At 46.1% G+C, this 72,089-nt stretch overlaps 2 protein-coding genes across 3 annotated transcripts; one reads left to right on the plus strand and one right to left on the minus strand.

Moving 5' to 3' along the window:
• The first annotated feature begins 250 nt into the window (after positions 1-250).
• fbxl16 (F-box and leucine-rich repeat protein 16) lies at positions 251-8,179 on the plus strand. The gene is made up of 6 exons (XM_070923966.1): positions 251-958; positions 2,948-3,190; positions 5,804-6,069; positions 6,593-6,677; positions 7,069-7,132; positions 8,031-8,179. Exons 1-6 carry the CDS (start codon positions 251-253, stop codon positions 8,177-8,179), a joined length of 1,515 nt encoding a protein of 504 aa, XP_070780067.1.
• A 7,056-nt stretch (positions 8,180-15,235) lies between these two features.
• LOC139299734 (uncharacterized) lies at positions 15,236-50,972 on the minus strand. 2 transcript variants are annotated; one of them, XM_070922603.1, is made up of 10 exons: positions 49,917-50,972; positions 26,176-26,580; positions 23,932-24,060; positions 21,719-21,800; positions 20,541-20,678; positions 18,842-18,959; positions 18,562-18,657; positions 18,256-18,352; positions 17,830-17,881; positions 15,236-17,223 (listed from the first exon to the last, which is right to left on the minus strand). In XM_070922603.1, exons 1-10 carry the CDS (start codon positions 50,821-50,823, stop codon positions 17,067-17,069), a joined length of 2,181 nt encoding a protein of 726 aa, XP_070778704.1. In that variant the 5' UTR covers positions 50,824-50,972; the 3' UTR covers positions 15,236-17,066. The 2 variants fall into 2 exon arrangements, with proteins under 2 accessions (XP_070778704.1, XP_070778705.1); XM_070922604.1 differs by having other exon boundaries at positions 17,094-17,210.
• Positions 50,973-72,089: the final 21,117 nt, after the last annotated feature.

The following is a 72,089-nucleotide window of genomic DNA, read 5'->3' on the forward strand; positions in this document are numbered from 1 at the left end:
ACAGAACGCTAGGCTGTAATATGTGTGTGTTCAGGACGCTTCAGTATGTTCTCCAACGTCACCAAAACCATCAGACAGTACGGCCATACTCAGAGTTCTTCTATCAGTCATAGCAGATACTTCAGTAAGTAATTACTGAGTTCAAGAAAACATGGAGGGATTGTGTGATTATAGCTGTGTAGCCACTCCGTTGGTTTCAGTGTTTAACAGCACACTGTGGATCTTTTCTTTCTCTTTCACCAGGTTCCCAATGTTGAACATGTCCACCCCCAGCGAGCTGAAGCCTCCCTGCGTGACTCGCAACGGCATGGTGAAGTTGCCCCCCAGCCAGCCCAACGGTCTGGGCAGCGCGAGCATCACCAAGGGGACACCTGCTGCCAAGAACCGTCTGTGCCAGTCCTCCTCGGTACCCTCCATCCTGCCCCCTCCGCCATCGTCCCTTCCCTACCACCACCACCACCACCTGGACGGCCCTGGCATGCCCAACTCAGCGGCCTCTTTCTTGGGCTCTGACATGGAGCCTGGGAAGCCTTTGATGGGCCTGAAGCCGTCCTTTCGCCAGCTTCCCCCCCTCACCCTACCCAAACCCATGCTGCTGGAGCGCCAGCTTGTCCTGGATGAGAAGCTGCTCAACCGATTGCTCTGGTACTTTACCACAGCTGAAAAATGCGTGCTGGCGCAGGTATGCAAGACGTGGCGCAAGGTGCTGTACCAGCCCAAGTTCTGGGAGGGCGTGACACCCATCTTGCATGCCAAGGAGCTATATACCCTGCTGCCCAATGGGGAGAAGGAGTTTGTCAGTCTGCAGGCTTTCGCCCTGCGTGGCTTCCAATCTTTTTGTTTAGTGGGCGTGTCAGACCTGGACATTTGTGAGTTCATCGACAACTACCCGCTGTCCAAAAAAGGCGTTCGCTCAGTCAGCCTTAAGAGGTCCACCATCACAGATGCCGGTTTGGAGGTGAGTCAGGATGTTTTATGGAAAAGACAAGAGGTTATTGGATAAAAGTAAGAAATGGTCCCGCTTTCTGATCTGTTCCTGTTTCAATTTGCTGTTGATACAAACTCAAAACTTCCTCCATGTTTACCTGTTGTCTCCATAGATTTAGTATAAATCTCAATACTGTTTTCATTCATTCCATTGTTGTACTGATGGAAACATTTACCTCATGAGACATTAAAAAGGTACAGGTACAAGTTTTTTACTGGTCCTTATTGCAGACCCGCCAGTTATTTCAATACTGGCCTTTGCGTGAGAAGTTACGGTACTCCAGGTCAGTGCAAGCTGGCACATGCAAAAACTAGAGCTGAACCCGTTTACCTTTTAGTATGATTTCGGTCATGAGTCTGCGCCTAAGTGGAAACGTTTGAACGTTGGGCGGCGTCCCTTGTTTGTGTTTGGGTAAGAGAGCAGGTCAGACGGCAGTGGAAACGCATTTGAAGACCCTGATTTTTTTCCATTGACTTACGTTCTCATAATATCTGCCTTTCTGCTGTTATATTCCATTTCTAGGCATAATACAAGCGTAATGCCTGCAGAGTTTTTTCCTCAGATGGCTGTTGGTACCTGCTAGGCTCGGCTGCTATTCTGGGATGAGGGGATGGTTGCCATGGAGAAAGCTGTAATTGTTGGCTACATGATCATTATTCTTTATATATATATATATATATATATAGGTGTCCATGCTCTGAGAGTATGGAGTATGTTTAATATAAGTGATATAATCCAAAGTCAACTACAAAATGTTATTTCGTCCTCTTTTTTTTTCCCACATTGTTTATTGCATCTTATTTGCATTTAGTTCCAGCTGTTTTTGATGATGATGATGCCCTTATTTAATATTATACAAACATTTAATAAATGCTTTATAATATAGTATAACTGTTCATACTGCAGCCTCAACTCATGGGTGCCCTCAGGAGTTATAGTTGTTGACAAATCTGATATTTATTAAATGTTTGTTATTTAGCATAATGCACATCCATGACACCGTTTCTCACCAGTTTAACCACCGAGTCATGTCTCTTATGTAAGTCGAAATACCGCTATGTTATGAATTACTTCCAAATCATTTCCCATTGTTTGCCATTGACCCTAACCGACCACGAACGCAACAAGTTTACTTGAAAAGGTGCAAAACAAAAGATGCATTAAACTCTTCTTGTGAAAGTGAAGCCGGATGATGTAACATTTTATAATCCTGAGTCTTTGAGTTTATTTGATTATTTCACAATCTTTTTTTTTTTTTTTTTTTTAAATATTGAACACATTGGATCTCCATGTGAGAGTCAACTTCCCTGACAATGCTACAATCACAGCTGATGTGTCTATACATAAAGTATTATCTCCGGTGCAGAATTCAGTGAAACTAAAGTGAATGTGCGAGCAAACCAAGCAGGTTAACCAGTTGGTTCTGGTAAATGGCATTGCAGCTGTGGAAGGAGGTATTAACCTGTGCAGGACTCTGCGCTTTGCAAAGTGGTCAGGGTTCACGTGAGCGACTTGTAGTAACTATCTAAAAACATGCAAAAGAAATACTGGTATGACCCTTTTACAGGAACTGCGAGTAGCATTTTAACATCACAAAAAGTGTTCCTCACAGAAGACTGGAGGCCACCAGCCTCAGATTTGGTGCAAAACAGGAAGTGTGTGTTCCTTACACTCTAAATGAATTGTTCAGAGTCTTTGCACAAGAAAACCTACAATTATATTAATGTTTAAGCATACTGCATGAAGACACAGCCAACAGATGATGGCCAGTGGTCTAAGACACATAACTCGGGACCTTTGTAACATGTTGTCCCATTGCTGTTAAGGCACACATACCTCAAATCCAGAATTCTGCTGCTTTTCTGATTCATCAGGTACCGCCTGTCTGCTCCGTATCTCTCTGTAACCACGCTTCACCAGCTCCACCAGCGTATCAAACTGGTGGCCTTTATGTTGCAGGTCATGTTGGAGCAAATGCAAGGCCTGATGCACCTTGAGCTGTCGGGCTGCAACGACTTCACGGAGGCCGGCCTGTGGTCCAGCCTGAACGCCCGGCTAACTTCCCTCAGTGTCAGTGACTGCATCAATGTGGCGGATGACGCAATTGCTGCTATCTCACAGCTCCTGCCCAACCTATCAGAGTTGAGCCTCCAGGCCTACCACGTCACTGACACGGCCATGGCCTATTTCACAGCCAAACAGGTAGGACGTGAAAACAAGAGAAATCGGCTGCCCACATGTCAATTCTCATTGTGGACCTCAAGTCTGTGTCTGAGTTTACACACAATATATTTTATTTTCCATTAAAGTCTTATCCTTATTATTAATAATAATATCAGCATTTGTCACAGTAATGAAAAAACAAAAAGCCAGTTGGTTTGGTGGAAACAAAACTAACTTGTTGACAAATTTCTTGTTAACCAAAGCTGGTCTAGTCTGTTAACAATGGATCATTGACTATGTGTAACGTGATAAGGGCCAGTCTCACCGAGAATTATCACTGACTCTGTAGTTCCCTTCAGCGCTCTAGGATTTTTAGTTTTTAGTCACTGAGTTTTGAAATAAAGGTAAAAAAACGATGGTATAAAAAAACTACTCAGGAGCAGGGCCATGCCTCAACCACACCTCTAATCACCTGCCGAGCTTACTTATACCTGGTCAACCCATCCTGTTCAGGCCGTCTCAGTTTTCTCGATGACGGGCCGTGCTTTCGCGCTTAATCTCGCGCTTTCAAAAAAGTCTCAGACTCATGCTACCTCCGAATTACACCAATACCCAACTCAGGATGGATCCTGAACTGCAGATCAAATCAGGCGTTCCCTTCAACCGCTGTGACAGCGAAGCCAGGTTGTTTCGACTCTACTCAGCCTCCAATACTCCAGCCGCAACAAACCCTGAGCCTTCCCGTGCCTCCAAGGGCCAGTATCATCAGCACCCCCCCTAGCGGGACCCAGGTCGTGTTTCCCTCTGTGCCTGCTCCCCATGTGTCTGACCTTTCTCAGGTTATTTCGTTATTCTTTTCACCCTTGTACCCCCCCCAATTCTTCCCATCCTCGACACTTCCTTCAGCCACACACAGTAATACAGCCCCTGCTCTTATATTTCTCTGATAGCCAACACAGCAGCCCAAGAGCCCCACCACTGGCGAACCTACTTGGCTCTTCAAGATTTTATGTTGGATCCTTACTAAGAACGGCAAACTTACCTTACGTTCTCCATCTTCTCGGTGTCACTCCTCCATCCTCGTCTCCACGCCTCAGAACTCTGTCCCCCTTTGTCTGCAGAGAAAACCTCAGGGACTTGTACCTCCATAGAGTTTTTAGGGATCACTCTGCACTCTGGTATTTCTTTCCAGACGTCTTTGCCCACATAGAAAACTGCTTCTATCTCCTAGCAGACAGGTGCCCCAAACGCCAACTGATAGCCCTTCTTGCCCACGTCAATTATGCCACGCGCATAATCCCTCAAGGGAAATCCTTCCCAACCAAAGCAGCAGCCGTCCCTTCTCTACATGATCGGGTCGCCCTGGATGACACGTGCAAAATGAAAATGCGTCGTGGCAACACTTTTCTGTCTTCTTGGAACAACATTTCCTTCTTCCTTTAATGACATCACTCAAGCCGAAGACATTCAACGCTACACTGACACCGCTCCTTCCGTAGGACTTGGTAGCTACTATGGCGTTAGATGGTTTGCTTCCACTTACTCCTCAAAGTTCAGATCCCAAGAGAGATTCCCACTCTCCCTTGTCTGTGCTACATCGCACCCCAGAATCGGACTAGCTCCACAGCTGGACAGTCTTTCAAACACCTCGCAAGAAGGCATCCTTAACGACCTCACCCACTGTATCTAACTGGCTGGAATCATTTCAAGGCTTATCACACTGCATACCACTGCCTGTTTCCTCTCTAGACTTCATGTCTCCCTGCAATTTCATCACCCACGCTTGTTCCATTCTAAAAATCCGCTCCTCTACCCTCCAGACCTACCTCCCATACCCACATCTCCATGCCAACGGCCTAACTCTAGAATCCACGTTCTTGCTGGCTTTTTCTCAGTTTCCTGCAGTGTTCCGAATTCGCCCCAACTCCATATACCTATAACCCTTCTCTGAAATCCCAGTCTGACATCACCATCCGTACTTCCAACTCTCACATTCACACTCTGGAGAAGTAAACTGACCAGTAGGGTGCCTCGTTCTACATTTTCCCTCTAGACTCCTACCTCAGCCCGTACGAGCCACTGACCAAATACATCAGTTCCAGATACGCCGCCAAGGCCTCAACGCAAGACCAACTCTTTCTCACAGAAACAGGGAGAATGGCCACTTGATTCTGGTTTCACAGACATTTTCACCAATTCCCCTGCATTTCCACAGTAGCCGGACTTGGCGTAACAATCTTAACCTCCGTCAAGCTCACCTCAGCTCCAGTTAAATCCGTTGACTCTTTTGGGGGCCCATGATCGGCTCGAGTGACCCTACTCCGGAGACGGATCTCCTCCCCAGCTTCTAATACATCCATCCCAGACCGGCTTAAACAACTTCCTCCCCTTCCTCACATCCATTCACCCAACTTGACCTTATTTCATTAAACCTTTAAAATCCGTTGTGGCGCGGTCCTTGCTAGTGAAAGAACATTAATATGGAAACTTGTCAGGGGCCAAGTTTAGGTAGTGGAAGGTGTCTGATTTTGGTATTGAGCCTGTATCCAGGAAACGTTTTGAACTGATTTATTTGGAGATTTTGATAAACTAAGGTATGGTTGTAGCTGGTGGCACATAATCAAATAAACTGAAATTACGTTCCACCCACAGGGCTACACCACCCACACTCTGCGGCTTCACTCCTGCTGGGAGATCACCAATCATGGTGTGGTCAACATGGTGCACAGCCTTCCCAACCTGACTGCCCTCAGCCTCTCTGGTTGCTCCAAGATCACCGACGATGGCGTGGAGCTGGTTGCTGAGAACCTGCGTAAGCTCCGTAGCCTGGACTTGTCCTGGTGCCCTCGGATCACTGACATGGCCCTGGAGTACATTGCCTGTGACCTGCATAAACTGGAAGAACTGGTACTGGACAGGTGTGTTTGTGCTTCCGTCCTTGATTGAGACTCATATGTGCGGAGGTGGGTTAAAGTAGCCATAACTGCACTGAAGTCACCGATTGCTCAAACAGAAGTAGATTTCAAAGTAATCACCAAGAGTAAGAGCTTGTGGAAATAGTAATTGAACGCCTATACGAGGGGCCAAGGAAGCCATCTTTTCTGGGGCTTCTACACTCACGTTCAAGTAGTTTTGATGCTACTCAACAGCATATTTAGGGGGGCTGGATCCAAAACGGAAGAGAGACTATTGAAATGAATGAAAACATCTAATATAGCGGGCAGGATTAGCCTTAATAGTTTCATTGTAGAAAAATGCTATTCCCCGGCAGTGTAACACACACAGTGCATGTGCGTCCTAGCTTGAGAGAGACATGGAGATCTTGTGACTGTGGACGTGGATCGGAGTACGCCGAACTACAGCTGGGCGATACTGACCGATACCTGTCCATGTCGTGGTCGATTCACGTGCGCTGCCGTGTGTCTCGTTTTCTACTTTCAGGTGTGTGCGGATCACAGACACCGGCTTGGGCTACTTGTCCACCATGTCATCGTTACGGAGCCTCTATCTGCGTTGGTGCTGTCAGGTAACACAAAACACACACACACAAAGATACAACAAAGCATGGGAAGAGTTTACGCCACACTGGATTTTCTTGGGGAGTTTAGACGAGCGGATGTTCCACTATTTATCATTTAGCTACCAAGATTCCAGACTGTGGGAAAAACATGAAATCAAAAACATCAATCTACAAGTTCAGAGTTTGCAAATTGATTTCATGACCCGCAATCATTTCTTTCACTGGACAAACGAAAGCCTCGACTTTTAATGTTTTAGCGATTTTATCGGTATGAAAGTGATACGAACAATTGCTCTTTCCCTTCACGTCAGTCACACCGTCACAGTGATTGGGGTTTCTGATGTAATGGTCTTTAATTGAAATACTTCTGTGTGTGTGTGTGTGTGTGTGTTTGCAGGTGCAAGATTTTGGACTGCAGCATTTGTTTGGAATGAGGAGTCTTCGTCTGCTGTCTCTCGCTGGTACGATTTATTGCTGCCCTCTCTCCCCACCGAATGTCTTTGTTAGCATTGAAATGTGACCTGACCCTGTCTGTATTCTATCCACAAAATCTCAACAAAAAACCCCAAAAAACGAAAAAAAACAAACCTTTTGTCGCTTGCATGGATGAAATCATTTGTAAAGCGGTAAGTAAAAGAAGCAAGAACATACCTGTATGGTAAAGAGAGTCTCAACTCTTATCTATATCCATATTTTTCCACAACTCCTGTGTGTGTGTGTTACATTTACTTTGCGTTTCAGTAACCGATATTATTCAGTGACTTGCATCATCGTCTACTGAGCTCGCCACTGTCCTTCAGTGTGTTCAGACCGCTCGCGCCCCAAGCTGTTCGCAACAAAGACGTCATTGTGCAGAAATTGTGGCATGCAGCAAACATCTAGAATTAACTAGGTTTTATACAAATCTTAGAACATTGTGGCTGGTCTATTAATCTGCTGTTTATACAATTTATATATATATATATATATATATATATATATATATATATATATATATATATATACAGTGCTTAACAAATGTATTAGACCACCTGTCATAAAAATGAGAAAACACAAATATTTTAGAAATCTGTCAAAAACTTGTTTCAAATTAAAAATTGTATTGTTATTTATTAGGCAAATAACAAACTGGAACAACTAAATAGTCCTTATTCAGATATATTAACCACAAATCTTAATATTCTGTACGACCTCCTTTGGCCCTGATAACAGCTTGCATTCTTTGCAACCACTAAAACAAATGTTTCTGTTCAGGAATGCAAGTAAATAACTGTAATTTGGCATCTCAATCAAAAAATAATAATGTGCTTCAATAATGTGCTTTAATAATGTGCCCCTCCTGCTCTGTGTCCCACCCAGGCTGCCCCCTGCTAACCACCACCGGTCTGTCGGGCCTCATCCAGCTGCAGGAGCTGGAGGAGCTGGAGCTGACCAACTGCCCTGGAGCCACTGCCGAGCTCTTCAAATACTACTCCCAGCACCTGCCCCACTGCATGGTCATCGAGTAAGACCACCGACCCATCGGCCCGACCCATCGACCGACTGATCGCCACACTTCTTACCTTCTTCTTCAACCTCCTCCTCCTTACTCTTCCCCGCTCTTTTTTTTTTTTCTCCCGCAAATGCTAGCCAGGAGACTGAAATGCTCCCACTGTACCGCACCATTCCTCATCACCTGCCCCCCTTTCCTACCCCTGCCCCTACCCCTACCCGTCTTCCTTCCACACCCCGTTGAGTAGACTGACACCCGCAGGTGGACAGAGGCAGGAAGGCAGATGATGGTACGTGCCCAGACCCCAGAGGATGACGGGATGGCGTTTTTTTTTTTTTTGTTTGAGCTTCATTCACGAAGACGCTGGAGTGTGGAGAGCTTGGTGCGACGTCTTGTCTGACAGCAAGCTCCCTTTTATTCAGAATCAACAAGGCGGCTTTTGTTTAACGGAGGAGAGCTTCTCTCAAGAGACTTTGATGATTCTTTTGTTTTTTTTTCTTCCCCCTCCCCTGAATGGATACTGGAGGGGGGGGTGACGTGCGCCGATTCAGACACAGAGCATAAAAGAGAAATTAGGAAAAGGGAAATGGAAGACATTCGTGTTTGTGAGCCGATATGGTGGAACTCACACATGCGCTCGTACGCTGTAAAAAAAAACAAACAAACACCCTCACACATACTGTATATGGTAAGCAAAAAAAAACAAACAAAACAAATGGAAGTCCTCAAGACCATGAGTACTAATGTTTCTATTCCCATCACCCCGTGTAATATAATTGCCGTCGTTCTTTCTCTCAGAGGGTGTCAAGCCACATGCCAGCTGAAGGAAGAGGAGTTCAGTTCAGGAAGTGAATGACAGGGATGGAACTCTCTCTCTCTCTCTCTCTCTCTCTCTCTCTCTCTCGCTCTCTCTCTCTCTCTCTCTCTCTTTTCCTCTGTGTGTGTGAAGTGTGTGTTATGGACTCACAGGTTCCTGTCTTTTTGGGATACCACCACCACCCAACCCACCCAACCACCCACCCACCACCTTTTTTTTTTTTTCCCCCCCCATATCTCTGTCTTATCAGACCCCCCCCCCCCCCCCCCCACACACACACACACACATACACACCCCCCCTCAAAAAAAAACAAACAAAAAAAACACACACACAAAAAAAAAAGTTTACAGTGTTGATTTTGCTCATTGCTCCACCGCCCTCTCATTTTTTTTTTTTTTTGTTGTTGTTGACACATTTAATTTACAGATCGGGGAGGATAAGCTGTTGTAAACTGTGAATGTTGTGGGTTTTTTTGTTTGTTTGTTTTTTTACAAAGGGAAACGAGTCAGCCAGTCAAACGGAAAGCGGAGTGTGCGGAGAGCATTTGACTTGAATAGAAAACTAGGGGATTGCGTGGGCTTAAAACTGGTTTGATATTTCTGGACGCAAACTAATAAATAACTTTAATAATAATAATAATAATAATAATGATAATGATAGCCGAGGGGGGGGGGGGTTGCAAGCGATCTTTCTGTTGGTTTTTGTCCAAATTTGGGGGTGAGGTGGGGGTGGCATCTGGTTTTGGAATTCTTCTTCCTCATCTTTCCATCTTTTAAATGCTGATTTAAAAACAACAACAACAACAACAACAACACACAATCTTTAGCACTTGAATTTGAACTTGTGTGGTCTTGAAGCTGCTGATGCATTGTGTGACCCCTGGCTAACACAAAACAAACAAAAAAACAAAAACAAAACAAAAAAAGGAGGCTAGGGGATTTCAGTATTTTTTTGTTATTTTATTAGAGCCGTTCTTACAGTCTCCCACTACAGGCCCGGTTCAGAAATGACAATTTGGCTTGTGGGGAATCCAGAGTCCAGAGAAATGTATGGATGGCCCTTCATGTCTGGCCTAGCTTAGCTCGATTCATTGATGTCAAAGGGGTCCACAGGGAACACCTCCATTTAGTCTTTTAGCCCCTCAGCGGACGGCTGGTCTAACTACGCCGCGCGTTTGAAGTGTAAATGACGTGTTGCGATCGCCATTTACATGCCAACGTCCCCCGATATCACCGCAAACTGAGGAGAGAGTTTATATGAAACTAACCTTCGGGAGGACGTGGAATGTGTTCAAGACTATGCTCTTCAGTCTTTTCACTTTTCACGATTTCATCTCCACCTCTACGCTAAACCTAAATGACCGTTTGAGCCCGTTCTTGGGGTGTCTTAAAGGGTGATTCTGGTTTATTTCAACTTGGGTCTCACCCCCACCCCCACCCCCCGAATTAACCGAACCCACGTTTGTGATAAAGTTGTTAGATTCCCGTGCACATCGATAAACTGAGCTAAGCACAGCTAGGCTTTGCATTCAACGTGGGGTACAAAAAAAAAAAAAGGATCTGAAAGGGTGTTAACGGGTAAGAAGGGGGGGGGGGGGGGGATAGTAAAGTTTCTCATAAACCAAAGTATTTATTCAACATGACGAAAAATAGGAAAAGGAAAAACAAATAACATAAAATGTGGCTGGTTACCTCTCGCTGTTCGCTGACTCGACTGAAAACGGGCTGACTGTGCACTGTACTGGACAGACCATGCATGTTTTTGTTTTGTTTTGTTTTTTTTAAGTTGGTCTGCATTTTTCTTTCAAGAAGGCTCGAAATCTCTTCATTGTACATAAGTATATTTATTTATTTATCTATTTATTTATTGACATTCATTCGTGTCTTATTTAAAAGGGATTTATTTATTGCAGAGGCATTTTTCAAAAAAGGGTTTTTTTGGTTCATGGAACTTGCTTCAAATTTGGGCCTGAATTAGCTTATGCACCGATTACTGGTTTTGGGTTTTTTTATTTTATTTTCTTCTTCTTCTTCTTCTTCTTCTTCTTCTTCTTTTCTGACATTTCAGTCCCCTGAGTGAAATAATCTACTTATTACACATTTAACACACACACACATACACACACACACACACACACACACACACACACTCTTTTAGACACCAGTGACGGTTCACATCATTAAGACTGCGACTTAAAAGTTTTTTAAAATCTTCATGATGCGCAAGAGTATATTTTTTGTGCAAGTGTGTGTCGACTTTGTATTGCTGTTGGGTCCGTCGTTAAGATCGAGGGGATGAACAGTGATGACAAGTCATGTTTACTGTCATTGTCCTGAATGTGGAAATACAGAGTATGATATACATAAAAAGCATTTGAAGTCTGAGATTGACCTCTTGTCTGTGGCTAAGAAATGTTTACGCCGTCTACTAAAAGGCGGCAACGGGCGAGAGCTCTGATTTTGAAGATGAGGATTCTGTGGAAGCTTATTATGGACAAAACTATTGAAATATATATATATATACACACACACACACACACACACACACACGAGAGATACAAGACAAACCTGAGGACAGGAACTGTCCACTGTCCGCTTTGTTTTTTATGCCACACCTTACTCATGAATTGAGGGTCACCACCTGGAAGTAACACTTACTTAGGTATAGGTGTTCGCTGCCGTGCTGCTGGGGCTCCTTGCAGAGCATACCGCACCAGGAAACTTTGGCCAGCTCATGTTATGAGTTATTAATTGGCTGCATCTGATAGAAACGTTACTAAAGTTTTGGTTTGGGAGAATTAAAGATTAAAAGTAGACAGAATTTTTTTTTTTTTTTTCGTTTTTTAATAGCTGAATTAAATGGGTTTCATCATTTACTTGATCCTCTGTTTCATTTACAGCATCAGATCGGCATGTTTTCAAAAAAACTAAAAACAAAAATGAATGGATGAGTTGACAATGGGTCCCACCCTTACTTTAAAAACATACATCTCCCAAAAAAACGGCCTCTGCGGCTCGATTACCGATCGACACGAAAGCGCTTCGTGCCGTTTTTGCAGTATTTTTTGCTTTTTAATGAGCTTCCAGAGGATTCAAATGTAAGTTTACGTATCATGAACTCTCGCAGATACTAACAACAAACCCAAGGTATATTTTCTTAAAAAAAAAAAAAAAAGAAAAAAGAAAAAGAAAAAAAAGGTAAATAATTCCTGTCACATTCTGTCACCGTCTACAGTCTTTGGTTACGCTTTTGTTACAACCCCCCCCCCCCCCCCCCCCTGTACAGCACAACTTTAAGTAAGCGGTAAAATAAATGCTGACAGTTTACTGATAATGTTGCAATCGACACAGGATCCGTGTGCTCTTTCAGCTGCGTTTAGCCCACCTGTGCCTGCACTTCTCGTGCTTTGACCGAAGGCCGTCTTTGCATGAATGACCAGCAGCTTTTGTGCTTTGGTACTGGCAGATGTTCTAGACCATTTGGAGAACCCCCCCCCCCCCCCCCCCCCCAAAAAAAAAAACCCATAAAATGCTTGTTGACAACAAATGCCAGAGCCAGATGTGGTCAGCAAGTGGTTTGCATATCTGGTAACAATGGAAATGAACAGATTGTGTGTAAAGCTGTGCTATTTACACATGCATATATTGGTATTTTCAACGGCAAAAGGATGGATTGACGGATTCCTGCTGCTCTTAAGCAAATAAAATGTAATGTTGGAAAGTACGGGGTGGACTAAATGACACACAAAAAAACACATTGGTTATCCACGTCTACTGAAAATATGCCCTACAAAAAAAACACGGCGCACAGGACACCCTCCCACGGACCAAAATCTCAATTTGAACTACAACCACCACTTGCAACGTCAAAGATCAGTGGTGGGGACCCTGCCACACAGGCCAGCTTATCACTGGGGAGGAGGATAGAGCAGCAGGTCCCGGGGTCGGGGGGGGGGGGGGTCCTCCAAGCCAACAGGTACAAGCAGTGGATGAATGAAGCAGAATGAAAACGCTGGGGACTCGACAGGGATTTACATCCCAGTACTCCCTTGAAGATCTAACCAGGGCCTTCGAGTCGCAGGGAGTCAGAGCTCAACGCAAACCATTCACCACCACAACTGCCAGACGTGAACGTCGACGGCGGACCAAGTTCAGTGTCAATGATTTAAGAATTCTTGCTTTCTACAATATATATCTTTGCGCTGGCAACAACAGCATGGTTAATAAACTGCGGTTAAAAAGGTATTGCCACAATGTGTACTGGGGAGTGGGAAGGGGGGGGGGGGGGGGGGGGGCCCAAATGCAGACAGCACTCAGCAGGACGACTTCAGAGATGTAACGATGAACAAGGCTTACTGGTAGATGCGGAAAGAGCGGTGAGGGAAGTGAAAACAGGTGAGCAGGTGAATGAGGGAGCATGGTGGAAAAGGTATGAAGGCATCTGGTGGACAGCTCAAGGATCTGGGGAGGTCTGGGGAGTTGGGAGGAAAGTACACTGGGTCTGGGAGAAGCGAGCGGGGGGGGGCCAAAGACGGGGGCCGATACGCAGGAAGCGATATGCACTCTCAAATGTTTTGTTCTATTTTCTGGTTGAAGGGGCACTCCCAAGGATTTTTACCTGAGGTTGAGTTTGTTCCGTCACGAGGAGTGCGGCTCATTCAGTTGTACAATGTCTTCTGGGACTCTGGAGGGAGTTTTCAACAGAAAGCCTGCGTTAGAAACAGGAGGTGTGGGGTTTGAAAGAAGTGGCCATTTAGGAGCCAGGAGGAGCTAATGATAATGAAAGATGCTACGAAGTTGCATGATGAGAAATGTAGGATATGGACGTAAAATCTTTTCTCAATCTTCTCTTTTGTGAGTCCCCCAACTTTCTGTAAGAGCAAAATGAAATCCCCTTTAAATACGTTTGGTGGCTCTCGTGGCCAGATTTACATATTTGGGGCCCCGGGCCAAAAAGTTGCCGTTGGGTCCCTCGTGACCCCATACAGCCCTCTATGCATTGTGTATGTAGCCTCAAAGTTCCCATTAAGTATCATGGCAGCTTCAATATACCCCCAGAAACAGGATGAAAAAAAAAGCTAGGATCATTTTTCCATCTAAAAGAAAGACATGACAGCGATGTTGCATAACTTGCTAACACACAATATACAGTACGTACCTTGTGTTTACCAAGCGCCAACCTCCGGGTCTGAAAAGTGAAGCCAATGCGGAAGTGCCTTTTAAACCTGCATTCCTTCTAATGGCGACTCCACTGGTTGCAAAAAGAAGTCTGATTTCATAGAAGTGTATGAGAAAATGACCCGACTTCTCACTTGATTTATTACCTCAGTGAACATTTTCCTGATGAGTTTGTGGTCTCAATCGCTAGTTTCAAGACTTCTTCAACACAGAATGACGTTCATTTAGTAGATTATGGTCCCATTTAGAGTCAAATAGATGCTGAAGCAGGGTACGCACTTTAGGGTGTGCCTACCTTGTGATTGACAAGTAGCTACCACAGTGACCCGTCAATCAGGATAGCAGCGTTTGGTCGTACTAAAAGACACTCTCGAAGTCAAGTACATTTACAAGCTAACTTTGTTAGCAGCGACTTCGCATGGAGCCAGGTGCGGTCAGGCTGTGCCGGTATAGGTGGGAGTGCATATTGTCTTCGGGTTCTCAGATCCCCCAGCTCCGCCCTCTGAGCACTTCTGGTTCCAAAAAAAAACAAGAGGCAACGGCCAAAACAGCCAAACTCAAGGCTTCAAAACGGTAGTCCCACAAACCAATGGGTGACGTCGCGGTGGCTACGTCCATTTCCTTTACACAGTCTATGACTTCAGCCTCGTGTGGCTGAAATGAGTATTACAACATTTTCTTTTTTCACCTGGCCAGACAAAACTTGGGAAATGGATCACCTGAACTGTATTTTTCTCACAAATAATAAAAGGTCTTAAAAGTCGGAGCCACAAGATCATGCAATAATGCAAGAGTATCCTTGGTGATATCATTTACTGTATGCCACTTAGTGGTGATAACTCAAATTGCCAGATGCTAGGTGACGGAACAGGTCAACACTCCAACACTCCAAGATTTGCTAGTATAAAGAACAACTCTGACACAGTGAACTGGCGTTCTTTTGAGGCCCCTGGTGGTGTGGGGCCCAGGAAAGTTACCCAATTTGTAACTGGTACTACAGCTTTACTGATGGTGCAGTGGGGAAGGCCATAGGGTGACCTAAATCAGCAGGTTCATTACAATGACTTCACACTGAAATGAGAAGGTGACAAATATTTAATTGTAAATCAACTGTGTTAACATGTGTATTAATACCATAAAAAAACAAAAAAACAAAAACAAAGACAATAATCATACTGTTAGTAGGATTTGTTAGTACATGCTGAGCATAAGACACAAAGGGCGGGAGGTCGACACGGAGGTTCAGGATACGGAGCAGAGCGGAGAGGCAAGAGGACGGGGACACTGAATGTCTGACATGCTGCGGGGGGGGGGGGGGGGGTTTGGTGTCACTGCGGGCGATTTGGATGCATTTTGACAAGCAGTTGAGCCATCACTGAGTAAAAAAAAAAAGAGGAAGATTTATTTTCTGCTCTTTAGTCGCACGGTGAAAAAGCGGCACGTGAGGCGAGACCACTTAATTATGGTCACTCAAAAAGTGGGTTTAAACCCCAAAGCCCTCTTGCTGCAAGGCGACAGCGCCAACCACTGCGCCACAGTGCAACTACAATTCACAAGCCATTGCGTAAAAAAGTGTAATGGTCTGGTTCCTGGCCTGCAGCTGAAAAGTCTGGTGCTGCTGGGTTGTCATACTTAGATAACTGGGTTAAACTGGACGTCTGAAACACTTTTGCGCACTGTCGTTCAGCCATGTCCCCTGTGCATAACATGCCTATGACGAAGACAGCAAGGGAAATTAAGCATGACGGCAAAACCAAGGCGCTACCTTGATACCTTACGCCATTGGCAGCCATTGCAAATGTATGATGCTTGAACATGCTTGATGATGTTTGTTGTATCTGACTAACAAATGCAGAAATCGAAGAGGGATTACTGAATGAACATCGTGCAAATTGTCACTCGAGCACAATAAATTACTAGCACAATTAGTTAACAGTAGTAGTAACGATGGCAGACAGAAAACATGTGGGCAGTACGTACAATACAGCACGAGTGCAGCTATTTGTGTTTGATGCGCCATGCCTGCAGCCGGTGCTGAGGAGATTCTACACAGAGACAGGAAGGTATGGATCGGATGCAGTATTGTTGAAAGTAAAAAGGAAATACTGACAATATTTCTAATAATTCCCATTGTTTTAATGAGTAATGGAAAGAAAAAAAACAAAACACTAATTACAAAAATACCAACTCTCCTCTTATCCAAAGCCTGATGTGGCTCAGTGAAATTTGAAAACGAGACAAGTCAGGGGTCACAAAATGAACGACTTCTGCTTTTGTCCACTGGGCGGAGTACTGAGCTGGATGTTGAGGTGAAATACTTCCTCCAGGCATTGCGTGCTCAACGGAAGACATGATGACCAGTTTCATTCTATATCTGTGAAGTCTGAGAAAGTAATAAATAGAAGTCAATGACGGAACGTTTGGGCGTAGTTGCTCTTTAAAAAGAGGTAGAGGGTGAACAAATTCAGCATTTTTCTATTGTTTTGGCACTTAAATATGGACTTCAAAAAAAAAAAAAAAGTATCTTAACCACTTGTGTGTGCCAAGAACGCATCATTATCTTCAGTTTTATCCACGTAAGTGCGGACATGAAGATCTGAATGGAAAAAGAGACGAGCAAATTATGAAACTCAGCGAGGGGGGGGGGGGGTGTAATGTAATGCAACAATCCTACGCTTCTAATCATTTCGTTTATGTTCCCTACGGTCAGTTATATCTGTCATTAACCCAGGTCAGAATTATAAAAATTTCTCTCATTGTGCAGCCATGTTGTGCTGTCTCCCCTGCCCTGTATACGTCACCATCCTTCCAGAAAATATACTGTATATGAGCTCGCGTTCAAAAATATATCTGTATTTGATGCAACCACCCACCCCCCCCCCCAGGAAGAAGGAGGTTGACGGAGAGATCAGAGGTGGCTCTCCGATTCGCACTTGTCAGCAGTTCCATTCTCCAGCAGCAGTCCCAGTTCGCTGAAGCTCATGTTGCTCTCGTTGAGCCGCCGCATGCGGTAGGTCTCATAGTGGATGTTGTGTGTCACATCTTTCAGGTCCTGCAGGTGAGACCTTTGCCAAAAAAAACAAAAAAACAACACAATATTCATTATGCTACTCTCTATCTGATACGTCAGACCGATATGCAATTCATGAAAGCCCCTGTGGATGAGGTGGCGAGGAGGTCCTTCTTTAGGAAGTGATACACTTCACATTTCTGATATGTCAGTCCCCCAGCGGTTGCTTGATCTTGCAATCACAAGAAATAACCGATCCCTACATTATTTGCGAGATTGATCAATAAGGTATTTCTGATTCTGATTCAATGATTGTGTGTTGGGTGACCCATCAGACAAGCAGTTCTGACAAAGTATGCTACCTTAAACAGCTGGTCCAGAGTCTCCTTTCCGGCACCAAAATGATCCCAGTGGGACTAATGTGATCGGTGCATTGCAATCGTGTTTTGTGTCAGTGGATCGAGAATGAGGTCCTGTACTTGGGCCGCCTCCATTTTGCTGATGAAAGGCACTCGGGATGCTGTAACGAACCAGCCCGTGAGACGCGTCACCTTGAACGTCGTAGTGGTCCCTAACACATCCCTTACACCTTTTACGGCCCTCACAAATGACAAATGTCTCCCTAATTATGGACCGAGCGCAACAGCGCGGTCAAACTCACCTGATGAGCAGATCTCTCAGGTTGGCAAACTCGCAGTGTGCCACGTTTTCAACTGCGGAAAGAGGAAAAGATTCATTTTAACTGATCATGTTTTCACTCTGTTTTTACCGAAATCTCCCATGCAGTATAACGATAAGACTGAACCGAACATCGTGGTTAAAATTAGAAAAACAAAATCCCGTAGTGATACACATTCTTCGAGTAATACATCCAAATGAGTCTTTTGATATGGCGGACAAGGCCAACTTGGACTCTACCAGTGACTACACCCGACTCTAGTGGTGCATCCACATCAAGCTGGTTAAAATTTGTAAACGCATCTTTTTCCTCTTGGTTTCAGCCCCTCCATCAAGACTAAAATGGCATCCCATAAACGATAATACCAGGAGTGAACGAGGTTACGCTGCTGTTGAACTGACGCCTTACCTTCAATGATTCCCCACTTTGTTTTACGGCCCAGCACCTTGTTTCCATTCACCTGGTGCTCCTTGTCCGTTCCCACCACAGCAAAGGGAATGCTTTCCTGGACGCACAACACGAGCATGTCTCAGTCACGGGCAATTGAGTCATGATGAACATGTGAGCCAAAAGCACTGGAAATTAGTTGACTACATTTTAAAATCTATAGATGTTCGGGGATTTATAGAATATAGAATCAAGGTTAATTTGTTTTATTGATACTTAATTGGTTAGTGTAAACAGAAGAGTAAATGACAGGAGTGGAGACGCTACCCTGATCCTGTCGTTGAGGATGCGCTCCTCCGGGTCCTCATCGTACTCCCTCTGGGGGTAAACGCGAATCCCACTGGCTGCCAAGTCTTGCCTTATCTGTCAAAGGGTCAAAGGCCAAAGGTTAATTTCTTCATGGTGTCAGGCGGTGTGGTGGACATTCACTCAAACACGGAAACCACATTTTGGTCATGCTGCACAATCGGAACGTCATCCGGAGGAAAAGAAAGCGAGCCGAAGAAGAACGGGGTTCAGTCGTGCACGCGTGCGAGTGTTTCATCACCCTCTCTTTGAACTCCTGTCTTTCCTCGATGGTGAGGGTGTCGGCTTTGGCGATGACGGGTACGATGCTCACTATCTTCCCCAGCCTCTTCATGAACTCGACGTCGATGGGCCGTAACCTGGAAACAGAAGACAGATCTCTGGTCAGATCGGATAACAGTGGAGGTCTACGGCACAGAGGAATATTTGACATTACTTGTTAGTACGATTCGTTCATTGTTGACACTATCATAGCCAAAAAGCTGAAACCAAAGCAAAACAAATGCAGTATTTTTAGGGATGGCTTTAGGGATGTTGGTCTGTCAGCCGGCCTGTCAAACGTTCAGTCAGATGATCCACCACTTTGGTCCAGTTTGAACCATCTCAGCAAGTTTGGTACAGGCATGAAACCTGATGACTTTGGTGATCCCCTGATTTTGTAATCTAGCGCCACCACCATGAGGATTTGTGTAAAACATCTCGACAACTACTCGATGGACTTCCTCAAACTTTGGTACAGACGTTCTGCTCACCCCTCAAGACAAATTCGAATGACTTTGGTGATCCCTTTTCATCTAGCACCATCATCAGGTCAAATTTTGAATTTGTCACCATGTTAGCATCGTTATTGTGAACATGTTAGCATGCTGTGGCACCACAGAGCTGCTAGCATGGCTGTAGACCCTTAAGGTAGATTTATATTTTCTGCGTTAAGGGCTTATGCCATGCCTACAGCGGCTACATACATAGACTCCAAGGTTATGGTGGCGGCAGAGATACCACGTGAGGACCGCGAGAACTGGTCACGGGCTGCTTGCGTTTTCTCTTCTCTACAAGTTTCTGATGGCGACGTAGAGGACAACAAAGTTGAAGAAACATTCTCAGCAGCACTCCTCCTCCTTTTCAGTAACGCACATCTAGCAAAGACACTGCAGACCTCCTGTTCACCAACGATCTCTGTCCATAGGAATGGATGAACATAACCGCAACGACTGTACGCCGGCAGTCTCGGAAAAAACGTTACATGGATGTAACTCCAATTCTAGAAAATATACTTGTCAACCGTGTCTTTTGGGTGTTATTTCACTCATTTGAAGACCACTACAGCTCACCAGCCAATGTCTTTTTTTTCAATTTCATCTGTCTGTACTCACACTTAGACTCAAACTGGAAGTAAACATATTGGCAGAAACATTTTAAGGACTAGTCCAGTGAAATGTGCAAAGCGCGGCGATCTACGTATAATTCAACAGGATTAGTGAATGAAATATGTGGCTGAGACGATAAAATACAACCTGCCCTTTGGAAAGGAAGATAAATTATAGCTGCTGTCAGGGGGCCCAGGCATTTTGAGGAGGAAGAGATGGAAGATGGGGGGGGGGGGTCCATCAGGAGAAATGTCCAAAAGGACAAACTGTGCATAAGGGGCCAATAGCGAAGCATAAATGAACCTATGGAAGTGTGCGGAAAGGGCATTTTGAGCAGCCAGGCGAAGAGGAAGGGGAGGATGAGGAAGAAGAAGAGGAAAATCAGGAAGAAGAGCAAGAGGAGGCAAATGACAAACACATGAGGGTCTGTCAGCAGAACCATAATTACTCTCGTAATCATGTCTCTAACCACAACCTACCTGCCAAGTGAGAATAATGACGGCATTGGCAAAAACCAGGGGGACCGTGCATGCCCTAATAAATCCTGAACCCAGCGCGGACATGGGGACTGACCTGTGTCCAGTGGCGGGGAGAAAGTAGACGCAGCAGTGGACTCTGCTGTCGAGTATTCTCCTCTTGCGGTTGATGTGCAGCTCCTCCCTCAGGTATTTCTCGTACTGCTCGTTGACGTGCTTCTCTATGGGCTCCCAACTGGAGAGAGTGAGAGAGAGGGGGGGGGGGGGGGGTCTGTGAGCGACTGGGATATTCTGGTCTTCTTCGTTCAAGGATCAAGGTCGGCGTCATTCTGTACTTTTTCTTACATCAAAACCAACTCTGTGTCAAGTCTGTGTGTTAATACTTTCTGACTTCCCTAACATCATTAGTTCGGTTCAATATATAGTTCCATTGTATCGAAGGCTTTGCTGGGGACTACTTTCACCGGTGGATTAATACACGTCAGCGTTTCAGTGAGTATTTCTGGCAGCAGGACGGTGCATGCGGGATCGAGTCGGCCGTTATCGTCGCTGGTATTCTCTGCTGGCCCCACCTGGGTCTTCTCATTGAATTAGTTGACAGAAGAATAATATAATAATACATTGCACTCCTAACCGTTTCATTTGTTTCCACAGATACCATATTATGTCAGGCCGAAATTGTGGGTAAAATTACGCACAAGGCATCTTGTGTTTCCGTTTGACGTACCTTTCATACAGCGCAGTCAGAAATTATTAGGACAGCGACAAGATTTTTTCCCCGCCCGTAACCCAGCATAACATCGGATTTAAAGTGAAATGCTAACTCTGCGTTGCTTTCAGCTTTAAGGCCGTTTGCGAACTCTTTCTAATTCTTTCTGATTGCACTGACTGAAGTGTCTTTAAAAAAAATTAAATATATAATTGAGGGAATCAGGAATTGCAGCTGGCTGCAGGTGGCACCCACGAGGTCTTGCGGGTTCAAACATGCTCAAAAACTGACCAATATGACATAAATTGGGACCCTCTGAGAGGCAAAAGGTTCCTTGCTGTATCTGCATGTTCTGTCAAATCGACTTGTTGATTGCTTGTGCGCGGAATAGCTGTAAAATAAATACAAAGGTCATTAATGTTTGGGTTTCCTCTAATAAAGACTGCATTTTTCTTTTTTTTTGTCTGGTTGGGATTACAATGACTGAATGAAATCGATTATTGGCACGTCATTATTATTGGCCAGCCGCGGGAAGCACCATCGTCTTCTTCTCTGCCTCCACTCACCAGTTGTCGTTGTTGATCTGGTCTCCAAATCCCGGAGTGTCGATCACCGTCAGCTTCATCTTCACGCCCTTCTCCTCGATCACTGAACAGGGAAATCATGGGTTACGAATGAAATCACAAACTGGACTTTTGCATTTGAATGCGAATGATGTCCCGATTCCGACACGTAAAATGACACGTAAATAGCTTTTATCATGATTATTAGAATAACGTTAAAACAAATTCCACAGGAGAGGCCTGGGAGAATCCTGCCATTATGAGAAATTTCACTTTGATTCGAAATTACATAAAAGGCTTGATGCTGATTGAGGCCTTTAGCCATCTAAAGTTACAGGGGTGGACACAATATTAATATTAAACAGTTTAGGGCTCTCTAATGGAACAAGCACAATCTCGAGTGCGTTCGTTGGCATATTATAATGGAATTATAAACCTAAATAATATTTTGGTAGAATATTCTTTTCTTACGACGAAGTACTTTACAGTCGATTGTTATTCATCTGTTCTGCGTAAATGCTTGACGTGTTTCGGCACAGGCCTAATTAAATTACTTTTTTTTGGTTGTTTTTTTCCTGAACTTGCACCTCTTTGTCTCAGATTTTGATTTGACACCTATTTTGCATTCAGCCCACACACACACACACACACACATGCCTTTTACTGGGGTTGCTGGAGGGCGGTAGGAGTGCAACTGCTTTTCACTTCCCAAAGTGGATTTATGGGCAGTGAGGTCAGCACGGCCTCAGACAGCTCACTGAGTTTTGGGAAATGTTAGTAATTGTAGATGTCTAACTTAGGGGAAGTTTCCACCATACGGGGGATCTTTACAGAGACAAGAGCTGGTTGACCAGAGGCCATGAGACTGTAAACACTGCAAGCAGCGGTGGTAAATGTCAAGAAGCCTCTCTATAAAGATCTGAGTGAGAGGCCCCACTATGAAGGCCGAAGGGAAATAATAACTGATCATTGCCTTTACTAACACGTCAATGAGAATAACCGTAAACTGCACAAAAATCGAGCAGAATGACCATAAAGTGTTTGACCTGTAACAGATCTAAGGTTTCGTAAGATTCCCCAGAAAAGGGGGGGGGGGGGGGGGGGTTCAGACGCTGACTGAGGCCTTTAGCCATCTGAAGTTACAGGGGGTGGACACAAAGACCAAACATCTGGCACTACCTGCCGACCTACACCGTTCTAAATGACAGATTGACAGAGATTCTGCTGAATTCTGTCTCTACACAAAAGGGGGGGGCGGAGTCCCTGTCCACATTGGTTATGTGGACGGGGACATTGGCTACATTCACATTGGTTATGTAGCTGACATTATTGCCAGTGCAATACGTACATATATATATATATATATATATATACTGTATATATATATATATATATATATATATATATATAAATGTACACACATGCATACACATTGTTATTGTACATATTTTTTACTTTTATTTTCACTTAAATACTGTAAATGTGTATATTTTTATTTTCTATTTCTTATCTTTTTATTTTGTACAAATTTTTAGCTCTAAATTTATGCTTCTTTCTAATCTTGAATGGGAGCACCGGTACTGTACAATCCCCCCCCGGGGATCAATAAAGTATTTCTGATTTCTGATTCTGATTCTGACATGGAAATGGGACAGAGGTGGGACAGACCAGATCGACAGACCTTCAGTCGCTGCACTCCACTCATGCAGTTGGTTTGGACACGTGGCGAGCTCATTGCGATACAGCATCGGCTTGTGTGTATACCCGAGCGTATTAGCCCATTACAAAATCACCTTTTTTAAGTATAATAACTTCCTGTCACCCTCACTAATTAGCAAAAAGTTAGTAAAGAGGGAAAAAAAACACAAAAAGAACATGGAGGAAGTGAGGTGAAGCCGTTTGCTTCTGAATCACGACCATATTTAGGCCTTTCACAGTGACGCCGTGTTCTCCGGCTTCAGAAGATAAATTACATTTCATGTCACACACACACACACACACACACACACACACACACACACACACACACATATCGTCTCCCACAAAGCCATGAAGTACCGAACCCACATATTGATACTGACAGACCAGGAGGTCACTTCATGGAAGCATCAGGAATCACAACACATTCCCTGTGTGTGTGTGTGTTTACTTGGTTTACTTGTAGAATGTGTGTGTAAGTACAGTGTGTGTGTGTGTGTGTGTGTGTGTGGACCCACCATGGCTGACTGAATGCAGTTTGACTGTTTTGGGGATCTTCTCTTCGTAGCCGGGCGTGCAGGACTTCCGGCTGACTTTGGACTTGAACAGAGTGTTGACCAGCGTGGACTTCCCCAAACCACTCTGACCTGCAGACACATGAAACCCAATCCTTTTATCCATTCTCTAAATGTGTGCAAGAGTGTGTGTGGCACTTATTTCTGCCATGCCTCCTTATCTGAAGAAGATAAAAAAGCCTCTCTCAAGACCATCTTTTTCGCGTCCACAGATGACATTAAGTCTGTGGTGGATTTCATTTGTAAAACAACGGAAGCAACTGTACCCAAAAAGGTCTAAGAACTACGGCAGATTACCCCAGGACTGTGTTTTAAGCCCCCCTGCTGTACTCCCTGTACACGCACGACATGTGCGGCCACTTTCAAGTCCAACGCTACCATCAAGTTCGCGTGACGACACGGCTGTGGTGGACCTCACCACAGATAACAATGAAAGGGCCTTCTTGAAGGAAGTAGAGGAGCTGACCGGCTGATGTCGGGACAACAACGTACTGCTGAACGTCGGCGAGACTAAGGAGCTGACAGTGGGACTTTGGGAAGAAGCAGGGAGGGAACTACGCCCCCCCCCCCCCCCCCCTCTTAATATCAACGGGTCCTCGGTGGAGAGGAAGTACCTTGGTGTTCACATCACCGAGGGGCCTGACCTGGGCGCTGCATACTGGCTCGGCGGTGAGAAAAGCAGAACAGAGACTGTTTCACCTCAGGCGCTTGAGGGAATTGTGATATGCGTGAGGCGAGACACCGAGCCCTACCTTTGTAAAGCGCTATATAGGGGAAGTCCATTTACCATTCACCAAATACTGTACTGTACTGTACAAATAATCAAACTGGTGTTGGTTAAGAGGCCCACAAATAAAGCTCTTGTCCCACCTAGGGCTGGGTATTCATTGTTTTTTCGATAATTTTACCTGCATTTCAGCACTGAAACCCACTTACACTACAACGCGACCCAGAATGAGCCAAGATGGCAAACATCAACTGCACTGCTGTGCTGCACGATCATAAAAGCGAAACATTCCTCCGCGAGCTGACTGCCTAAAACGCATAACGCAGCAGACGGCACTCACCTTTTTACAAGACGTGTGGATTGCATTCCGAATCGGTTCATTAAAAAGATTTGTTCGAGAGGTTTGCTCACTGAATCATTCAGTGCTTGACCAGAGCTTGGACCGGAAAACACGGCTGAGCGCGCTCAGTTCAGCTCGCTGAGAATCTGAGAATCTCTCAACCGCTCCGGACTGCCTGTCACCCTCACCATGGGGTTTGAGTCCGGTCTAGGACCAGGCGACGGCCACTTTTCAGAATAAAAAAGATATAGAAGCTCCATTTAATTGTACGCCAAGTCATACGGCTTGCGCCAGGTGCAGCAAAGAAATAAAACGGAGCTGCCTAGTATAAAACGATGTCCTCCTTTCAAAACGGTACCCTGGCACTGCCCACGCCTCACAGTAACGTCAAATGTTAGCCCCGCGTATTATATCGATCTGGAGCAGATACTGTCATGTATCCGGAAGGCAGCCCAAGACCAATGTTGCCAGATCATTGGAGCTAAATGTCAGCAACCCCCCGATCAGTGAGCGACTGCATGTACGGCTCGTTTCGGGAAGCGATTCAGCTCAGCTTGTTCACCCAGAAGATTCCCAGATGACACAATACTAGACTGCGGGTCAAGAGTTCGGCGTTCGTCATGTACGTGGCAGAAAAAGTAAGACCCTGTCTCACAGCCTAGCGCCCTCACAGACTTGATCCAGTGCGCACGTCTACTAAAACTCACTGGCCTTGTTTGTAATAAAGCTACCGTGTACAAAGAGTAAGCAATTGGTGCACTTGAATTAGAAAGACTTATCAAGGGGAAACTTCCTGTTGTCAATCAAACAGCGGAGGAGGCGTGTTTCATATCTGTGTGTGTGTGTGTGGCAGGAAAGAGCAGGCTCTCTTGCCAAACTCTCAAAACCACTTCCTCATCACAGAATCGTACTTCCTCTTTCAACACGAAATACATTACCAGAGTAGGGTGATGATGTCGGACATCACCGCGGAGTCTGACAAACCCGGTGGCCTGTGAGCCTCGCAATTGGTCATAAACCGCGAGCTTTTCGCCACAGTCATCAAATCATTTACGTCATCACATGCTATGTGGACAAGCGTTACAGGCCTGGAGTTTAATTCATCGCAATTGAGACTCACCAACCACCATGATGTTGAACTCGAAGCCGGCCTTCATGGTCTTGTTCCTCATCTGGTCGAGTACTGCCTCAATGCCCACGTAGCCAAACAGATCAGTGCCCCTGATGAAGCTCGTCTGCAGGCCTGGCACGGACTGACACGGATCCACCTTCGCCTCTGCCTCCATCTCTTTCTTCATCTCCCCTTCCTCCATTCCCTTCTCCTTCCCTTTCTCCTCCGCCCGACCGGCGCCGACCCCCGCACAGTTCTCCTCTTTCTCTGTCAGGGAATTCTGGATGTTTATGTCGGCCGGCTGTCCTTGGCTGATGCCCCCGTCTTCTTGCTCTTTTCCTGTCATGCCCCTCTCCTTCCCCTCTCTCTCCTCCATTGGGGTGAGCGGGTCCGTCTCCAGGTCGCCAGCAGTTTCTGCGGGTAAAGAAAGCGACGAAGGTCAGAAAGGAGCTCAGACATAGTTTCCACTGGTGTGGCTTGCTGGAGATTCACGTTTGTATCTTTGGACCGAAGCAGTTCTGCAACAATAATCAGTATCTCACATTTTACAATTGAAAAATGAGCATGATAGGGGGTTCCACTTTTGGAAACTGGGTCTGTAATTTGTCACTAAGTTGCATCATTGTGTTGTTGGCCGAAACACGCACGCTCATGGGGTAGCGATTCTGAAACATGACGGTCCTGTTCTGTCCGTTTTTACTAAACATCTCGTCTCACATAGCCAGGCCTACCTCTACACTTTTGGAGACAGGTCCGGCACATCCCATCCCACCCCCGCCCCCACCCACCCCCCAAAAAATGCCCAGGCTTGTTTGTATTTCTTTAAACCAATCACAATCGTCTTGGGCGGCACTGAGCCCCAGGATGCAGTGGCGGTGCCGTTGCAAAACAGTGGAACCTTTCCACATGGGGGTGTAGGGGGGGGGGGGGGGGGGGCGGCATTAAAATGGAACTCGTGACGTAGCGCTGAGCGACAGAAAAAATGCAGACAGACCACGGGGTGTGTTTATTTAATACTGACGCAATAGCGGATTCTTTTGGATTCAACAGAATGTTCCCGCATCAGCAGCAGCCATCTTGGGTTCGTGTTTACCTCTGTCAGTCATCGTATCAAACCCCACCCCGCAATAGGTTGTTGTGGTTGTGATTGGCCCAACCCGGGCCAGGTCGGCTGAAAATCTGTCTCATTGACCGTTAGTGCCTCAGTACTGATGGCTGTACAGGGACCAAAACCACAGCATCTGGTAACTAGTGCTATAGCGTCAAGAAACAGTTCCTGCGCGTATGTCATTGTCACATTTCTAGCTGTGTACAGATGCGTTCATCAGCGTAGGGCTTTAGCGCTGGTGGGCGTATTTCAGGAACTTTGGACAGAGCCGGGCGAGCCGTTTCCACCTGCTTCATGTCTTTATGCTAAGCTAAGCTATGCCCCGACACCAGCTCGGCACTTAACACCCAGACACGAGACTAATATCCATCAACTCACCTCTCTCAATGGGAAAATATTACAAAATTCTACCTTATAAACCTTTTAAAAGTGTGTCCCCCCCCCCCCCCCCCCCCGTGTACGTGTGTGTTTGTATGGACTTACAAAATACTCTCAATCGATGTACTAGGCCTTATTCTCACAACACACACACACACACACAGGCTGTTGGTTAGTGTTAGTACATATAATTTAATCAGCTATAAATATCCAACCGTTCGACCATTGGAACAGAACTAATCCTCATGAGTCAGGACAGAGAAGGGCAGAGTGAGAGACACAGACGAGGTTTAAAACATCCACTCAGCCTGGCTAGTCCAAAACAAATGTGGCTGGTTGCATTATGGGAAATGTAGGAAACAGCCTTTTTGGAGCTTGACTCCTACTAGACAGATTTTGACCATTGTGTTATTAACGTGTCTTCTTGTGAGTCCCCCAGTTTTACGAAAATGCAATGCTAAATCCCTGGAGTGTAACCTTTTTTGAGATGAACTTGGAGAATTCTACACAAATTCTACGCATACAAATAGACAATTTAAATGTCTCCGAGTGACGTATTTTTTCCTTAAAAAGGTATATTGTCACACTAAATGCCGATTGAATGATACGCTGGCTAATTTGGTGGTAACTGATCGGCACGTGGCTCAGTACGTCGCTATAGAGACATGGAGACAAAAGCACAGACAGACAATGTGGAGACGGAGGAATGTAAAAGACAAGATAACCAACGGGGACACACACACACACCAATTCTCACACGGTTTGAGGCAACAAAATCCACGAATCCAAGTATGTCAGGCTCACTGTTGATAATAGAAAGAGGAGAGAGACTTGCAACAAATGTCCACAGCTGGAATTGAACCAGGGACGTTGCAGTTATGTGGTTAAGTGCCACTGAAAAAGGTTCAATCTGAAAACAGCTAAAGCAGTGTGGAAAACACAGGGGCCGTTTCTTGCTATATGTGGACTATATGTGCCACCAGGGGGCCACCAGCGTCATTACTGACGTTTTCAACCTATCACCGTCGTCCCTGTACCTAAAAGGTCTGCAGCGTCTAGTCTAAACAACTACCGCCCTGCGGCACAGAAACTGGGTTCTCCAGCCACATCGAAGACAACATCCCAGCCAGCCTGGACCCTCACCAGTTTGAAAAAAAAGATTTCCATTATCCGGACAGCATGAAAGATGGCCAACAAAATTTAGAAACAAATTCCTGAGGACCTCTCTCCGTTTTTCTCCCATAGATGGGTTCCGGTCCACAAGCTCTACTTGTTTTTCCTCAAGGCTTGACCTGACCCTCAACCCGAACTTACTACACGTGATGGGTCATGATTAACAGCACTACGTGTCGGCGTTCCAAAGCGGCAGAGCATTTAACGGCAAACCTAAAGAGATTAGAGTTTAGGATGAGGACAAATCGAGCGCTTTGGTTTCACTTTCTCCACACTTGTACAAAAGTGCAGGCTTTGCTTCTGGGGAGCGGCCCTTCCGCTGTGCGCGCAAGCCTGCGCCTGCGCAAAGGTGTCCTGGATGTTGCGGCTGCAGTCCAGAGTGGAAGGGTAGAATACAACCGAGAGCAGACGGACAGAAATGAAAGTCAAATGTGTGGAGCAGAAGGCGGAGAGCTAGTCCCTCGAAACGGACCATCGTCCATTGTTTGGAAGTGTTTCGGATTCAGGGCAGGAACAAATCATATGCAAAGAGCGCGAAACGCACACACAAACTGCGGTTCAATGAATGCATGAAGGCCAAGAAGAATAACGTCGCTAACGTTACCTCACTGAACCCCCGTCCTGGTCCTGGTAGATTTTGCATCCAGAAGGAGATGCACCATGAATAAGGAGCGGCCTTATTTTGATGGAAAGCACATTAGCAGGAGCGTAGCACGACATGGAAGTGAAAGCGGTGCTCTCTCTTAATTTGAATGTGAAAGTGCAATCAAAAATATTTTGTCCCTTTCAATAATCCTAGTGTAGTCACTTTGTCCGTGACTGCGCAGCCCTGATGCAGATGCAAAGTTGCGGGCCGCCTTTTGGCCCCTCATGAATCTGTAGTGTTGCACTGAGCAGGTCATTTACATCCTCTGCCCTGACTGGACTGTACTGCACACGGCAAAGCAGTTCATTTCCTGTTGCATGATTTGTTTCTCGAGTGCAGAAAAGCTTTGCATTGCGTCAGAATGCATATGCAGTGCCGCTGGGACGCGTTCGAAATCTCTGCAGCTCAGCGGGCAGTGTGTGTGTGTGTGTGGACGGCCCATTAGAGGGAAGTCGCCTGATTCATCTGAACTCAACCGTGTTCCAAAGCTGCAGCTCTGCTGCACAACTGCAGCCCAGTATCATTTCTGAGTAACTGCTGTTACAGTTCAGAAGTGTACCAGGGTCTGCCTTCCGACAAGTCACTTCCTCTTGCACGTGGGGAACCACGCAACGCTGCCCATGGTGAGGGTTGCATCACAAAAGCTGTCGTTCTGCTAAATGTGCCATCAATATAAAAATTTAGTTAATGAAGAGGAGGGAAAAAAATAAGACACATTGTGATCTAGACAAGAATAGGGATTCACATGCTAACTATAAAGAAAGGTGCCTGCAGCCCGCAGTCAGTCAGATGATTCTCGAGGCGGGTGCAGTGTTGCGGAGAACCCGAGGAAGCGCAGTGTCGAGTTTATTCGTAGTTGCTCACCAACGGCAGGAGTACACGCCGTCTTGATTCTTCTGACTGCTACTGAAACCATCTCGATTTCCTCCCCGCACACCGTTGATGTCCTCAAACGATACAGCTGGAAGTTGAAATGATCGAAGAGGAATGCCGGTTCTTAATAGTCCAGTGAAATACATAAAGAGTCCCACAATCACTGCCTCTCGTCTTAATCACCGTTCAGACTTCTGCAGTGACGGTAACTCGCGAGTGCACATACGGCCGTGTCTCTTCGACCCAAACAAAGATGGCAACCCGACAACTCTTTGGGACTTTGTTTCAGCTTGACACTTGATTATTCTCTTCATATTCAATCTACTTTTTGTTTGTAACCTTGTCTCCGCAAGGCACTACTCCTGGTAAGCAACAGTAGCTTATGAAGGATCACTCCAGTTTATGTCAACTGAGGTCTTATTTGCGTATATTTGGCCATACCGCCCTTCAGTTTATAATGATATTGCACTCGTCGAATGAATTGTCGAGCTCTCGGAAGACAGTGACATTGCGAGCACACAAAATGAGCGGCATCGCGCCTGAAATGTTGCCAACAATCCCTCGCTTGTGCAGGAAAACTACGCGCACCACAACAAGCACAGCAGGTGATGGGTGAAGTAGGGAGTGGGTCTTGTTTGCTCTCGTTTCTTGACCCGTCTGAACTGGTGTTGTAGGAATGGGTGGGAACTGAACGTTTTACCACGTTGTAAATGATGTAAATTGTAAACGGATTCTGAAATGACGCAGCTATTTTGCTGATCAATTAATCGAGTATAGTAGTAGTAGTAGTAGTTTTGAAGCAGAAATGGCAAACGTTTTCTCAAATGTGAGGTTTTGACTGTGCTGGTTCGGACCAAGAGAAGACATCGGACAACGTCGCTTTAGCCTCTAGGAAAACGTCACAGTTTGCTGATGTTTCACGGACGAATAATGAAAATAATTGTTGGTTGCAGCCGTCCTGTATTTACTATATAATAAACCTAAAATACCGCAATGAAGAGCCTTGCTTGATAGATAATATAGCAATAAATAAATGGTCAATATTTTGATATAGCATATTATTGGAATATGTCACAAAAGAGTGGTACATGGATGAGTGTGCTTCCTGGAAAACGTGCTTGGCATTCACACGGATTCTAGCGTTCGTTTGTACGTGTCGCAAAAACCTAAACACCTTGTCAACAGACCAGAAGTTACACTTCTTTCAAGCACAGCGGCACTGACTTTAAGGATTTGAGTCAACAACTTGCAAGAAGCCAGCCGAGGCCTGACGGCCCGGCCCACCCCCATCCTGACCGCCAAAGTGGACCAGTCCTCTCCGCCTTCATTGTTAGGCTGGGAGCCTGAGCATGCCCCACCGATATCCACGGGGGATGAGGAGAGGAAACAAAAAAAAAGAAATTCCTACCTTCTCTCATTCACAAAAGCCAGTTGCTGTGGCGCCCCGGTTGGCGGTGAAAGAGACTGGGGGGGGGGGGGGGGTGGAAGCGCCGCCTTTGCTTTCTAAACTCGAAAGCAAAGTTTCCTGCAAAGTTTCGTCCGCTGCAGCAGCGATGGCCCTGCGCTCTCTCTCTCGTTCAGTATCTCTTTCCCTCTCTGACCGCCTCTCTGGTTAACCCTGATGTCAGGATGAGTGTGAGGAGTGGGGGAGTGGGTGAGAGACAAAGAGAGAGAGAGAGAGAGAGAGAGAGAGAGAGAGAGAGACGGAGGGGGTGTTGGTGGCTAAAAGCAGCTCCCTGATCCATTCACATGCAAATGGCACCAAGGAGCTTCCACTAATCCTTGAGAGGAGAAGGACTGCGTCTCCCTAACCGACCCCCCCCCCCCCACACCACCACCCCCACCACCCCCATCAGAATCATTTACCCAGCCGTGGCTGAGTTGTCAGTCAGTGTGGTGGGATTGGGGAGCTCCAAGTGGCTCTGTCACTGACCTATAAAACCAACGAGTTGAACTCGCCTCGTAACTCCACTTAATCGCATCAGCGTTCGTACAAACAGGTACACACTTGCAGATGCAGTTAAATGACTTGACACTCTCTCTCCCTTACACAAGCGGTCAGGAGGTACAGACATCGTGGTCGGGTCATGTGACGCGTCTTCTGCACCAGCAGAGAGAAAATTGGATTTGGTTTTAATGAGTCTCTGCAGGTGGGGGGGGGGGGCGTGTGGCTTCTTGTGGGGAAGTTGAGGTTGCTTTAATGTTGTAAATGATGGCTTGATGCTATTTCTCAATCAAGTCAATGTGATTTTTTTCTTTTTGAATTTGAATTTGACAGTCTCCATCTGTCACGTTCACTTTCAGTTGACTTCAGATTCATATTTCCAGCTATATCCATGATTAGCCTTTTACTAAACTGTCAGGTTACGCTCTCTGCAACTCACACCCGGCCTTTACAGCATATCTTCCATTACAAACCCTGACAAAGTCTCTTCATTTCTCTCTTGTGTTCTGACAAAAAAAAACAAAAACAAAAAAAAACACAGCTGAAGCCTCATTCAAATGGGATTAATATTGCAGGGGAGAGGTGGGTCATAAAATATTTGGAGGTTCACAGAGGTTCATTCTCAACCTTGGGAACGGGTATGCTGTAACATTTACTTACTTAGTTGACCCCAAAGCCTTCATCAGGAGCTGAAGAAGTGAACCTTGAATTTTTATCACAGTGTGAGTTCATTTGAACTTAATTTTAAAGGTCCCATATTGTGCCATTGTGACATCACAACCTTACGGAAGTTCTGACTGGCTCGCTTAAAGGCACAGTGTATACAGCACCTAGAGCTGCTTTATAATCAAACAAGACACGGAGGTCTCACTTTCTACGATATGGGACCTTTAAGTTCATCAAGGTCACTTCATTTCATTTGCTAATATTAGACTTATGCCATATGTGGTTGCCCTCCTCTAAACCCTCTTTTTGACGGATGTCTTTCTCTGTCTCCGACGGGTTAACGCACGGAACGCGACACGGGTCGGGCTTGCAACGTGACATTTCAGCGGCCCGGGGTGAAAAGCTTACGCGGGGTTGGTTGGTTGGTTGGTGTATCTGTCAAGTTTATGATACTTCAACTGTCACACACATCGCAGTCGAAGCGAGCTGATGAAACTCACGGCAACAGGAAGCACAACCGTCTCACAGGAAGCTCGGCACTCTTTAAAAGGCAAAGTGGCTCTCTTAAAGGATATGTCCAGTGATATCTTCGATTTTTCCTCCTTCCCTTGTTGTCAAAAAAAAGAAAAGAAAAAAAGTCCCATGTGCAGACCCAAACATAACAATGACCTGATCCTTCTAACAAGTGCTGTGCACGTATCCAGCGGCCCCATGTATATCTTATCCCTCTGTGCCACGGAGCTCCATTGTTGTCCAGAAACGATTAAAAACGCGTCAACGAGCCGCAACGTCAGCGCTGGCTGACACTTTCCTTCATGTGTTGTGTTGGTTTTATTATTAACCAATGCCACGGCCAGCCAAGGGAAGTGTGTGGTTTTGTTGCTATGTAACTAACTGCACTGTAGCATGTAACAGTAGTGTGTGTGTGTGTGTGTGTGTGTGTGTGTGTGTGTGTGTGTGCTATAAACTGTCCCTAACTCAGCGCATTAATATTAACGTATCAGTTATGAAAAGCCTTAAAAAGTCTGTCACACGTCATACATGTAAATGTCACACATTTACAATAACCATTTCATTTCTGCTTGCACTATTATCATTATACTCTCGCTCTCTGTCCCCGGAGCTAAGACGCCAACACACACACACACACACACACACACACACACACACAGCTGACAAGCATGCTAACTAGTTTTCACATGTTCAGATCTGAAGTGCCAGCCCTTGGAAAAAAACCCCCCACAAAATTCACCTCAGTGACCGCCTTAACATCGTAAAACAACAAAAATGAAAAAGAAACAGCAAATGACTGAATGAATGCCATTTAAAGTGGGGGGTGGGGGGGGGGGAGGGGGCTGAAAACAGGAAGGAGAGAGCTGTTCTTTACCTGGTGTGGAGACACAGCAGCCAGCAGTGACACACATATACAACTGGGCAGGATGTCATATCACTGCCTGCCTGCCTGTGTGTGTGTGTGTGTGTGTGTGTGTGTGTGTGTGTGTGTGTGGAGGGGCGTGCCGCTGTGTGTGTGTGTGTGTGTTACAGAGGATGATGCATTTCCTGGCCTGTGGAGACAACTGTTTCCTGGTTAGATCTTCTGCTGGCTCTTTAACTCAAAAACAACACACCGTTTTGACGTTCTTATTCGACCATTATCCTTCCAGATTTTAAAGCTGCATTCATTGATCGTTGGCCAGGAGGGGGCAGCAGAACGATCCGAAAACGCACGGTTGTCTGTTTACATTACCAACAGGCAACGCTGACTGTATACAAAGATGGCTGACGCGTCTCCACCTCCTTCCTCCTCCCACTGTACAAACAAGGAGCAAAAACTCTCCCGGATGCGGCCCGCTGCCGCCTCGCGCTGGTGACGTCATTTGGCGGTGGTGATCGAGGAGGGTGGAGCCCCGACCCAATCGCGAGCATGACGTTTCGCCCCCTTTTTAAAGCATCAACTAACGAATTAAAACCAAACTGATGAGAAGAACAAACATCAGCGTGATAAGAACCACCTTTGGATTTTTTTTTTTTTTTGTTTGGCCCATGTCCTATCTGCTAACATGGAGGGGGGCGGGGCTTATGACCTATACTGGAGCCAGCCACCGGTGGGGGGGGGGGGGGGGGGGGGCACTTTTGGGGAGCTGTCACGTCGTCCATCTTTATATACAGTCTACTATGGTCTCCACCACCTCCGTCAGTTACATGGCAAGTTTTCCAGCAGGGGTGGGGGAAGCGCTCAGATCCTTTCCTTCAATAAAAGTAGCAATACAACAGTGTAAAAGTACTCCAGTACAAGTAAAAGACTCTTACTGAAATAAAAGTACACAAGTATTATCCGCAAAATCTACTCTAAAGTAAAAAGTGAGCCGTTCTGCTGCACGGCCCCTTTCAGAGCTAATTTAAACTGCATTTAAGAAGGACCCGTGATGCTTTTCCTTATTTTCCGTCATGTACAGAGTGTTACAATGTTGGATATTCCTATTGAACGCTACCAAAGTTGCCAAATAATGAGGTAAACCTATGTAAAAGTGATCCCCTGTGAGCCAAAAGCTCAGGCTTCAGGATGCCCTGTTCTTCCGTGAGACCTATTACGTAACGCATCCCGGATTTGCAGTTACTTTCTAAAGCTTCCCGTCCATCAGGAGACGCCGTAAAACCCTGGGAGTTGAGGCAGAGCAGCCGGAGGACATTGGAGGGAAAACCAGGAGACATTTTTTTCTCCATAAAATGATGGGAGTTTCACCAAAACCAGTGAACAAAGTTGTGTGTTTTTTTGTACAGTAATCAAGTGAGGCCCCCGTCCCCAGAAACACTTCTGTACAGCACACACACACACACACACACACACTTCTTGTCTTCTATTTGTGGCCTGATAAAAACAGGAAGTTCATCACATTCAGTGGCCCATATCTCCATTTTCCGAGCTCGGGTCACTGTAGCTGTCGTGCGGTCGAGCGTGAAGCGGCGTAGCGCTGCGCTCGGGGGCTCAGAGGCCAATCAGAAGAAAGCCGGGAGCTTTTCGGGGAGGCGGGGCCTCGAAGAGACGGGAGCTCAGACGGCTTGTGTCGGGCAGAGGGTGAACCGAGGGGGGCCGCATGAAGGGCCAGAATAAGACGAATATGGACTCGACTTGATCTGTGAGTCACGCAAAGCCGCTCTAGCGGAGTGTAATAGTTCATCTGACAACAGAAGTTTGGAGATTGTGTCATCGCGATACGATTCTACTTTTCCACGTTGACATACGATTATATCAAAATGTATCACACAGCCCTAACACACACACACACACACACACACACTCACAGAGAGTTTATAAGAGGAATGTGGAGTGTGTGCCTCCTAGCAAGTCTCAACATGCCAAACACAAAAGAGTAGGCTACAGCCAGAGGACACCACTGATTTTCTCTCTCTCTCTCCTTCTCTATACTCTCCATCTATTCATCCACACAAATTGTCTAGGGGTGGGGGGGGGGGGGTTCCTGTTATGTTTCCATTCAAAGTCCTATAATTCAATGTCTTGAACATAACACACAGCCTACCTGTGTGTGTGTGTGTGTGTGTGTGTGTTTGACAGTTGGTTGAAGTTGGCACATCACATTGCATGACTCTTTTTTTTTTTTTTGTTATTTGGCGGCGTCGAGAAATGAAACACATTTGGCTGCAGGCGGCGTCCCCTTGTGGCCATTTATAAAGCATGCTTCATTCTCACTCCTTAATCCTGCACTGTGGCCCAGGTTTGGTCCAACAAATACACTACCTATGCTACGCTTTCTAACTATTATGAGCATTCAAGTCATCCCAATTTCGTATGCCATTTCGAAATTGAAATTTTTCTACTAATTTCATACATTTTCCCCCAAAAAATCTAATACATTTTAAATATTCGGGTTATTAGGATAATGGACTTAACCTTAACGGTTCCCAAAGCGCTTTACAGATACAGTCTCAACCACACATTCACACACCGATGGCGACCGAGCTGCCGTGGAAGGTGCCGGCCTCCACCGGGAGCAACTTAGGCCACTTCGACATGTGGACAGGGGGACGCCCAATCCCCGCTCTACCTAACCCTGCAACAGTGCTGACAACTGCACCACCATAATCTCCCCAAAAGTGATTTGTTATTGGATATACATGGTGACTCGTGGCGAGTTTGAAAGCAAATTTTAGACGAAAACATGCTCAACTCCAAAAACCTCTTGCACCCTTGCCGCAGCGACCCTGAGTTTGATTCCCAACCCTCTGCTGCATGTCATCCACGCTCCCCCCTTTCCTGTCTCTCTCTCTCTCTCTGTCACTATCCATTAAAGACACAATGACCCCCCCCCCAAAAAAAATATCTTTAAAACAACAACCTCCAGACATTTTCTACACATTTCAAACATAGTTAGTTAGTTAGCAGCAGTTATTGCTATTGCTGTTTTGTAGTAATAAACAGGGCATAATAAAGTCATCTGTGGCAGTAATAAAGGTCGCTAAAAACTATGGATCCAAGTTTTTTGTTCCATACTTGCAGACAGGTATGTGTTGCACGTTAATAAGAGTCAAAGTTGCCAATTATCGCATGTAAAAACAAAACAAAACATATATTCTGTGTCTTTCTCTCGCCTCTGCTCATATCAGAAGAAATGCCGATGACACTTTTATGAAATGTAACACACATTTCTGAAAAAAACGAGCGGTTGACGCCAGATCAGACAGCGAGGGGGCACGTACTTGATAAAGCGAAGTGATTGTTTAAAAAAGACAAATATAATTTGATCGTCGGCGTCCTAGGGGTGAAGCCCACCCACACTTTAGCTCCGGAGGGGCCCACTGGACCCGTTAAAACCACGGACTCTGCAAAACCTACAGCCTACGTACGCTGAGTCAGACTGCTTTGATAGTAAACCAGCTGGCTCCATTTCACCCAGCACAGTCTGCATCGGGTTGAAATTACATTTCCACCGGCTGGACTTGTATTTCAGAGTTCTAGGATGACTTCACCCGTACCGTATATATATGTATATATATATATATATATATATATATATATATACGTGGGGACGTAACAGCTATGAGACAAGAACCATGGGTTGCAGCAGTCATTCTGATATATCATTGTGACTGGAGAGTCTGTGGGAGACGATGAGGCGCCCAGCTTTGGGAGCTGCTGCTCTGCAGGGTGATGGTGAATTTCACCAAGGATTCAGTGCCTCCCCCAAGTGGTGAAAAAGTATACCTGCACAGCATATATACACACACACACACACACACACACACACAGATAAAGACAGAAAAAGCCGCAGATTGTGGCCCGAGATATGCCGCGGTGAAGGAGAGGTGAGGAATGTGTGGCATTTATCTCCACTCTCAGTAAACTCTTACATCAACAGTGACAACAACAGATAGATACGGATCAACAGACGGGCATGGATCAACAGACGGACATGGATCAACAGACGGACATGGATCTTCTCTTTCAGGAATGTTTTCCTCAGCCCACTAACTCCTCGCTCGATAATGTTCTTATACTCTAGCCTAAGGGTATATAGACCATGCCTCACTGGGTCCATCCGGTACCGCAAGCACAAACGCGCCCGCCTCGCGAGACGGAACCACAAGGGCTCCGTGTCCGGCCACGGCACCTTGCATAATAGCGCATGGAACCACCCCATATGCACCCCAATTGCTGGTTTTTAAAATACAATTTTTGTTACAGCAACGAGAGTAAATGTCTGTAAAAGGTACTGTTTTCGACTGTCCCTTTGGTCAACTTGGGCCCCCGCCCTGTCAACCCTAGCCCTGGCGAGAGCATTGACCAGAATATACCAGAATTCAGTATGTCCCCGAAGGAACTCACAGACTTGCTTACTTGTGATATTTTCTACGTGTTTAGGCTAGTGCAATAACTAATGCAGGCATCATGTTTCTCTTAATGGGCTGCTTTGTAGCTTTGCAAAAAACGCTGTCAAGATTCTACTCCGCCTCGACAGACAAAACGATCCCATCGGCATTCAAGCCTGCACTCTTACACTCGTCTTATGCAAGTATTCACAACAGAGCACAACAGCTAGAGATGTGCACTTGCAACCAAAAGCCAACACATCAACAGGCATAGTTTCGCAGCCGCAGTCACATTGCGTCAAGACTGGATACAGGTCTGGCTTTCTATTACACCGAGCTCACCGTCACTTGAAGTTCTGCTTCAATTAGCCCAAAGCAAGCTGGGAAACACTCGCAAAATCTACTGCAGGGTCAGAACCAAAAGAAAAAACATCAAAATGCCCATGTAAAATGTCTATATGCAGCATAATCCACTTCTCCACTATTGTCAGTCAGAATCAGATTCAGCTGTTCAACACGAATATTTGTTCGGTGGGCACATTCAGGGTGACGACGACGACGTCCAGTAATACAGTAAACAAGCCAAGTTAGCCCTCCGAGCTAATGCTTGCTAATTTATGCTGATGCTAGATATCAAGCAAAAGCCATAGACTATGTCGTATTAAGTTACTGTGACCTGTAAGAACCGGGCAAGCTGCCTCCATCTCAGACTCAAGACTGACTCACCCTGGGTCCGGGTCCACAGCTGCCTGTACCTGTCACAGACATCTCCACCGAGCGCAGCGGATGTAGTGGAATGATTTTCACTCCGCGCACTCTGAAGCTCACTGACCTGACAAACAAAAATGGCCGCTCAACTCTGACAATTTCAGTCGACTGAGGGGGCAGCCCGAGTTTCAACCGATCGTGACTCCACCAATATATCACTAAATATGTCACTTGTGGCAGAGCTTTGGCACTATCTGGGGGGGGGGGGGGGGGGGGGGGGGCACAAAAAAGCACAAAAAAAAAACACGTCAGCAGTGAGGTGTGTGTATATATTTGTATGAGTCAAAGAGTCAAAGTTAATCATTACTCTGAAAGAGGGGCCAAAGAGGGACAGAGTTGGACAGACTGAAGGGTGAATGGACAGATCAGCCTCCTTTGTTAACATGGCTGTATGTAATGTTCGCAGGGTAGACACTGACGGAGATATAAACCAAAGGCAAATGTTGAAACGACATTATCCTCTGAACTGTAATTACAAAATGATTCAATTGCTTGATTCGGTGGGATCAGTTGATTCCGTGTGGACATCGTGTGAGAGTCAGTGTCAGCGGGAGTCCCGGGCCTTGTTGACGGGGCCGGCAACGCATGGGAAGAAACTGTTCTTGCAACAGCAGCAGCGTACCAGATTCCGGACTCCATGATGGCAGTGTAGAAGTGCATCCTCATCGTCGTTGGCAGGTTGCACTTCTGCAACCGCTGCAGGAAGTACGCCCTCTGCCGTTCTTTCGTGATGAGGGAGCTTATGTTCAGCCCCGGCTTGAGGTCCTGGGTGATGGTGATGTCCAGGAAGCGGATGGACTCCACAGCGTTGACTGGGCGGTCACACTGGGTGATGGAGGTAGGTGAAGCTGGGTTCTTTCTGTGATCCACTACCATCTCCACAGTCTTAAGACTGATGAGCTCCAAGTTGTTCTGTTCTGAACCAGGTCACTGGATGGTCAATCACCCACCTGTTGGTGGACTCAGACATGTTTCCCCAGCCTCACATGCTCCCTACTGTCGGAACAGGAAGTCTGTAATCCACCTGCAGGTGGAGTCAGACCAACTCATCCGGGAGAGCTTGTCCTGTAGCAGAGCCGGGATGATGGTATTAAAAGCAGAGCTGGTGCTGGAGGGCCATGTTTACTGCATCATTCTACAAACCTGTTGGCTCTGTAGGCGAACTGCAGGGGGTCCAGGGGAGGATCAGTCATGTATTTGGGTGCCCTAACCCTAACCCCACGGCCTCTGTGAACTCATCCAGATTATTGGTAGCAGTCCTGAAAACACCCAAGTCAAAGCACGCCCGAAGGTCCTCCACAGCTTCACTGGTCAACTGCTTGGACATCCTCGCAACAGGTTTACAGAGCTTTCATTTCTGCATGTAGGCAGGAGTCAGGTGGACCATGACATGATCAGAATGCGTTCGTGCAGGCGGCGTAACAGGCCCTGTTGATTGTTGTACAAGAGTGATCCAGAATGTTCTCCTCTCTGGTTGGGATTAACTGTCTGTGTTTGAGGAGGTCATGGCCGGGATTCACATAACTAAAGAGTCCGGGGTTTGTCCAATCCGCACGCAGTGTCTGGTCGGCAAGCCGGCGCTGTGCCTCCTGCACTTTGGCCTGCAGTGGAATGTAAACATGTGACGCCGAATGAATGGAACCGGGAGAAGAAGGGTTTGCGGTTAATGAAGAAATAGATCCCGAACCGCATCAGGAGAACAGTGCTGTTGGAAAAAAAAAACTGTCACATCGTTACACCAGCTGTTACAAACAGATCAGAACACCTAATCCTCTCCTTCCTCCTCTCTGTAGGGTCTTGGGGGGGGGGGGGGGGGGGGGCATACAGCTGCAACGTGGACATACAGCTGCAACGTGGACACTTTCAGATGTTTGCACCGTTCATCACATGTACTGCACACGCAGTTTTGTTTCAAAGAATACTCCAATGATCCAAATCGGAGCAGCAGCGGAGGCCGAGATACTTTGACTTTTAGTCGCTGACATGAGTCCAGCTCCGAACACTGAATCCTGCACTTCCCGTAACGCAACTCCATGGAGTCCTTTCAATTAGACCCTCCCCTACCTGGCGAACACCTGTGCCTCAGACAGCAGAGCCAGCACAGGATGAGCTAGTACAACTTCCACACAGGTTTGTAGTCTCTAGTCCGCTGTAGTAGATAACCCTGATGAGATCACTATGACTGTGTCGTCTTGTGAGAAGACAGATTTCGTGGGCTAGAGTAGTACTCCTCGTGCCCAGTAAACTGATCTTGAAGAGTGCCCCTCTTCTAACTGCAGTCCATGTTTTTCAACTGAATGGCTGCTGTGGATGTCAGAGCAGAGCCAGCTTGTCCTGTAAATGCCTCCGTACAGTTTGAACTCGGAAACAACCATTATTATACCAAAGAGGTTGTCTCACACACACACACACACACACACACACACACACACACACATATTAAAGAGAATGAACACACTCACTTCCACGGAGGGGTCTATTAAAGATGAGTCAGGCTCTAAAGCGTTGCTCAGACTGGTACTTGAAGCTTTACAGTTTCCTGTTGATGTGAAGTTAAGTAAATAACTGTTTGGCTCTGGGCCCACAGCGAAACCTAACATCAACACACACACACACACACACACACACACACACACACACACACAACTCAGCAGCTGGATAACCTCCAAATGTTTAACAATTAGGATCACGGAAAGCACTCCGGACGTATCTCTGCCAAGTTTTGCACAATCCTACAAATTTGTTATTTCAATAACATATATTCTATTGGCAAAATACCAATCAACTTTGCAGGACTGTTTGGAGTTGACAAGCCCACCTCTCGAAGTTAAGTGAAATAGGAAACGATGTAGAAGATAATATTTTGCGGAATAATGATAGTAATAATGAATGGATTTATTCCATGCGACATGCGTCATATGCAGCAAACTTGCTAAAGATTGTGTCGGCGAAGGTGGGATTCAGGGGATGGCAAACTTTGGTTATTTTGGAGGTCCATAATTCGCAAACAAAACGTCCTGGAAAGGACTACGTCATTTGGTGCATTTCACTACAGTATATATATATATATATATATATATATATATATGTATATATATATGTATATAGTTTACAGCGCAGCTCTGCCTTTGGGAAATAATGGGTTTCGGAGGGGAACACCTCGACAGGCAAAAGGCACAAGGTGAAACAGATTTAAGCTACTTTTTAATGATGTTTTCATGAAGAAATTAGTCAGGGATTGACAGGTTGTCGATGCTCCCTGCAGCCCATCAGGTGGGTGTCACCAATAGAATTACACCGGCGAAGATCATAAATCGTCAGGTTTTCCCCACTCAATGCTAAATTGCACACTCTGTAGACACGAATAGGGTGAAGGTGGTTACGATCTGACAGAATATTACTCCCCCTGTGGCGCAAGAGGAAGGAATTTAATAACTCTCTCTCTCTCATAATTTCCTTCATCCTTTCACTAACTCTCCCCTCCTTCCCTCCCTGTCTTTCTTCCTCCTCCTCCTCAGATCTACCTTCCTCTTTATACCTATTGTCTGTCCTACATTAGAGGGATTAGAAGTGAAGGCCAACGACCTGCCAATGCACATCATGGGAATGCCCTCGAGTGATACTCACTGAAGAAGAGGTTAGGGCGGGGCGGGCATGGAAAAGGTCAGACAGGGGATGATGAGTGGAACTGCTCGATTGTGGACTCCCCTTTTACAAATGTTCCATTTGCTCCGGACCTGTATTTATTAAAGGGGTAACCTTTAAGAGCGGCTCTCGAATGTTTACCCGTGACAGCCGACTACGGTCAACTACAGAGTAACTTCACATGGTTACTTATGTTCAAGTGCTTAGAAAGGACCAGCCATCTCGCCACCGGGGGTTTTAGCCCAAATATTGGTGCTGGGAATTCTTGGGAACTAGAGATAAAGACAGACATTGCGTTTGGGTATTTCGTTGCCATCGTCTCACCGACTCTACACAGCATCAGGTGTTTTGTTTCTGATTGCCGCCACAGTAGAGGAAGTACGCGGGAGGAAATGGGCGAAGATCTCGGTGGCGCCACAAGTGACGAGCGCAGGCGGGCAGGGATGCATGGAAAGAGACCGCATATAAAATGTGCAAGTGTCACTGTTGCCGTTCACGTCCCCGAGGAATGCAAAAGCAACATCCCATCAAAAGTGCTTCCGAGGACAACAGAGTATGAGAAATCTGCCTGTTCTGAATTACTGGAATTACGACTCTTAGCAAAGAGAGTTCAACAGCTCTCTTACATCTCCGCTCATATTGTGCACCTATCTAACAATACGCGGCAAACAAATGACATGCTTTCTTCCTGTAAAACAAAATATGTCGTGCGCTTAGGTAAGCTCAAACCGACCGATTTCAACCAATAATATCATCCACCCCATCATCAGTCAAACTTCAACTTTTAGCGGCACGGAGCTAACATTCATTAGTTAGGTAGCTAGCTAGCAACAGCACGGTGCGTCGGTTAGGACGCACCCACCCTTTCAACGTTCAAACCAAATTCCTCCCAACGCGAGGCCCCGCCTCCTTACCCCCGTTGCACTTGGTAATATGTCGCGATACGGAAGCTGGACACCCTCAAAAGGCCGTTACATCTCAACTTTATGAAAGGGAAAATGCACAATAAACATTTCATGCCAACGCGCAATACACTCAGGCAGCATTCAGATCAGCACCGGTATTGCGGGTAAAACGCCGGTCCTCCCGTTCGCAAGACGTTTGCGAGACGGCGCAACTTAAGAGTCAGTTCAGCGTCACATGGGTTTCGCCACTGTCCTGCCCCCCTTTTAGGAGACTAGCGGCAGGTCCTGGGTCTATTCACTCCACACATTGGAGAAGTGAACGTGAGCGCAGATTATAACCGATTCTTTCGCCCCCGTAGGCACCGAAGTGAATACTGGACCCACTTTTCACTAGCCGCAAATCTTCTGAACATTCTGACACTAAAATGGCATTTTGGCAACTTTATTGGGAGTACTTGGAGGGAGATGAGTCCCAACAATGTGACTGTGTGAAGAGATCCCCACGACAAGGGTAATACATGTCCACACACACACAAACAGAGTGACCGGTCTATACGTGCCTCCAAACACAAATCCCCTCTTCCTTCACACATGGCTGCAGTTAGCGAGCAAGACACATCCATGACCCCTTGCAGCCGAGAACATTCCCACGCAGAAGCACTGGAGGCAGCCGCCGGGACGTGTACCAACGAGCCTCTAACCAAGCAAACCGCGGCGCAGCAAATATGTGTGAAACGAGAGATCCCTCAACAAAACAGCGCTGATAAAACAAGAGAGGAAGATGGATGGGGGGAGTGGGGGGGGGGATTTCCTCTTTTGACTCGCTGCTGTCGGTCTCCTCCTTCCTCTCCTCTTCGGGACATTCTCCACCCTGAACAATGCTCTGCTGACCCTCCGTTCTGAATACCTCTTGTACACACCGTCCCCATTTTGTTGCCTGTGTCAGATCAACATAAGCGATCTGATTGTGATACGTCCTGCATCTGCCTGCAACCAGACACGATGAAGACATTATCTGGTTATATGAGCAGACAACGGGCTCTGAACAAACAGCGAGTGGAATCAGATTTGTGCAGGTCTCCCTCGAACTCGCATCACTTCTTCTCAGATTCATAAGTCACACATGCTCAGCGGACTCTTTTTTGAAGAAGCTCTACCCTTTAAAAGCCTCTAATCCACCACCCCGTTGATTTACGGCGCTTTGATTTACGGCGCACTCCTGGCTCTCACCTTCCCCTCTCGCGCTGCCTCTCTCACGTCGCACACATTTGCAACCACAAACCTCCCCAACGGTCACCCCTTTCCCCTGACTTTCTTGTCCTCTTTCTTTCTGGTTTCTCCCTGTATTTAAAATGGAAGGCGCCATTAAAAGGAGCAATTAAATGTGTTTGAGTTCCTCTGAGGACACAACAAAGCAAGGTCATTTGGATGTTTTGGGTTAGAATTAGTCATCTGAAATCCTTTCATACACATTTGTCAGTGTCTCCATGACTGTGTGTGTGTGTGTGTTCTGAACAGCCAGGGTGAGCTAATCTTATCTGGTGCAGGAAACACATTTCAGGGCCTTGACCCAAACAACTGGACAGGAGACAGAGTTCTAATCTGAGCTGATGGGAAGGACGACCTAACGCAAAACAGCAACAAACAGCAGCGGCGAGGAGGTTCCCTTATGAAAAGATCCTATTGGCTGTTTCTTTCATCCGTTCGTATGTGACAGTTCTCCTGACCTGGCCCTCCACTGACTCCTGGTCCAGGACCTTTGACCTCTTACGTTGCTGTGAGCGGTTTACAGTCTGGCTGTTCCCAGACAGCTGATGTTGTGTCAATTCTGTCTCTCGTCCAGGGTCCTTGCTGTTTCACTGATGTAGACACCACTGATCACTTTAAGATCTCCGCTAGCACACCCTTAAGACCAGGGCAGGACTGGAGTGGCGTATGACGTCATCATGACATCATCATGTGACTAGTCTCACATAGCCAGACCAGACCAGACCAGATGTCCACACTTTGAAACATTTGCCCATGGGGAGGCCTGGCATCAAAATAGCTAAATCCCCGCTAAAGAAGATGCCACACAAAACAGTAAACGACGTATGTAGACTGTGTGATTTCACGACTTTTACTGTTAAAAAAGACAAACACAACTTCATCATCGGTGTCCTGGAGGTGAAGCCCACCTATACTTTTCGAGGAGCTCACTGGACCCACTAAAAACCACGGACTATGAAAACAGCAACGTGCAGGTAGCGGAAGGGGAGGAGAACGGCGAATGAACTTTCACTCTCAAGGAAGTATAATGTCGCCATGGAGTCAGTCAGTCAAGTGTGCCCCACACAGGATATATTTACAGTGAATCTACTTGACATAGAAATAGAAGTCCTGCATCGCAAACTAAATTGTGACCACTGACGTACCGACGACAGTCACTGGTTTGTTAATGTTGTTAGAATATGTACTTTTATGATTTTCAGAGCAAAAGTGCATGGACTTTACAATGTGGAGAGGAAGTGTGCAGTACTGGTCTAAATTGTGACCACTGACGTACCGACGACAGTCACTGGATCACATTGATACAAGAAATGACAAGGATTTCCTATTTGTAAGGCAGATTTACGGAGGTTTGTCCTCGATGGACAGATCTCAGACACCAAATATCGCTTGGCAAAGACAAGGAGGGCGATTTCTGATGCTACTAAATTCGAGGGTTAAAAGGTGTGTTCAGGCGGCCGTGTTTTTGCCTCACTATCACATCTTTCCATTGACTTTGTCTGCTATGGCATCACCCTTAACAATGTTTTTTTTTCTCAGCAAACTGAGCGTCAGTCTATAGGTGCTTTCCATTCAGTTCGTCATACTTCCTCCCATCCTCCTCCTCCTCCTCCTCCTCCGGCCTGTGAACTGGAAATGGATCAAGGTCCACTATCATCGAGGATGTTCCAATCCCTTAAAAGGCGTCTCGGGGGAGACGAGGAGTGAGGGGAGAGAGAGAGAGAAAAAGAGAGAGAGAGAGAGAGAGAGGAGGTTCCAGAGGGGCTTGGAGTAGGGACGTTTCTTTACCAGACAGCAACACCCCTTCAAAACGGAATTATTGATTGATTGGTTAGCTGATCGAATGGGACAACAAACTATATCTGTGACAGAGGGGATATAAAGTGAGGAGGGTGAAACGGGACAATGGCGCAGACATCTGCTGGGGAATGTGTTCCCTAAATTACTGTCATTAAAGCTTGAATCAGAAAGAGAGAGGGATGGGGGGGGCAAGCCTGGGCATGATAGATACAGAGAGAGAGAGAGAGAGAGAGAGAGAGAGAAAGGTGGTCAGAAAAGAAAGACTGATTAAAAGAGCAGAGGGGAAGGACTAAATGAAGTTATTGAACATTGAATATTAAAAAAGGTGTGGTAAATGGACGAAGAGATAAGAATGCTTTTCCGAGGTGGAGGAGATGTGGAGGGAGATGAATGGATAGGGAACAATGTACGGGGTGAGGGGGAACAGAGAACAACACTGATCCACATCAGATTATGGGTTGGATTCCTAGTTTTACTGACTAACTGATCATAAAAAACATTATTTTCTACTTCACAACACTTCAGCGCAAGTTGGATGTTGACCAACTGCTTCTGTTTTCTTTTGTTCGACTCTTCTTTCTGCGTCGCTTTCTTCTACCGCGTGACTTTTCTTTTCCTCTGTGTATTTCTCTAAGAGCAGAGGAAGGGAGTAGAGGAAAAGGGGGGGGGGGGGCACTCTTTTGTTGTCGTGACTTTTGTGGGGGACAAAAAAACAAAAAACGATCTGAGCAAAGCACTGGATAGAGCAAAACAATCGCTTCACTGCGAACACCCTTTGTGGCACACACAAGCCTGTTATTTTACAACGTGAACACGGGTGACAGCGAGCAAAATGCTCACGTGTGCTCTGGTGAAACTCGTGCCAGAGCACAGACTGAAGGCGGGGGGGGGGGGGGGGGGGGGGGGGGGGGTGCTGTCCAATCCTTGTGCGACAGATTCAGGGAGTAAATCGTGCCACAAGTGAATTGTGTCACTTGCGGGATTTGGACTGAGCACAATTCACCTCCTCCACCACCACTCACTTACACTTACGTCAGGATGCGTTGCACATCGGCCCAAATCGGTTGATATTAGATTCGTGGAACCGACTTCTGTCGACAACAGCAAAGTTGTGAGTGAGGACCCGCCCCTGCATCACAGAGCAAAGGCCCGTTACTTTACTTTACTTTTTTGGGGTTCTTTTTATAGTCTTAAAAGATTTACCTGGGCGTTGATTAGGCTGTTTGGCAACGGCTTGAACGTAGCAGACACGCATTTATATGTAAGAGTCTCGCACTCCAGCTTTGACGTTGACTTTCTGTGAGTGAGTTACCTTCATGTCCGTTCAAAGACAAATCCGCCATGTTCCTGATACCACCACCACTGCGGTGGCAGTTGAATGTCAAACGTTTCCTTCAGGGAGCGACCTGCCACTGGGCCCTTCGGTTACCTCTCTTTCATCTCTGAACTGGACTAATTCCGGCCGGAGAAGGCGAGGGGGGGAAAATCCCGCAGGTGCCTTAAAACAGACGCCTCGTGTTTGTTAAACCGCGTGACTGAGTTTTTGAATCTGCCACAAGACAAGGTTCTTGTGTAAACATCCATTTAACATCATTTGTTAAACAGACCGTCGTAAAAAAAAAAAATGGAACCTAGAAAAGTGTTTCGTGGCATGTGTTTTCCACGTTTTGCTTCCTTTTCAGCACTCAGTGTCAGAGTTTCCAGGCACCAGCAGCATGTGAGGACAAATGGATACCAGTGTTTCCCATTGATTACCCATCATAATGAACCGAAAATATTTTTTTTACATATCTCATAACATAAAAGATGAAGATACTCATACACAGCATTGACCTAAATCTGACCTGGTTACAGTTTGTTTTTACAATAGGCACACTAAAAGAACATAACATAAAAATAACACACAGTTAGTGAAACCTGACAATCGGCAAAACCTCAGCCCAGCTCTGCACAACTCATTAGACACAGAAGTCTAACATGACATCACTTCCTTGCCATGTCAAGGCACTGCCTTTCAAAATACGACGCCCGTGAACAGCCTGCGAACCAAACTGAACACGGCCGTCAGGTGGACGGACAACTTCAGTGCTCAATTGGAAGCTCACCAATCGGGCATAAGCGCAGTAAAAGGGGCGACAGGTGAGTGTACCCGTCTACAACGAAAATGGAAGGAGAGCGAAGATGAGAGGAGGGAGTCCGAAGAGGAAGAGGTGGAGGTAGACCTGGAGGAGGACATGGACAAAGTAAACGGGGACCAAATGTATCGGATGAGATTCTAGCAACAAAAGTAAGAAGAAAAGGCTATTTTGAATGTACCGTGGCATTGTGGCGGTAATATCACAATGTGCACTGCAGTCATGCAGAATGGGGTCCTCCATCAGATCCAGCAAGGCGAAGAGATGATGCTTAGGGTTTGTTAATGTTGTTTGCTGTGTTTACGTACTATATTCTATTTAGAATATGTACTTTTATGATTTTCAGAGCAAAAGTGCATGGATGCATGGATTTTACAATGTGGAGAGGAAGTGTGCAGTACTGGTCTGTGTTGTGCTCGGTCAATATATCCATGCACTTTACTCTAACACACAATCAAAACCAGACTACACCATTAGAAAAGTAAAAATGTTAGAAGTGTTTTTAGATTGAGCACAGCAGTGTGTAACTGGTTCAAACAGAATAAGATCGCATGTACTGTGTGTGCCATACAGTGGCCAACAGTACATTAAGGAGAGAGTCTACAAATCTTACCTTCCTGTTTCTTCTTCCCCTGTTTCAATGTGGGCATGGGTGTGGTCTCAGCAAGACACCCGAATGCGGATGACAACCCGCCATTGCTTTGGACTGTAGGGGGCTGGGCCACAACTGCTGGGGTGGTGTCAGTGGCAACATGCTGGGAGAAGGAAGCGATCCGCTGTAAGATTGAGCCTACACTGTCTCTGGCATCACCTGTGCCATCATCCAAAGGACGAAGGGCTCTGGGGCTGGAAGAGCTGCACGGGCTAGGCAGGTTGGTGACCACCTGGACAACTTGGGCCCCTGTGAGAATCTCCAGCTGGGAGCTCTGGGATGGAGAAAGGGGCACTGGGGAGCAACTCATTTCTGGGACAGGTACGGAGCTCTGCAAGGGAGTTGGAGAACATGGAGAGGAAGGCAAAAGGGGATTATAGAGGGAGAGGGGTGGGGTGTCAGAAGAACTATCTAGGCTGCTGAGAGAGGCTGAAGGGCTGGTGTGATGGAGGCCTCCTGTGCTCCTTGGAGGAGGCTTGGGGGGGTTGAGGCTCATGGATCCCCCTTGAGCCTTGGTGGGAGAAGTGGTTGAGGTACTGCTTACCAAGCTGTCCAGATCCAAGGGAAACTTGTTGAGACGTGGAGTCTCTTTGGCCTTGGGCTGGGGGGCCTTGAGGGCCTGGGACCCTTGCCTCTGGCAGTGGTTTTTGGAGCCACAGTAGCCCTCCTCCCCAAAGGAACTGGCATTATGAAGACGACCATTCCAGTTGGCATTGGCATTGGCATACCTCAACCCTGGAGACATCCTGTCTCCACCTCCACCCCTTTGCATACTCTCCATTCCTCCTCCTCCATCACGGATTTGGAGGTCTAGGCTGGGCATGGAGCCATGGTTCACCCCCCGAGGCTCTGGAACACCCAGCATCATCCCTGGCCCCTGGTCAATCTCAGAGTGGAAAACACTCCCATGGGAGGAGAACTTCTTCAGGTTGGGGTTGGTTCCAAAGTTGCCCCCTCTCTCTAGGTGCTGTTGTGGAAGCTGGGGCTGGATTTGGTGGTACTCCCCCTGAGGTGGAGGGCTGGGATATGACCCCAGCCTAGTAAGAGAGAGGGCACCCCCACCCCCTCCAGAGTACTCCAGGCTGGACGTGGAGCTATGAAGGCTGTCACTGTCACTACCTGGCCCAGACATCATGGTGTAACCATTGGGGTTTAACCTGCTCTGGAAGGATGCAGCTCTGGTCACGGAGGAGCTATTATTGTGGACGGCTGGCTTGTTCATGGTTCCCCGGTTGAAGGACAGACTGCTAACTACAGTACGGGACTTGAGCACTGGGCTAGGATTGGATCTCAGGCTGATGCGGGAGTGGTGGGCTGTAGAGCCCAGGCTGTTGTTGTTGTTGAAGGCTAATGAAGGGGACTGGCCACCTCCTCCCCGCCCCCCACTGGCTTTGTTGTGGTTGAGGTAGAAATGAGAGGAAGAGGGGGAAACAGGGGTGGAGACGGGGGAAGCCGTGGAGAAGGAGGGTATGTCATCCACATCTTCGATGTCGAAGGATCTCTTCAGTGCTGCAGGTGGGAAGAAGGAACAAATGAGTATTTAATCAAATGTTTCAGTTCTAACTAACACTTAACCAGTGCATCTTCACGTATGTCAAATGAGCGTCTCATGGAGTCAGTGTGGACTCACGCTGTCCATTTGTTGAAATAGAAGCATATATGTATATGTCAGATAGACAAGCGATGGTCATCTAAAATTCCATAATATGACATTAAGATGTCCCTTGCTGAACCTCTCACATCACCAGGGCATCCTGTTTCAGCCTTGTTGAAATCTGGGCTCGATGGCGTTTACCAATTTACCAAAAGGAGGCAAATGACGTGTTTCATCCTCTGGTGGGGTGTGATGGCTGCTTACAATGAACAGTTTTATCCTTGGCCTTCTTTTTGTCTACCAAATAAGTTTAACTAACACGGGGGTTTGTCTGTCCTGGCCGACCATGTTTCTTGACCCATTGTACCTACTTTTACCGATGCCACCGCGTTCCGAGATCTCAGCAGTTAATTTGGCAAGTACAACATTAATGCTAGTGAAGGCAAATAAGACACGAGTTGAAGATTAAATAAAAATATAAAGCCTCACAGAGATCTCTTTTTTTTGGGGGGCTGTCAGCTGCTACACTTCATTAAAAACCACAGTATCCGTAGTGTTTAACAATTACAACAGCCATGAAACTAAAGCCAGGAATGACAAATCTGACCCACAGTGCAGTAAAGGCTGTGTTTGTGGACGCATACGAGTCTCTGCTCAGAAGATCAAAATACACCTCTCTCTCTCTCTCTCTCTCTCTCTTTTGGTTTCTGGGTCCTGAAGGATCTCAGCCACTTGCCTTTGTATGGGAACAGTGTCCCCTTCCTCTGTTGAACACACACACACACACACACACACACACATTTCCCTCAAACTGCAAACACAAAGGGTGGATTGAGGTCAGAGCCAGAGTCATGGCATGGCGTGGGGTTTTGTGTTACAAAAGCCCGACCACTGACACACCATGAGAAGGAGTGGATTGGTGGGTGAGTCGCAGGAGGAGGGGCGTATAATCATAGTGAAAGCCGAGATGTCATCCAGAGACATCCACAGCTGCTGCCTCGATCATTTCGCAAACTTTGCTAAAACCGGAAATATCTCCCCAGTGCAAATTCACCACAATTGGCAAAGCTGTAAATTGCCGAAGTGCAACATTCATTACATCAATTCCAGGGGGCCAATTTAAAATTAGGGCCGCAAAACTACTGTAATCAATATCTGCGGTTGTGAAAATGTAGCGCCAGAGCACAGGGCTGTCTGACGGCAAAACAAAGCGGTGAAAATGTTCAAGATAATATAGTATACACTCAAACTGATATTAATTTTTTTTCTGGTGGGTACGCTTTGCTGCTCCTCCAAACCGGGGCTCGTGCCAACCGCCATCTACTGCAGGTAACACTCCGACCGTGGATAAGCACCTCATGCAAACCCCACTTCGAAAAATCCGAACTAACCCTTTAAGACTCACACTCAGTCTCTAAGTGTTGTGTGACCAGACCAATGACCTCTCAATGACACACACACACACATGCACCACTAATGCCGGCTTCAGTGAATGAACGCGGTAAACTAGCTGTTCACTCTCACCGCTCAGGCAGCCCTTTTCAGCGCGAAAGCTCCGGAAAAACCCACCGCGCACTCCCTGCTCAACCAGCATCAACCAGCAGACGGACACTGGTGAACGCGGTGGAGTGGCTTAGCCGCTAAAGAGCCAGATATTTCCCCCAGGAGTTGATACGAGACCAAAGACAGGGCTGACAGAGAGAGAGAGAGAATATTGGACTTGCACTCATCATGTGGAAACAAAGGAATGAAAATGTTGCTCTGTAAGTCCCTGGGTGTGTAAATAAGCTAGTTTGCTAACAAGTTCTGTTAAGTTCACAGACGTTGTTTGAATGCTGGCTTTCATTCCAGGATTTACGGTAACTAATAAGACTACATTACTGCACATGTGCTCTCACAAAATCTGGCAGCTGCTGCTACCTACAAGATTAGTTGAAGGTCCCATATTATGCTGATTTCAGCTCTATGTTTTTATTCTGGGATTCCACTAGAGCAGCTCTGCATGATTCAGTTAAAAAAATCTTATGTATCTTCTACTGGCCCTTTCTGCAGCCCCCCTCAGTCCCCCCCCCCTCTGTCTGAAACAAGCCGTTTTAGACTGAAACTGAACAACCTCCAAAAACCTGAAGAGTAGTTCCTGAGCAGAGCGCTCCGATAACTGAGACAGACTGAGACTTGGTGGGCGGTGCTGTGATTGGAGCAGATGACCTGCTGGAGGGGGGGAGGCGTGGCTGAGTGCAATGACTGTATAGTTGTGACATCACAACCTTACAGGAAGTCCTGACGGCTCATTTAAAAGGCGCAGCGTCTGGATACGGGCTGTGTTTCATTTCTCTGTGGACTGAGCGTTTTGATGCTTTCACAGTATTTATACAGCACCCAGATCTGCTTTATAGTCAAACAAGACGTGGACGTCTCACTCTCTCCAACATGGGACCTTGAAGATAGACATTTGGTTGGCAAACAGTCAGCTTTCGCCAGACAGCTGTATGGCCCTCACGACATCCTGTACCCACGGGCAGTTTAAAACACCCACAAATACATTATATGTTCGTCACGGCAGCTTTATTATCCATTATTGCTGAGACAATTCATCAATCAAAATAAAATGACTTTAATTCATTCATCAAGCCAATGAATGTCAAACGACTGCCGAACATTTGAAGCCTTGGGCTCTCGGAAATTGTGATGGGGCCTTTTTAAATACTTTTTTGACAGTTTATGGACTGAAAATAATCATTAAACAACCAAGCCTTATATCACACACCTAACTTGTTTCAGTTCCTACCTGAGCGGCTTATGGCTCATGAGCCTCTGTTGGCCCCAGGCAGGCAGGCAGGCTGGGGGGAGGGGTGTGTGTGTGTGTGTGTGTGTGTGTGTTTGTGTTGGGGGGAGAGCTGTGTGTACTCGGCTGGGTTCGCTGAGGCTACAAGTGTGAACCTGCCCTCCATACAAAAGATAAGGAGTCCTGGTATCAGGTAATTGCTGGCACCCTGTCAAACGCTGGGGAAATAATTACAGTGCCAGTGGTGCGCCCTGTCTCCACTCTGTTGTACCTGTGTGTGTGTGTGTGTGTGTGTGTGTGTGTGTGTGTGTGTGTGTGTGTGTGTTGTCGTCTACGTTTTGCTCCACTCCCTCTGTTCTCACAGTTTGTGCAGACCCCTAATCCTCTCCCCTTACACAATGCCTCCTCAATCTATCTGATAAAGAGAGGCGCTCAAACTCTCTCTCTCTCTCTCTCTCTCTCTCTCTCTCTCTCTCCGCCGTCACACACACACACATACTAGTGCGAGTTTCTGAGGAGGCGCGTGCACGCGTGTCTTCATGCGTGTTGGCCACTGCAGGTCAGTTTGTGTGAGGGGACGGTAGTTCATACATAGGTTCGGGGGGTTAGGGAAACCCCGCATTGAAGAGACAACGGCTCCATTCTCCTGAACGGATTTCAACTCCACCTGCGGAAGTCACCCCTTTTCCGATGCGTCCGCGCTTGCAGGGTTAGCGGCGGTGTTCAGGAGTCTGACTGGCCTGTAAGGCGGTCAGACGCTCGGCAGGTGGGTACACAGCGACGTTTCAATCGCCCGCTGAGGAGCCCTCCCCATGTGGGCCGCGCACACCCCACGCCAGTTTGTAACGCGGTTCCCCAGTCAGCACGCTTTCTGTTGCTCCTCTGGAGAAGTCAACAAGAACTTTTGCCTTTCCTTCCTTCGTCGTTCCTGAGATCTCTTCGCATATTAGAAATATAGATTATAACATAGATAAGCCCGCACACCTGCCTGACCCAATCGCGAGCACACCACAGTTAATCACAGCTGTCAATCATGACTTTGATTTTTTTTTTTAGTTTGGCCCAGGTCCCACCTGCTAACATGGAGGGGGCGGGGCTTATGACCTATTATACTGCAGATTGAGATGTGTTTTTGGGGACTTTCTTCACTTTTGGGGAGCCGTCACGTCATCCGTCTTTTATATACGGTCTATTTTCGCAGCTATATCAGACATGACAGAACCGATACAGCACAGAGGCAACAGCACTCGACATTCAGTAGCTGGCACGTGAGACGGAGCGGTCACAGAAATGTTTCAGGTCCGACCTCTTCAGCTTGCTTTTGTGGCTTTTTTTTTTTTTTTTAACGCGAGTCAAGGCGGTGACACGCGGCACCCGAGACTGCTTCCTGGTCGGCATAACGAAGCGCACGTCTGAAAGGGGGCTGATGTGTCTTTCCTACTCCGTAAGTCTGTAAACACGGGCAAGTGAAGAGCGGCGGTTGTTGCAGCTTTTGGCGAAAGGCCTGGAACCCCCAGAAGGAGGAAAACATGGAACAACTGGCCTCCAGTTCAACTGGTCAGGATCATATTCCCCCCCCCCTCCCAAGAGGCAACCAATGCTGTGTGTGTGTGTGTGTGTGTGTGTGTGTGTGTTTATGTTTATTAACTCTCTAATCCTCTAGGAACGCCAAATTCCAAATCCTTCCTACATTAGAAAAGATGAGAGAAATTCTTTACAGCCAATATTTTCTATTGATTCCACACGACATACTGTGGAGGTAAAACGCAGCATTGAGACGCAGTATATGGCAGTGTCAAACCTGTTCACGTTGTCTCAGTTGTCTCGCAATTGCTCTGATCAGGCATGCAAAATCTGGTTAGGGCTGAAAGAGATGGGAAGCATGTGTCAACAGACCCGCTGGGGAGCTTTTTTTTTTTCTTTTTTTCTTTGAAATAAGCTACTAAAATGCTCATTTCTTCATGACTTTTTAGGAGAAAGCGGAAGCAAATGGGACAAACTTGAGATTTAAGGACGATAGGCCAGATAATTGAACACTTTAGATTATTAGGTGTTCGTCACAAACTCGTTCTCGTCCTGCAGTATAATTAATATGAATGCATTCGAACAGAATCGAGGCAAATGTTGCATTCATGTGTCATCACCCCAAACGTGACATGGACCAATACACGAGAGCGGTCAAGTAACAACTGGCATCAGTTAGCGAAACAGAGCTTCTTTTTTTTTTGACAGGTCTACCATACATCAATTTGTAGGACCACTGACCCTTCGCAGCCTCGCGTCACCTCAGCTGTCCGTCACTCTGGCCGAGTTATCTGGTCGATTATTATCGAGCTTAAGCTGCCAGGTTATCTGGCCGTCGGGCTTTTTCCACACGGCAGGTCAGAGCGATGAACATGCAACAGACGTCCGCTCGCAATTGTCTTTATGGAAGCCCCCCCCGCCCCCAAGCCTATTTTGCCCAAAGGTAACACGTTTGCATGCCTGTCTGATGAGTAACCACCAGCTTCGGGCCGGGGAGATGGGTTCATTTGGGAATCAGTAAGCACTGGGGAGGACGGGACGCTGTCCTGGGGGACACACAACGAAGGGGATTCTGTGTCTGGGCACGTCCACGTCCAACCACCCCCCCCCCCCCCCCCCCCCACCCCCACTTGTCTGCACATTCCACACAGGTAGAACTCTCTGACAGACAAGACAGCATGTCCATTGACACGTGTGACCACACACACACACACACACACACACACACACACACACAAACCCATAAACAGTTATGTCAAGTAAAACGCATTTGTACAGACACTCTCTCTCCCCCAGCCACACAAACACACACACACACACACACACACACACACACACACACACATTCAAACAACTTCCACTTGCTAAAAAGCACATCTGGAAGACACATTCCAAGCAGCCGTTCGCAATGTTGTAATACAGGAAATAACACAGTGCCTGAGGACTCATAAACATGCAAACACACACACACACACACACACACACACTCACACACAGATGTCTGGCTAGTATTTGCCTCATAAGCACCTGTTGCCTGAAAAATATTAAGACAGAAGCTGGAGCAACGACTCACCGATACGAATCAGAGCCCGGGTTCAACGTTAAAGATGCGACTACGACGTGGACCGATCCGAACGTGCCGATCCTAAAGTTACGAAACCGGCTGGCTGAAGCTTTGACTTCATATATATATATATATATATATATATATATATATATATATATATATATATTTGAAACGTACGGTATCTATTTGAAGGTAAACAATGCTACTTTTATAGAATTATTCATTTATAATCGAAAATGAATTAAAGAAATGTTTAGTAGTATTGTTTGTATCAGACCGCACCGAATCGTTCTGTATTGAAATGTGTCGTCCCTGAATCGTGTCGCAGCCCATGTATCTAGACATGTATCAGATCGTTTTATAAAGGGGGAGACGCACGCCCCTAATGTCTACACACATAAATAGTTCACCAAGGGTATACAGGTGCGCTGAGGGAAAATGACCAAGTCAGATCATGACACTGAATTTTTTTCCCTTATGAATTCAGCTCATTTGAGGTGATTGTTTTGACACCGGAGTCGTCTCACTTTCCCTGCAGTGATGGTTTTTCCTCTCCACTCTCTCATTGGTCCATCAGAACTGATCCCGTGCGTCTTAAGGGCCTGACAATTCCAGACATGTCTGAGTGCCAGGCAGCCCGCACTGATGTCCTGCCAAATTCTGATCCATTATGGAAGAAGAATGGCTTGGCGGCCAGCCACAAGTGTTACTTCTGTGTGTGTGTGTGTGTGTGATCATGGGCGCAGGACAGAGAGAGATTTAGGCCGATTAGGTGGAAACACTTGTGCGTGTATTTCTGTGCATTACAACCTGTACAGCTCTGTATTATTTCATATAGTATTCACGACAAAACTCCGATGTCTGCTATTGGACAGAAAACCCAGAAGCTTCCTGGGCTGTTGTGCTCCACCGCATTAATGCAGGCTGAGATATCAAGCAGTGTGTGTGTGTGTGTGTGTGTGTGTGTGTGGTCACTGGGTCAGTAAGTCATGGGACCCTCTCTCTCTCTCTCTGATCTCTGCAGCCCTGCTGGAGTGCAGTACCAGGATGTGACAGTTCTTAGCCGCCCCCTCGACCCCCTCTAATCTCCCGTGTCGGCCCAAAGACCCTTACAAACTCCCGCCTCCAAAGAGATGGAATCCCGGACTGAAGACGAATGAACCTTCACACTCGACACACACACACACACACACACACACACACACACACACACACACTTGAGCGTTGCCTTCAGGATAAGCCGGGCTACTCAGAAATGGCGTCATTTAGCATGTCGGCGGCAACAGACACGTTGTCGAGTGTGCGTACCGGCTCACAGGGAGAAGACATCGCCTACAACCTGCCCATATAAGCAAAGCGTCTTCAGTTCCGGACCTAATCAGTCCAAGGTTCCTCAGCCACGGAGGGCCGTTGAAAGCGGACTCTGCGCACACCTGTCACCTTCGGTCTGTTTGCGATTGTTTGAGCTGAGTGATGCATCCAATGCAAAGTCACACGCTCGAAACTCTACACTCAGGGGCCCCTTTATTAGGCACACCTGTACAATCTAACGCAGCCCTGCCACAACCACGTCTGTCTTTCGGTGACAATGTTGTGATATTGTGGTTTGGTTTCACTTTGGGGCTACATGCTTTGTTTCAAGCGCCGCGCTTTTTGGGGAGCGGCCATTTCCGCTCTACCTGCGCAAAAATACTGGATCTTGCGGCTGCAGTCCAGGTGAGAAGAGCAAAAAAGAAAAAAAAAAATACAACCAAGAGCAGAGTCAAATGTCAGGAGCAGGAGGCGGAAAGAGCTAGTCCCTCGAAACGGACCATCATCCGTTGACTGGAAGTATTTCGGATCAGAGGCAAGCGACGTTACGCGAGAATAAAAAGTCATGCGCCAAAAAGCGCGAAAGGCACCACGAAGTTCAATGAAAACATGAATATAACGTCGCTAACGTTACCTCACTGAACCCCCGTCCTTGTCCGGCGTCAAGCAGCCTCAGTTTGATGAAAATACCTGTACATTAGCAGGAACGTGGCACTCTGTATATTTGAACGTGAAAGTGCAATAAAACTATTTTGACGTGACTCATCGTTTCGGCCTAAGTCCTTCCCATCTACACACATAAGGGGGGTGGGGGGGTTAGAATATTAGAAACCCTAACTGGCCTCAGTGCTACAACATATAATTGAATGGAGGCATCCTCCTCCATCTTCCCGGCTTGGTTTGCGGCTAAAGGCTACGCCATAGCGCGTTCAGAGGCGCGGATCAACACCTGTCCGAACGGAAGGAATGTGGAAAGAAAGTGAGTACGAAGGGAGAAGAGGGCGGCTTTTGTCCCGTACCCGTCCCTGCGGGATCCCAGGGCATGATGGATCACTCTGAGGAAGGGCAGTCTGACTTTCTCTCACTGCCCTCACAGCGAAGACAGCCATAGTTATTAAAGGTTTTCTTCATTTTTTTTTCCCCCCTCAAGATTTGACCTGATTCACAGTGTTTCAAAGAGGTCTCGGAAAATATCATTAGTGTCACTGACAGCAGCTGTATCCTGTGATTACGGGGGGTTGGGGGACAGGAAGCTTGCTCCGTAATAACGCTGGCAAACGGAAGCACAATGATTACGCTTGTGAAAGGTTTTATCACATGACCTTTGGGTCATGTGTCACGTTGCCCTCGAAAAGCTTTGTCTGGCCGATGTGAAAAATGGAAAGCCCTGTATGTTGTAATGCGATGCCCCCCCCGCCCCCTCCTCCACTGGGTCAGAAAAGTGTTTTTATTTCTTAGATTGGGCTGTATTGTAATTATATTTCAAATACGTAAATTAGGTGGAACGGACAACATATGACTTCCTGTGACATTGAGCTGAAGGTCAAAGGTGACTGGGAAATCATTTTTAGTCCTCCAAATGTGCTCACCTATGGGACAGGACTTATAAGTGTTTTCCTGATCTGATGCCCCCCCCCCCCCCCCCCGCCAACTGACGTGACGACACCACGTCTCTGTCCCATTTCTCTGTGACAAACCACGGCTTGGAAAAGTAAAGGTTCCATTAGGTTTAGGGAAAGATCTTGGTTAGTCTCGCATAGACCAGACCTGGTGCAATCGTCTCGGTCAGTGCCGAGCCCAGGATGCAAAATAGTGTCTGGGTGGGGGGGGGAGGAACATTTGCACGTGGGGAAGCGAGCGAGCCCTGGCGTTAAAGCGGCTAGATCCCTGCTAAAGAAAAACCCCACATAAAACATATCCTACATGTTTGTTAACAATTAAAAAACTAAATCATTCACTACTTCTTAAAATCTGGTTTTGTCAAAAAAACATTCAGGTATGTGTCAAATGCCATGTTTGACCCATGTTGTGCATCAGAGGGTCAAAAAATACCTTTTTGAGGTATTTATGCTGCTGATTTTTTTTTTAAATTTAGTCTTTTGTGGGTGTTTCTTTTCCAGTAGTTTCATAAATGCCCCCCCCCCCCCCCCCATTCGTCAACAATACACACATATATACACTTTTATGACTAATAATATATGTCCTGCCTCAGTGTAAGGGATTTAAGGGGGGGGGGGCTTTCAACTTGGTGCCCCAAGAAGCCTCCAGTCAGAGAGCGACCAGGCCAGCCCATTCACAGAACTGCATTTACTGCTTCTAAAAAGATGCCATTGTCTGCTGCTGATGGGATGCCCCCACACACACACACACGCACACGCACACACACACGCACTAAACTAAAGCTCTCGTTTAACGGGCAATAACAACAAGCCAGATGTTGCAGCTGCAGCAGGCTGGTGTTCGCTCACTAACTTACTAACTTTCTGGCACGCTGGAGCGTGTTTTTGTATCAGGAACACATCGCCTACCTTCAAAATCGGATAAAATCCCTTCGAGGTGGTCATTCACGGAGAGTTCCGACATCCTGTCTTGACTGCAGAAGGCTCCGTGATGCCGTTTGACAACAAAAAAAAACAACAACAAAACAAAACAAAAACAAAAAACAAACTCTTTGGAGTCCCTATGGGGAAAAGACAAAAGCGAGCTCTGGTCCGCTGCGGGGCGGTGCGTGCGGGCTTGTGTGCACTCGCTGCTGAGTGCGTGTCCTCGCCCGGGAGCGTTCGGTGACTCGGCGTGTCGGTGGCCCAGCCCCCTAACCTAACCCCCTTGCTCGGTTGCCTGAAGCCTGGACCCAGGCGGAGGGACAGTGGTAGGGGAGGGAGAGGGGGAGGGGGGGGAGGGGGAAGAGGGGGCGGTGCCGCATTCAACACCTGGGAGGAAAAAAAAGAAAAAGGAAAAAAAAAAAAAGGGCAAATTTCTCTTTCCTTCGACCCGCCCCCACCCACCCGACACTGGATCCCCTCTGGCCAAAGCGGTCTGATTTTCAGGGTTCTAAACCCCTTTCCCAGGAGACAAGAGCGCAATGGGCCGGATGGGGGCGCTGTAATTTATTTTGGGGAAGACCACGCCCCCCTCACACCGTGCCTCCGATTGACTTGAAATTTGAGAGCCCCTGAGCCTAACTATATTTTCCGCCATTTTTAATTTCTTGAACAAATCATAAGTGCCAAGTCGAATTAACCCCCCCCCCCCCACACACACACACACACACACACTAGACGCTTATTCCTAAAAGCAGTTTAAAGTCCCCTGGGGGAAATCATACTGGACAGCTCCAATTCCTGCTGTGGCGTGTTCCAGGTCGGGGGGGGGGGGCAGAACAGGAGGGGCCAAATCCTGTACAGACCGAGGGGATGGGGAGAGTGATGGAGCCCTGGCAGCCCCAATCTGAAACCCAGGCTCCCACTTCCAACTTTCGGATGCTCCGCGCCGCAGTTATCTGGTACCTTCTCCCTGGCCGCAGCTGTGGGTGGTTGGGATTCTTAAGGATTCTCTCAGCCTTAGTTGTCACTAGCTGACACCCCCCCCCCCCCCCTTGTTTCACTGAATAATTGTTAAAAGTAAAATTGTCTAGTAATTCACAAAGCAAAGATTACAGGAACGTCTGAAAAATTGAATGTGATCTGGTGTAGCAGATATCTGTTTTTCTGAATCGTCCAGTGACCCCCTCAGATTCATCCTGTGAAGTCAACATTCCCTCCCACTATTTAAGAAAAACCAATCCGATTATTTTTTTACACTAATAATTACTTTTTGGTGTCCTGATGTCAATACAATTCTCATTTTAATATAATAACATAACTTCTCTTGGTAACTTGACTTGTCTTTAGCAACACGTTGCTGTAGTTCAACCTCATTCAAGACTCTCAAAAAGCAGCTTTCCAACACTTCTGCGGGGGGGGGGGGTTTGAATTCAGGTAGCCCACTAAACCCCAAGTGAAGGACACACACTCACACACACAACACATAACACACACACACATACCAGCCTCTGTGCAGATCAAGAAGAGCCACAGTGACATTAATCCTCCCTGGTTTAGAGCTACAGGGCTAATGAGAGCCCCCCCCCCCCCCCCCCACCACCCCCAGTCCTAGCAGGAGGGTGTGTTTGTGTGTGGGACAGAAAGAAAGAGAGTGAAATAACTTCCAAACGGGATACTTATTTTAAAAACAGAAGAATTATGAGGTGTACCTGCCTTACAGACATCATTTGGGAAACAAGTGTGTTTGGGGGTGTGTATTTCAAAGCACAGGTAAACACGGCTTTCTGTGTGTGTGTGTGTGTGTGTGTATGTGTATGTGTGTGCGTGTGCATGCTGTGGTGGCTGTGGGAATTTAGTCACATGGGTTTGACTCTCTCTCTGCTTAATTGGCCTGTTTCCTGTTCTATGCTCGATAGTTCCAGACGGTGCAGATCTGTGTGTATATACATGTGTGAGTGTGACTGCAAGTGTGTGTGTGTGTGTGTGTGTGTGTGTGTGTGTTTGCTCATGCTCCGACTCGCCTACAAGGAATCTTCTTGCACAGTGGTTGATGTCTGCCGCAAATTGTCAGGGGCGAAAGAATTCAGGCACCACATACCAGAGCAATTTCGATGGAAAGGCTCATAGATGTGATGGAATATGATACGACATTTCTTTTTTTCTACAACCTGGGTATTATTTTTTTTTTTTTTTACACTTCTTGCCATCATGCCTTTTGCCAGCTTCGTGGCAGAGTTTGAACACGGCAACGTCACCACAGCACACAGTGCTCTGTAAACATGTGCGCTGGGGGGGCAAAACAAACACAGGTTTTTAAGGAGTTATCGGTTCTAAAATATATCTCGACCATGTTGTTAGGAAAAGTCGTGACATAATAAAGCAAAATAATAATAATATGATAAATACGTGTATGATTTTTTTTTGTCACACGATGAAACAGAGAAACGACTCAGCTCTACAGGCCGAGCGTTTTAAGGGAGGTGTGGGGGGGGGGCGTCAGCTGAGCAGGGAAGTGGAGGTGGGAGTGCGCTGTTTGGGAGCCCCCGCACACTCTGGGAATGAAAGGCCTGATCTGTAGCTGTGTTATTGTTGACATAATCTGTTTTAAAGAGCGGCAGAGCTGAGAAGAAGAAAACCCGCTCCTTGTTGTAAGTAGTTTGTATATTGCTTGATAGGATCTCAATTTCCTCAATTTCGCCTTTCCCATGTCATGTTTGTAACCCGTGTTTACATTTGCAGCCTTCAAAATGCTTCATTGAGTATGTTTGTGGGTTTTGACAGCAAAAAACGAATCTTTTCAAATCTCACATTTGTATTTGTTTTGTGTGTTTTTGGGTCCAATGTGCTGATACAGTACGCCAAAGTGAAAATATAATTGTTAGGTCATACAGGTGATGTTGTGCTGAAGACAAAGATAACAAACTTTGGCATGGTAAACATTTTTTAATCTGATATATAAAAGGCAAGATCCAAAGTATTCAAAAAACGGCCAAAATAGCCCAAGACCTCTAAGGGGTTTTAAGGAATAGAAGGGGATGGAACAGTTGATCAGCTCTTTACTCTAACAAGGATACAGGAGGAGTCACGGGTATGGGACGTGTGATCTGGTCCTTGTATAGCTGGAGTGAGAGCTGTTTCCATATTCTCAGCATGAAATCAGACCAGGGACGTTTTTTAGGCATGGGTGAGCTAGGGGGTCACCATGAGGTTTGACTCTCTAAAGATAGCGATAAATAGTGGATCATAAAATATGGTCAGGACATCCATAATTGAAACTCAGTGCAGAAATGACAGAGACTGCCATTTGAGAAGTCAAAGAACACTAAGGGATATGAATAAGGAGGTTCCTTATGTTCCATATCATATCCCTAATATAATATGGAAGGTTCCTTATGTTTTACTGCACTGGAAGGTGAGACAAGGAGGACTCAGAGCCCGGTCAAGCACCACAGCGCCGCTGAGCCCGCTGTTGCAGGTGGTGAGAGAGAAGAGCCACGGGCAGCAGGTAGTAAATACCTGTGCTTCCATCTCCAAATCATATCCCTAATATGACTGTAACAAGGATAAGACTTGTAACAGGGACATTTAATAGTGTGCATGTAAATATACTCATTGACGGACTAGGGTATGTGTTGCTTACTACATGACACAAACCAGAAGTTGAGTGAAGGGGAATAAAGCCGAATTCAACTAACTTATAATTAAGTTTTGCAATAAAAAAACAAAAAAAACCCCAGTCCTCTCAGGCCAGTGATGTCTGGCCTAGAGCACCAAAATGTCCAGAAACAGCAGTAATATAAGTATATAGCGCCCTTTCAACCTTCACGGTTCCCAAAGCGCTTCACAGCTAAGTCTCATTCACCCATTCAAGGAGCTGGTCTCCATCGGGAGCAACTTAGGGTTCAGTGTCTCGCTCAAGGACACACTCGACATGACGGGGGGAGCCTCAAGGCGAAGCTCTCAGTTCACTAGAGGACCAGTGAATTTACTTGCATGGACCATGTTTGCGCCCCTTAGAGATACTGTGAAGAGGACAGACATCTGGCAGAAGCTTGGGGGGGGGGGGGCAAAAGGAGGCAGTTGAGGTGGTTCAGGCATCTGATGAGGAGGATTCCTCTTTGGAGGTATTCCAGGCACATTCCGAGGAGACCTCCAGGGCAGACCCCAGACAGTGTTGGGATTGTATATCCCACCTGGTGTTGGAACTGAACATCATCTGCATAGAAAAACACTTTAATAGTACACTGCATAGTACACATAATACACATCATTTTCATCTAATGGAGTAGATGGCAACAAACAAAACTGAAATTCCTTACCCTTCAGAGACCTCTGGCTGATGTTACAGAAGTCGCTGCATTCAGGTTTTACTGCTGTATTTGACTGATTCCAACATCTAGATATGATCTGTGTTTGCAGCAAGTAGCTAATAACACTTTTGGTTGCGCCGCATGACTCTTTGTGAAATCAATTTGACGTGTTCACTGTAAGGAACCACTGCTCTTCACCAGTTTGTTTTTGGGGTCTAGATTTGTCATCTCCTGTACAAATATTTTACCAGTGACCATGTGGAAAATAAGGCTGCTCAGTTGCTGGTGAGTTGACACTGCTCTCTCTTGTTTGTAGGCCCATATTGTGATTTAAGCTGATTAGACAGCTGGATTCTGACATAAAAGACCTTACCTGGAGCACCTTTACAGTGCATAAACAGCTGCTCAGGAGCCTTGTAAAATATCGTAATAAATTCCTAACCTCACACACGCTGCACGCATACTGTATGCATGGACTGTGCATATTTAAACCGTTTTAACCTTTCACGCCGCTTTCTGGTTGATGTTCGGTTTTTAAACACCAGCATTCCCGAGGATGGTGCTTTGTCTTTCCACTGGTAGCAACAGATGAAATTTCTCCAGCGGATGTAAGACTATCCTAAAAACATTTGAGGTAAAAGCTGAAATAGTTTTATTAGCAGCACGGATATCTAAATATTTTAGAATCAAGGTGTTTTTTTTTATTATTGGATACTTTAAATTTAACAGAATACAGAAGAATCATTTTTGTAAATCTCTGAAGGGCCTCAATATGTGGAGAAACCTCTAGAAGAGTGCAATTAAAAGTTTGTTTACCTGCAATGTACTAACTGAAATTGTCAAAATGTGTCATTTGACTGCCTAGAAACCTTGGAAAGGAAACATTTTTTAAGGTGCCTTTAAGAATGTAATTGTAGGTTTGTAACCAACTGTAAATGCTGCACCGTAAATGTTTGGTCAATCTATTGAATATATTTTGTGTGTAAATATATTTAAATTTGGGCATGGGGGTCCATTCTTGACCCACGGCACGTGTATGTTCCAAAATAATGTAAACCCAGTCTTTCGTTCGGTGAACTGAGCCCATTCCATTCACTGAATGAGGGCCGTGAGATATGAAAAGCTGGGAAAAGCAAGTGGACCTTTGAGTTTAGATGCATTTCTTGGCTTCAGTCGGTTCTTGTCATAACCTCTTGAGCTACTGGTTTTTAAATCACCATTTCGCCCTCAAGGGGTTCCTGGAAGCCGCCCAAGGAGATTTCCTTGCGTCACTTATGGGCAGGCCCTCAACAGGCACTGGGAACCCATCATTTAACAGTGCACTGTGTTGGTCGTACTATACCGTATTTAGTTTAATGATCAGAACTTTACTTGCTAACAGCCCATTTAAAGGTTCTATGTGGAGTTTTTGCATCACTCTTGGCTGGCAGAAAGCAATCATTAGTCATACACCAGGGTTAGAATTTAAAAGCAAATAATACACGTAAATTGTCACATATAGTACAATGTCTGCGTCTTTGTGTGTCTGACTTTATTTGCCTGTGGTGGGTCTCCCTGTGCCCCGTTCCCAGAGATGACCGTCCTCAGAATGCCTCCAGTGTCCAGTTCCACAAATCGGAAGCTCTGTGGTCAACAGGTTAAGTCAAGTCGAGTCGAGTCAAGTCAATTTTATTTATACAGCCCAATATCACAAATCACAGTTTGCCTCAAGGGGCTTTACAGTCTGTACAGCGTACAACACCGCTATAGCCCCTTTCAGTCTGAGTGAGTGCTCTGCTCTTACATGCTACTGGTTTACCTCCCTGTGTTGGTCCCTCCTCAGGGCTGTCGTTGTTTAGGAGGTTGGTCGACCCTGTCCACCATATCGCATTGATGAAGATTTGGCTCCTAAGGTTGCATACATGGTCCCATTGCATGTTTACCTATTCCCTTTAGGGACTATGTGCAGACCTACATGACCGATTCTAACAGTAAATATATTGAACAACAGCCCCATCTGGTGGCCATGTCATACCACACCGCAACCGCAACTTCAGCTCTGCTGAGGGGAACATCCTTCCTGCAATGCTAATGACTCTTTGACCAGAATGTAAAGTTTAAACAGATAGGTGGTCAGTTAGCCTCTTTCACAACAACATTATACTCAAGAATAAATCCTGCAGCACCTGTTACTCACCTCAGACGTGACTTGGCATTTGACATTTTGACTTGGGATTTGACTTAACACTCAAGGCTTGAAACTCTTGGACACTAGGTGAAGTGGACTCGGCCACACCTTTTGATATATTTCATATATGTGTTTATTGCACTAGAACATTGCACAAACACATATATTGTTTTTATATTTTCTGCAGGCTGTGTTTTGCCACTGGCCACAGAATAAGATAGAGAGTTACATAATACATTACTACACAGGTATTGTATCACACACGGTTTATTGCACCAACCAGGGCTGTTACACGGTAGCCAAGGTATGCCTGTAGCCACTAAGCTACTTGCATATGGTGCCATCATCCAACTGTCCACAATTTTAACATGTTTATTTTGCACAAATTTAGGTCCCTTCATCACCAGCACTCCAAACAACTCCAAGCACTGAAAGTAAGATGGATTCTTGATTGTTTCCATGCAAGTGTCCAAGTAGGTTGACCTTTTCAACTACCAATTGTACCCTGGGGACCTGGATTCTCTCACATCGGCGGGCGGCATGGTGGTGGTTAGCACTGTCGCACGGGAGGTAAAGCTGGTTAGAGCAGGTCGGGGGTTGGATCCCCGGCTGCCCCCGTCATGTCGAAGTGTCCTTGAGCAAGACACTGAACCCTAAGTTGCTCCCCATGGACACCAGCACCTTGCCATCAGTGTGTGAATGTGTGAATGAGACTTAGCTGTAAAGCGCTTAGGGGACCGTGAAGGTTGAAAAGTGCTATATAAGCGAGACCATTTACCATTACTGCAACATTCAACTGTTGATTAGTTACCTAATTGGATGGATTGGACTATATACGTATTTTAATGGTCAATGCCAGTTAAAAATGTTTTTTTTTCCCCTACTATATCTAATGTTAGGTAGGAAATATCGTTGATCATTTTCACGTTCACAAGTTATAATTTTTCATTTCGACTGGCAAAACTGCCAAACTTAAAAGGATTCTTGGACAATGAATGCTAACCCACATCCCTGAAGGATCTTGGTTTAGTCCATGTCAGTGCTCGGTCGGCGACACGAGGAGAGGACTGGGCCGGCCCAATCAAACCACTGTTTGTTCATCAGTATGTATATTTTGATGTTGACGACAATGAGACACAGCCTCGATGTTCTGTGCTCGCTAAGAAGTCTTATTTCTTTTTCGTGAGCTCCAGTCAGAATAATGCCCGTCACCTCAGTGCTCATTTTCTCATTTACATATTATATGATCCCTACTAATGCTATTAATTCATGAAATTCCTTCCATTATTAGTTGTTAAGTTGATCATTTTTTTACGATAAGTATAAATCTCTCGTAGTCAACGTATTATTCATGTCAAGTGTATGTTTGATCCCCTGGTTCCAGAATTAGTCCCATTCATTTTTTTTCCACAGCCAATTTTATGTGACTCACAGTTGGGACATTTCTATGGCTTGGAAAAGCATGAAACCCTCCTGGTTGAATAAGAACCGCCTTCGAAAATATCTGGTTCTTCGATAAAAATTCGAAAGTACAAGCTCGTGTACATTCAAGGTAGAAGTGCGGTACAACTCCCATTTCGGCAAAAATAACCAAAACAACCAGCTTAAGACTCTTCACGACGCTCTCTTTAAGACGATTTACAGTGTTGAGAAAACTGAAAACCAAAACAACCAGCTTAAGACTCTTCACGACGCTCTCTTTAAGACGCTTTACAGTGTTGAGAAAACTGAAAACATCGATCTGCAGCTTCAGTTTATTTGCTTTTCAGAGAAAACGTTGGTGTTTATGGCTGCTCAACCTAAGAATGCAAGATTACTGGACTTCACGAGACCTAAATCCTACGACCTTCATGAATAAATATATATTAAAAGGAATACCTGACTCCTTGGTCCTAGCCGACACCCCACAGAGACTAAAGAACTAAGTAAACCTGTTTTACATAGAGGGAGACCAGTCAGATGTGGAAAAGAGTCTCTCTTTTCATTACTGCTAAGAAACATAGAAGTAAACAAACACTTAATAGTTTAGGTAGTCCAGAGTATTTCTACACTGTGGTATTGCTATTTTTTTTAACTCATTTTCTGTGTCGTTGAATGAATCAGCTTGAGGGCTAATTTCTTCCTCATGATGTGCGCATTTCAGTTTGCACTTTAACCATACACAAGTAAAGTAACTGTAATTGAAGATCATTTTATTATTGCAAACAAACGAGACGGACCAACTCCCGATACACTCGGGGATTCTTTCAAGGTGTGCATTAGAGGAATAATCATTTCATACAGACAAGACAAAACAATTAGACGTGCAAATCAATATTGCATCTTTAGAAATAGTCCATGAAATATCGGGACAGGAACCAAAGCTCTTTGGTCTGAGTGGACATTGTAGGAAAGCAAAAAACACCATCAGTGAACATTTAGTAGATACAGTCAGTATCAACAATTTAGCAAATTGCAAAGTAGTATATAAATAGTAAGCATGTGCCCATTGCATGATTCACTACTCTAAAATCTATTCCAAATATATATATATATATATATATCTCAGGTATGAATGTTTTAAACAGCTAAAAACGACATTACATTTAATATATGTAAAGCCATCTGAAGGTACCCTGTAGGCCATGCGGAAACAGTCCTTTCCTGAAATAAAATGCCACTTGTTTTGTACCAAGCAGCTGAACCAAATACTCCGATGCCTCGCTCTGGTTGTGTCGAGAGCTGAGAACGAGTTTTTCCCTCTCTCTCAGGAAGGCCCAATGTGAAGAGGATCAGACGTCACAGCATGTTTTGTTCGGCTCAAATAGCGCTACTCTGTTGGGGGACTTTATTTTGGAGATCTTCCCACGGATTCACACGAGACGTCCTCGTGACACGAAGCGTTCATGGAGACGTTCTGTTTGGTCATCGGGAAGCACAAAGTAACACCGGTGAGTTGAGTAGCTGAGTTTGACATTGATCATACTTTATACTTATATGTATTTGAACGTGGGTTTGACACGTAAATAACAACAGATCACCGATTGATGTGGTTTGCACGCCAGGAGGAGCGTGGTTTACTCTTGTTCCCCTTTATCATGAGCAGTTCTTCTTGCAGCGTTCCCAAGAATCCGATTCACACCCAACGCTGCACCCCTTTGGGTCCTTTCTTAAGATCCACTCATCAACAACAACTTCATACTCGACACTGCGCTTCCTTGAGCAATACACCCGCCATGACGTAGTTGCAATCCCCTAGCAATTCTAGAGCATGTGTGTCTTTTGGGTGCAAAAGCTCACACGAACATTTCAGGGCCTCAGTGAAGTCAAAGCCCCGTTCGGTGTCTATGGACGAGCCACCCTCCTCAATAATGGGACTTGAGATGACACTGCGTCTCGAGGTACTTAAGAGTATCACCAAGATGGGAGATCTCCAAATGCAGCGCTGTCGCTGTCTCCTCCAGACGTGGCCACAAAACCCAAAGCGCAACTCCATCAGCGAAAGATCTGCGATGTGAAATCGCCAACAACCAACACAAACTACATACCGACCCAGACCCTTCGCCGGGAACTTAGCTAAGCAAGTGTTTTTCTTCTTCAGCGCTCTTTGGCGTTTAAACCGGCGGAACAGGGGGAGAAGGCCGGCCGTTACCAACCTCTATCCCATCCTCTCAACACCTCTCGCGAGAACGGTCCTCGGTCCATCCGTCCTCCGTGGCCCATGCTCCTCTTCCTGTGCAGTTTGGTCGAGTAACCTAAAGACGAGGCTCCCCAGTAGCAGTGGAATTCCTCGGTCCCCGTTCAACCCAGAATGCAAATTCAAGCAACCCTTTGTTTCAGTAAGTTCACCTGGCCTCATTTTTTTTTTGGATAAAAGTTTGGCACTCCAGTCCAGAAATGACCCTTGAACACCCTTGAGTCTACTGCTGGTGCTCCTTCAGTCAACCAATGCCAAATGGTGTAGCATATGCTATTTTTCCAACCCATATTAGGCTAGGGGTTCCCTTGATGGAAGATGTGTGCCACTGTGCTAAGATGTACGCCTGCCGGGGGAAAATAGTTGAAATTCCCAACAAAGTTCTCCTGTGCTTATTTTCAGGTACGTGGTAAAAAAAAATGATGGTTTTTATTATTTGTTATTAGTATCTGTGGGGCAACTGCCTTTGAGTATGGATATCGTGTACTCCACAGCCCCCTCTGATCATCAGGCAGCCGAGCTACCGTTTATTTGTTGTACTTTCGGCAGGTTGGTCTCGGTTCATCTATTAACATTCAGTACTTACAGTCCATGTTCATCCTTCCGACGGGAATTCAACAGACCGCAAACCTTTTGATAACCGCTGCATTTCTCTGC

Source organism: Enoplosus armatus, chromosome 17 (assembly GCF_043641665.1).
Source record: "Enoplosus armatus isolate fEnoArm2 chromosome 17, fEnoArm2.hap1, whole genome shotgun sequence".
Taxonomy (NCBI): domain Eukaryota; kingdom Metazoa; phylum Chordata; class Actinopteri; order Centrarchiformes; family Enoplosidae; genus Enoplosus; species Enoplosus armatus.

What these genes read in the sequence shown, in the direction of transcription:
- fbxl16 (XM_070923966.1), top strand. Translation starts at nt 251, where the DNA reads ATGTTGAACATGTCCACCCCCAGCGAGCTGAAGCCTCCCTGCGTGACT. An exon ending in CCTATTTCACAGCCAAACAG is followed by an intron (nt 3,191 to 5,803) that starts GTAGGACGTGAA and finishes TTCCACCCACAG; the next exon opens with GGCTACACCACCCACACTCT. An exon ending in TCGTCTGCTGTCTCTCGCTG is followed by an intron (nt 7,133 to 8,030) that starts GTACGATTTATT and finishes TGTCCCACCCAG; the next exon opens with GCTGCCCCCTGCTAACCACC.
- LOC139299734 (XM_070922603.1), bottom strand. Translation starts at nt 50,823, where the DNA reads ATGATGCTGGGTGTTCCAGAGCCTCGGGGGGTGAACCATGGCTCCATG. An exon ending in GACAGGAGTTCAAAGAGAGG is followed by an intron (nt 18,658 to 18,841) that starts GTGATGAAACAC and finishes ACCCTTTGACAG; the next exon opens with ATAAGGCAAGACTTGGCAGC. An exon ending in AAAGTGGGGAATCATTGAAG is followed by an intron (nt 17,882 to 18,255) that starts GTAAGGCGTCAG and finishes CTCTTTCCGCAG; the next exon opens with TTGAAAACGTGGCACACTGC.